At 48.3% G+C, this 71,028-nt stretch overlaps 4 protein-coding genes, 3 non-coding genes and 1 pseudogene across 7 annotated transcripts; 3 read left to right on the forward strand and 5 right to left on the reverse strand.

Annotated features, from left to right (window-relative positions):
• The window catches only part of LOC123126044 (uncharacterized), a 1,075-nt pseudogene extending 738 nt beyond the window's left edge, over nt 1-337 (reverse strand).
• Nucleotides 338-13,116: 12,779 nt separating this feature from the next.
• Nucleotides 13,117-13,218, forward strand: LOC123126894 (U6 spliceosomal RNA). The gene has a single exon (XR_006462102.1). It is a non-coding gene; the product is annotated as a U6 spliceosomal RNA (small nuclear RNA).
• Nucleotides 13,219-16,394: 3,176 nt separating this feature from the next.
• Nucleotides 16,395-17,239, reverse strand: LOC123126045 (uncharacterized). The gene has a single exon (XM_044546459.1). It carries the CDS (start codon nt 17,121-17,123, stop codon nt 16,737-16,739), a length of 387 nt encoding a protein of 128 aa, XP_044402394.1. The 5' UTR covers nt 17,124-17,239; the 3' UTR covers nt 16,395-16,736.
• Nucleotides 17,240-25,208: 7,969 nt separating this feature from the next.
• On the forward strand, nt 25,209-25,311 carry LOC123126855 (U6 spliceosomal RNA). The gene has a single exon (XR_006462066.1). It is a non-coding gene; the product is annotated as a U6 spliceosomal RNA (small nuclear RNA).
• A 4,151-nt stretch (nt 25,312-29,462) lies between these two features.
• Nucleotides 29,463-29,565, forward strand: LOC123126816 (U6 spliceosomal RNA). The gene has a single exon (XR_006462029.1). It is a non-coding gene; the product is annotated as a U6 spliceosomal RNA (small nuclear RNA).
• Nucleotides 29,566-30,307: 742 nt separating this feature from the next.
• LOC123126046 (uncharacterized) lies at nt 30,308-30,888 on the reverse strand. The gene has a single exon (XM_044546460.1). The coding sequence runs from the start codon at nt 30,692-30,694 to the stop codon at nt 30,308-30,310; it is 387 nt and encodes a 128-aa protein (XP_044402395.1). The 5' UTR covers nt 30,695-30,888.
• A 1,698-nt stretch (nt 30,889-32,586) lies between these two features.
• On the reverse strand, nt 32,587-35,364 carry LOC123121132 (zinc finger MYM-type protein 1-like). Its single transcript, XM_044541057.1, has 3 exons — nt 34,237-35,364; nt 33,483-34,146; nt 32,587-33,386 (listed from the first exon to the last, which is right to left on the reverse strand). Exons 1-3 carry the CDS (start codon nt 35,104-35,106, stop codon nt 32,587-32,589), a joined length of 2,334 nt encoding a protein of 777 aa, XP_044396992.1. The 5' UTR covers nt 35,107-35,364.
• Nucleotides 35,365-64,406: 29,042 nt separating this feature from the next.
• On the reverse strand, nt 64,407-70,990 carry LOC123123577 (DEAD-box ATP-dependent RNA helicase 3, chloroplastic). Its single transcript, XM_044544105.1, has 10 exons — nt 70,568-70,990; nt 69,538-69,671; nt 69,032-69,443; nt 68,279-68,377; nt 67,584-67,808; nt 66,653-67,030; nt 66,170-66,313; nt 65,889-65,984; nt 65,316-65,698; nt 64,407-64,894 (listed from the first exon to the last, which is right to left on the reverse strand). Exons 1-10 carry the CDS (start codon nt 70,940-70,942, stop codon nt 64,825-64,827), a joined length of 2,316 nt encoding a protein of 771 aa, XP_044400040.1. The 5' UTR covers nt 70,943-70,990; the 3' UTR covers nt 64,407-64,824.
• Nucleotides 70,991-71,028: the final 38 nt, after the last annotated feature.

The following is a 71,028-nucleotide window of genomic DNA, read 5'->3' on the forward strand; positions in this document are numbered from 1 at the left end:
CTAGAAGAAAGAAGAAGTTCAAGCGCGTGCGCGTGAGGACGAGTAGTTTCGGCAGCGGTTTGTGATCTGAGGAGAGATACGGCGAGACGGAGGATTTATAGGCTGGACGTGGCGGCTGGCGAGCGGCGGCCGCGGCGATAGCTGCAGGCAGCTTCGGGGTGAAGGGAGCGGAGAGGAGAAGGGAGATGGTTGGAGTGGGAGCAGGCGGGTGGCCGGTTTTATCCTAATTAACCGTGGGCGTCTTTGCTTTAGCTTGGCGGGCTAATTCACTTTGCTTTACATCCACAAATCATACGGACACTTTCTGCTTGATTGGAAAATGACACTGCCATTTGTAGCTTCCTTCTAGTCCGCACTTCCATTATATTAGTAGTTTAATTTTCTCCTCTCTTGTGATGAGTAGAATTGTCATATCCCTTTGTGTCGTGTGTCCATGGAAGTCACCGTATAAACAACACACATGTTACAGAATTGGGCTGCCAGATGACTCTCTATTTATAAAGTCGACCGTTTTCACCAAGGAATTCGTCTCAACAAAATCAAGTTCTGACTTAGAGCATCTCTAGCCTCGATCCCCTAAAAGTCCTATCGAGGAGTAAAATTTTGATTTTACTTCTTAAGCGGGATCTAACACTAGTGCAGAACCGGGCTTTAGCGCCGGTTCGTAAGGGCCTTTAGTGCCGGTTCTGCAACCGGCACTAAAGAGTGGAGACTAAAGGCCCCCCACTTACTACCGGTTCGGCACGAACCGGCGCTAAAGTGCCATCACGTGGCACGAGCCAGGCCCGGGTGCTGGTAGACAATTAGTACCGGTTGATAGCACCAACCGGTACTAAATGTTTGGGGGGTTTGATTTTAATTTTAATTTTTTCATTAATTTTGTGTTTTCCATTTAATTCTTTTTTGTTTGCTGGTATTTTACGATACTACATATTGTACACGTTATGCATATATATAAATAGATTTTCTCGTAGAACCGATCATATATATATATATATATATATATATATATATATATATATATATAATCGAATGTCTCACAACAACCATTAATTATTCACACATACACATGTATATATATACAATTTCTCCTACATGTTGCCTTGGTGCCTTCGGAGCACGATGACAAGTGGTTTATGGGGGCGGTAGTGGGTAATAGTATTCTCCTTTGGGATCTATGACCTGGTCGAGCAAAAATCCTGCTATTTTCTCTTGAAGTGCTCGTATGCGCTCCTCTGCTAGGAGCTGGTCCCGCACCTCTTTCAACTGTTAAGAATGAGATCAATATGCATGCGTATTAGTTGTGTGACTAGATATCGACAATCATGTAAGATTTGTGAATAGTGTTCTGGCAAACGTACCCAGTCCTGTCTATCAGATCTGCTCCTTTCGGACGCCATCATGCGAATGTTCTCGCAAACGTAGTATGCACACACTTCAGTCCCCGGCGCTTGCTTCAGGGCCTTTACGAAAATAGAATTTAATCAGATAATAATTAATCAAGCATGTTAATTAATTAATGGTATTGAAACAAGAATTAAAGAGATGGTAGCTAGCTAGCTAGTACTACTTAATTACTTACCTTGGGTCAATAGCAACATAGCTTTTGTCGCCATCTTCCTGGAGCCACCTTGATGTACTTTGCCCAAGCCCTGCCCGCCGGCAAAGAAAATTAATAAAGGGGTTATTAAAAATAGTTCATATCAGGAAATGACGAACTAAATAGGTCGAGGTATAGTTAATAATGATTAAAATTACCTGTTGACTATCCTCACTATCTTTTTTAAGTAGTGAGTCCAGTACTTCAACTTTGCCTTCGTTAACTGTAATGTCTAACAAGATCCAGTGAAAGCTGCATGCGCATACGTTTGCATGTATAAATTAAGCGGGCATGTGCATAACACTAATCAACTATAACCCTAAACCCTATACACTTATTAACATCTAGCTAGTAAGCCAAAACAGAATTTGTAGTAAAGACAGTGTGACTCACTCGAAGTTGTAAGAAAGTAGTATATCTTCATTGCTATTGAGGCGCTTTAAGAACTCTAGCATGCATTTATCTACATCTTGTCTACACCATTCCAATTTCCATGTGTATTCATTAACGGTATTTGGGTCAATGAACCAAATGTCATAGCGTCCAGCTTTTTCCATTTCATACATCTTCATCCTGCATAATACCACAGAAAAGAATATATAGTGAGGATATATAATTACAGGTAATTAATGATCAATCAATGAGCACTAGAGCTAGCTTGAGACTTAAATTACAGAAAAAAATTACTTACTGACAATAGCAACTGACGATAGATTTGTCGAGTGCATCTTGATTGAATAACTGAAATAGTTCTGAATACTCAACGGACAGAGCTTTTCTTATTGAAGTAATGATCTTCCTCGACTTGCACCATGAGGGACTCTCGATTGGAAATCTTGGTAATTTTCATGTACCAATCATACAATTCATACATTCTCGTTGGGAGGTTCTTGACCTCCTCGGGCTCGACCAAAGGTTGGCCCCGGACATATTTCCGTTTTATTTCCTCCTCTCTGAGCGGAGACATGGGCTCGATCTCGAGGAGTTGTCCAACAGTGATCTTGAGCATTTCAGCCTGCATTATATGCTCCTCGGTTATTACCACATCGCCCAGCTCGGGAACATAAACGGTTTGCCCACAATAATATTGGGCGTGCGTACTCTCATGTGTTGTTGGCACAACAAGCGGGGGGGGGGGGGGGGGTCGATTGCGCCGCCTGTTCTCCCAGCTGGGGAACGGTTTTCCCGCATTTTTTGACAGCTGCTTGTTGGCTCGAGCTCGAGCTCGCTTCTTTCTATAGTCGTGCTCGATGTGCCTTCCTGATTTGGCGCTCATAGTCTGAGTCAACAGGCTTGGGAGCTGGTGGTCTAGCCATACGAATGAAGTGGTCAATCTTTTTCTCAGGCACTTTCTCCCTCGGCGGCGTTGCCGGTTTCGGTCGAAAATGAGCGTCCACTTCGGCCCGCACTATTGCATCGTTTTGCTCCTCGGTCATGTCGTAAGGCCTCTGAGGAAGAGGAGCGAGGCTGCTTGGACCATATTTATATCGCTTGTCTCCGCTTGTACTTTTTGTACTACCTCGACTCGTACCGCTACGCACCATAGCTGCGGCGTGTCTCTTCTGCGATTGCTTAGGCGGCGGAGACGGCTGACGTGGCTTAGTTGGAGCAGGAGGAGTGGCCTGACGCTGTGCCGGACTTGAAGCAGGAGGTGTGGCCTGACACGGTGTCGGACTTGAAGCAGGAGGTGTGGCCTGACGCTGTGCCGGACTTGAAGCAGGAGGTGTGGCCTGACACGGTGTCAGACTTGAAACAGGAGGAGTGGCCTGACGTTGTGCCGGACTTGAAGCAGGAGTCTGCTCACGCGTTCGTGGACTTGGAGGAGCGAGAGTCTGCTGACACGGTAGCGGACTTCGAGGAGGAGTCGGCAGACGCGGTGTCGGTGGACTTCGAAAGATGATGCAATCCTTTCTCCATAGGATGATACGATGTATGGCCTCTCCCAGTGTGTGCTCGTCGTCACCTCCAGGAATGTCAAGATCTAGCCCTGAATATGGGTCCACCATCTCATCAACCAAGACACGAGTATAGCCCTCTGAAATCGGGGCGCAATGGAAGGTTGCTTCGGGGGTAATTGTAAAAGCAACGGCGTCCGCCACCTTCATGGATATGTTCTTCATTTTGAAGTGTAGCTCACAGTTAGTGTTCTCTATGATGTCATCCACAGGGTATGTATCCAGCAGTGCGTCGCCCGGGGCGGAACCAACGCTGCTTCTCGGCATGGATGGGACGGTGCTATCTAATGTTGGATGATCATCCGCTTGCTGCTGCCGCTGCTGAGACCCCCTTTCCTGGCTAAGTGAGTCGATCTGCTGCTGCTGCTGCTGGAATTTGAGTGGAAGAGGGAAAGAACAGAGAGGAGAGGGGAAAGGGGAAGAACAGAGCGAGCTCGGGTGGACGAAGGGTTTATGTAGGACGACCTTTAGCACCGATTCGTGCCATGAACCGGTACTAAAGGTGCTGGAGGGGCCCCGGACTGACAACATCCTGCCACCACTCACTTTAGTACCGGTCCGTGGCACGAACCGGTGCTAAAGGTCGGCCACGAACCGGTACTAATGAAAGCGGCTGGCTAGCCGTTGGAACCGGCACTAATGCACACATTAGTGCCGGCTCAAAAGCAAACTGGCACTAATGTGCTTGACATTTGACCATTTTTCTACTAGTGTAACCAAACTCCTAAACTGTATAAGGAAATAAAAAGAAATCATTCCACATGATGAACAAACCGAAGAACTGCAAAAGAGGTAGCCACGGAGGCGCATAGCAGGTTTTCAACAAAATAATTAAGCCATATATGAGTTTTACTCCATTAAATTTAGAGAATCGGCCGTTTACTCCTCTAAACTCGGCTGTTTACTTAGTGTGGTAAAAAATACTCCACTAAACTCGGCCGTTTACTCCTCTATTTTCTAGGAACCGGCTAGAGAGATGCTCTTAGCACAAAACATTTGCGGATCCATCGACACTTGCACTTTGGCTAATTAACTATCGGATATATCAGAGCATGCCCATGGCATGTGCGACTGCAGATATCTATTCTAAAAAGAGCGATTCAACATTACTGCCATGTTGGGGTGGCGCGAACCACCAATTGGTCTGCCTTGTAACCGTTAGATCGGCAGGCAGAGGCAGGCTTTGACCTTTTGCATTTATTAACTGTTTAGCTCGTCCTTGTGCACGCATAAAACCTGAAAGTAGCGCGTGAAAGCATGCTGAAATTGAACATGCGTGCCAATCCGAACATGGAACCTCATATTTAGATTTTAGTAGAACAAGCGGAGGAAACGCCATTCGTGTGAAGACAAGCTAAGCTCCAGGTCCGTACGACGTTCTCTTCGGATCAGAAAAAAAAACTAGAGCTCCTTCTGGGTTCGTACGTGGCTGCGTCCCGTTGTGTTGTTAATTTACTACTAGCACATATGCCCGTGCGTTGCAACGGAAGAGATAATTAATGTGTCCATCACAGCAACGTGACATAGCAATATCCGAATGGTGCCACCCAATGGTGGCAGCGAGACGCACGCTACCATAAATGCATATAAGTCGTGCATTAAAACCATCACGTATTATATTTTTGGTATGATTTTTGTATCACTGCTATGTTATTTAAAAGGCCTAATTTTCAAATCCTACATACCAAGGCATAATTTGCAAGTTGATGCAATTTTCGAAATTCGCACCGAGTCATAAAGAAATCTTGCCAAGTGTGTTTTAGCCCCTCTCACCACTCCCAAATCCACTCTCATGTCGTGCCCTCTTACCAAGTATTATTCCATTGCGTTATTTGTCCAAACGCTTGTGTCATTGCTATTTGTCTTGCAGGAATCTATGCCGTGCACGGTCACCTCTTTAGATATTTAATTCCTAGGTATTAATTTCTCCTTCGTTTTATGCCCACTGGATGGATGAGACACACACATTTCATCCTTTTAGTTCTTATTCTTGAGGCGCCTTGTTTGTCTTCAACACAACTCGTGTACATATATAAATCTGTATAAAATGGCGAGATGGTACTATTTAATGGGGCAGCAAATCTATGGATCAACTTTTTGAAGCAGGCCCAGTTTGACTTGGCCCACGTTTTTTAGGTAGGCTTTACCATCCATTAGATCATTACTAGTAGAACCCTCAAACCCTCAAACCCTTATAGCAGTTTTAAGGGTTGAGAAGTGCTAGTTTTTGACACTTTTAAGGGTTGAAAAACAGGGGCAAAGACTAGAACCCTCAAACCCAACCTTTAAACTGCTTTAAGGGTTGGATTTGAGGGTTCTAGTCTTTGCCTCAACCCCAACCTTTGAAACTGTCATTTCATATATCACACATTTCGTCACATTTCATCATATGACATATCACAAATTCCATCACATTCGACATAAAACAATAATCATTCTAGTTATTATTACAACACCGAATAAAACAATAATCATTCAAATTATTACAACAATGTTTGAGCAAAATACACTAATTGTTCGAATCAAATAAAACAAAGATACATCATGGGCCAATGCGCCGCCCATCCAACTGCCAGTGGTGCTCTACTAGATCATCCCGGAGCCGACCATGAGTGGTTGCATCCTCAATCTCACGATGTGCTTGAAGAAAAGCGTGTATGCGAGAAGGGTTTCTTTCCGGTTGCACACGGGTACCCACATTGTCATAGAAACAAGGGAGGTTTAACCCTCTCTCATCCTCTAGGATCATGTTGTGTAGAATCACACAACATTTCATGATGTTCACCAAGGTTTTTTTGTCCCAAAACCGAGCTGGACCACGAACTATGGCAAACCTTGCTTGCAAAACACCGAAAGCTCTCTCAATATCCTTGCGGGCTGCCTCTTGTGCCTTGGTGAAATGAGCCTCTTTTCTTGTTAAGGGCACCCCATTTTTCTCCTTGATGGACTTCACAAGAGTTGCCCATTCGGGATAGATGCCATCGGTGAGATAGTATCCCATTGAGTACTCATTGTCCATGATTTTGTAGTTGCAAGCTGGAGCATCCCCAGAAATTAATCTTTTGAACAAAGGAGATCTATTGAGGATATTGATATCATTGAGTGTTCCCGGCAACCCAAAGAATGCATGCCAAATCCATGTGTCCTGAGATGCTACGGCCTCAAGCACAATGGTAGCATCACGGCTTTTACCGCAATACATTCCGTGCCATGCCTTTGGGCAATTTTTCCACCTCCAATGCATGCAATCAAGACTACCAAGCATCCCCGGCCATCCCCTTTTTTCATTCATTTCCATTAATCTCTTTGTATCTTCCTCGTTTGGTGCCCGAAGATACTGCTCACCGTACAACCGGATGACCAACTTGGCAAACCTACGGACTGACTCCGTAGTTGTATCTTGCCCAATGCGAAGATACTCGTCGGTATAATCCGCGGGTATGCCATAAGCGAGTACCCGCATTGCCGCCGATATCTTTTGATATGCACTAAACCCCATGATACCGGCGGCGGATCTACGACGTTTAAAGTAATAGGAGGCGGCCTCACAATCGGTGACAATCTTCACAAACAAACTACGCCGCATTCGGTACCTTCTGCGGAAGAGACGAGGAGGGTATGTAGGTACCTCTGCGAAGTAGTCTTCCATCAAATGCTCGTGTCCGAGAGCGCGGTTCCGGTAGATGGTGACTCGCCCCATCTTCGACCCTCTCCTCTGATCCATCAGCTTCACGCGGTTTTCAAACGATTGCACGTCGATGAGGAGGCTCATCATCTCGACGTCGTCTTCTTGCAACAACTCATCAATGTCGGAATCGTCGGATGTCGACCAATCCGACGAATCGGACATCGAGTCCATGGCAACGTCATCGTTGTTCATCTCCATCTACAAAAAGCATTCAATATTTAGTGCTACAAATTGAAACAATAAAGAAAATGAAAAAAAAAGAAAAATGAAAAAATAAACATACCTTCGGGCGAGGCCGAGGCGGGCAGGGGGCGCGGCAGAGGTGGGTTGGGGAGGACGCGGCGGGGCGGAGGCCGGGGAAGACCGCGGCGGGGAGGACGCACGGCGGCCGGCGTCGGGGAAGACCGCGGCGGGGCGGAGGGCGGGCAGGGGCGGCGATCCGCGCGGAGAGGAGGAGGCGCGGCCGTCCAGGGCCGGGGATGGACGCGGCGGGGCGGAGGCCGGGGAAGACCGCGGCGGGGAGGACGCGCGGCGGCCGGCGTCGGGGAAGACCGCGGCGGGGCGGAGGGCGGGCAGGGGCGGCGATCCGCGCGGAGAGGAGGAGGCGCGGCCGTCCGGGGCCGGGGATGGACGCGGCCGAGGCGTGAGGCGCCGGCGGGACGGCGGGGACAGCGGGCGGGCGGTCGGATCCGCGCGGCGGCGGCGGCGCGGAGGTTGGGGAGGATGAAACTTCCCTCCCGCGCGTCGTTGCTACGATTTGGGGGTCGACCCCTATTTTCCTCCCAAGCCCTCACTTCTACAGGTTGGAGATGTGTTTCCGGGTTGGGCCTCTAAAAAAATTTGAGGGTCTAAGGGTTAAAGGGGTCTAGTCTACGCACTTTTTTCTGTCCAAACTGTAAAAAGCAGTTATTTTTACAGATTCGGCTCCATGTTTTCAGCGCCGATCCCACCGCCACCGCCCGCGACGGCCTCAGCACCATTCGCGCCGCCGCCGCCCGCGATGGCCTTCTCTGCATCCTCCTCGACACTCGCCGTCATCCCGGCGACCTCGGGGGAGACGCTGCCCGCGGAGCCACCCGTGGCCGTGATCCCGATCGTCCCCGCGCCGCCACCCGCGGCATCGGTCACAGCTGTTGTTCCTGCCACGGCTCCGCCAACCGCCGCCCCTGCTGCTGGCGTCATCACGCCCGCCGGGCCGTTCCACTTCGACAACTTGATCGCCATCAGACTCACGCCGGACAACTACTTGTTCTGGAGCGCCAAGGTTCTACCGCTGCTACGCAGCCGGTCTCTTCTAGGGTTTGTTGATGGCTCGCTACCGTGTCCTCCGCAGGTCATCCCTACCGTCCACGGCCCGGCCATCAACCCGGAACACCGTATGTGGGTACAACAGGACCAGGCGATCCTCTCTGCCATCCAGGGATCCCTAGGCGATGGGGTTGCTGGCCTCTGTCTCTTCGCTGCCACCTCCATGGACGCTTGGATGACCCTTGAGCATGCCTCTGCTCAGGTTTCTACCTCCCGCTCGATGGCCCTTCGCAGCGAGCTCGCCGACATCAAGAAGCTGGACTCCTCCGCCACGACCTACTTCAAGAAGATGAAGGTGCTGGCGGACACGCTCACCTCCATTGGTCGGCCACTTAGTGATGAGGAGTTCGCCGGCTTCGTCATCAAAGGCCTCGACGTCGAGTACGACAATCTCGCTGAGGTCGTTCACAATACCAAGCCCGTGATGCCTCCTCACGAGCTCTACTCACGTCTCCTCTTCACCGAGCAACGCGTCGAGGCTCGTCGCGCCTCCACCAACATCACCGCCCAGCCGGCGGCCTTCTGGGCTTCTCGCGGCCAGCGCCCCCTGCCCCGTCGTCCGGCAAGCCCGCCCCGCCCCCTGCATCGACCATGGGTGGGGGCCCTAACACTCGGTTGGTGTGCCAGTTGTGTGGTCGTGAACGCCACGTCGCCTCCAAGTGTCACCGCCGCTTTCAGAGGAGCTTTATTGGCATCGGTAATGACGGCAAGGGCAACGAGCGCCAGTTTGCCATGGCAGACTTTGGCCCCCCTGTGGCCGCCCCGGCTGCCCACATCGCGGCCGCGCCGGCTGCCCACATCGCCGCCAAGGGGAAGGACCCGCGCGTCGAGCAAGGATACACACCATCTTACCCCGTTGATCCAGCCTGGTATATGGACACTGGCGCCAGGGATCACATGACGAACGAGCTCAACAAACTCTCCACCTACCAGCCCTACTACGGGCACGATCAGGTTCACACCGCCAATGGTGTAGGTATGCCCATCTCTCACATTGGCCAAGCATCTCTTTTAACTAGTCATCCCTCTAGGCAGCTTCATCTTCGTAATGTTTTACGGGTACCCTTGGTGACTCGTAATCTTATATCTGTCCCTAAGCTCACCCTTGATAATCATGTCCTATGTGAATTTCACCTTTTTAATCTTTTTGTTAAGGATCGAGCAACTCGGGACGTTCTGCTTAGTGGCCGGTTGAGCCAAGGCTTGTACCGTTTGGAGGATCCATCCACCCCGTGCGTCTTCAGCGGTGTTCGTGTGTCGCCTTCCGAGTGGCACTCTCGCTTTGGTCACCCCGCCACACCCATCGTTCGTCACATAATCCAGTGTCATGAGCTGCCATTAGTGCCTAGCAATAAAGAGATATCCGTGTGTGATGCCTGTCAACAAGGCAAGAGTCATCAGCTACCTTTTGTTTCATCTGCTAGAGAAGTAAAGAACCCTCTTGAAATTGTGTTTTCTGATGTGTGGGGTCCGGCACAAACATCTGTTAGTGGTCACAACTATTATGTCAGTTTGGTTGATGCCTATAGTCGCTTTACATGGCTTTATCTTCTTAAGCGCAAATCTGATGTGTTTGATATATTCATACAGTTTCAATTGCATGTTGAACGTCTAGTCAAGCATAAAATTATCCATGTTCAGTCAGATTGGGGGGGGGCGAATATCGCAACCTCAACACTTTCTTTAATAAGCTTGGGATCTCTCATCGTTTATCATACCCGCATACACATCAGCAGAATGGCGTTGTTGAGCGCAAACATCGCCATATAGTTGAGATCGGCCTCACACTTCTTGCTCATGCTTCTGTACCCTTTCGTTTTTGGAGTGATGCTTTTGCCACCGCGTGTTTTCTCATTAACAGATTACCTACGCGTGTTCTTAATATGAAAACTCCTATTAAGCTTCTCTTAGGCGAAACTCCTGACTATACCTTTTTTAAGGTGTTCGGGTGTGCCTGCTGGCCTCATCTTCGTCCTTATAATGATCGCAAACTTGAGTTTCGCTCCAAAAAGTGTGTGTTCTTAGGGTATAGTTCTCTCCATAAAGGCTACAAGTGTCTCCATGTCCCAACCAATCGAGTCTACATATCTCGGGATGTTGTTTTTGATGAGACCGTCTTACCCTTTTCTGCCATGCCTCAGTCATCCACCACAGCACCATCTATGTATTCATCTCCTCTTATGCCTGGCCAATTTAAAGATGTTGCATATTCGCCTGTGTTGTTACCTAATCATGGTGCAGGAATTGGACGTGGAGCTCGCCTGGAACTCCTCCCTGACGGACCCGCTCCGTCGCCTGTGGTGCATGTCGATAGGCCGGTGCATGCACCGCCTCCCGACCTCAACCCTGCACCGGGCCCCCCGTCTCCAACCGCGCCTGGGCCGGAGCCCATGCTGGCTACTGCGACTGGGCCAGAGCCCGCGACGGCCTCCTCTGAGCAGTCTCCGTCGCCGCCTCCTCGCTCGGACTCACCTCCATCGTCACCATCGCCATTCGCGCGGGCGTCCCTGCTGCCTACTTCGCCCGGGTCTGCAGTGGCTCACACGCCGCTGGGGCCTACGTCGCCTGGCCCGCCGTCGCCCGGCCCGCCCGGTCCGCCGTCGCCCGGCCCGCCGTCACCCGGTCCTTCTTCGCCGGAGTCCCCTGGATCGGCCTCACCTGCTCCGGACATCCCGCCGGCCCCGGTGTTCGCTCCTCCGCGGCGTCCACACACTGGCAGCCGCAGTGGCATTGTTCGTCCCAAGGAGCGCACCGATGACACGGTCACCTATCTTGCTGCTAGCCTGGCTCATGTTGTGGATGATCCAATCACCGAACCACGCAGTTATCAAGCCGCTATGAGTATTCCACACTGGAGGGCTGCCATGGAACAAGAATATCATGCTCTTATGAAGAATAAGACCTGGACACTTGTTCCCCCTCCGTCTCGCGTCAACATCATTGATTCGAAGTGGGTGTTCAAGGTGAAGAAACATGCAGATGGTTCCATTGAGCGCTACAAAGCACGCCTCGTGGCTAAGGGTTTTAAACAGCGTCAGGGCCTGGACTATGAGGATACATTCAGCCCGGTTGTCAAGCCTACCACTATTCGAGTTCTTCTGTCTCTGGCAGTTTCTCGTGGATGGTCTCTCCGCCAGCTTGATGTGCAGAACGCTTTTCTTCATGGATTGCTTGAAGAAGAGGTTTACATGCGGCAGCCAACTAGATTTGTTGATCACACTCAGCCTCATCACCTCTGTCATCTGACGAAGGCCATATATGGACTGAAGCAGGCTCCCCGTGCCTGGCATGCTCGCCTGGCTTCAGCTCTACGCACTCATGGGTTCATTCCTTCGACGGCTGATACTTCACTGTTCTTGTTTCAGCGACCGAGTGTGACCATGTACCTCCTTGTGTATGTGGATGATATTGTCCTGGTGAGCTCATCTCCGACGGTCGCTGATGCTCTTGTGACTGACTTGGTCGTGATTTTGCAGTTAAGGATTTGGGACAACTTCATTTCTTCCTGGGTACTGAGGTCGCTCATCAGTCTCGTGCAGTTTGGCTCTCACCCAGAAGAAGTACTCTCTTGATCTCTTGCGCCGTGCTGGTATGCTCAAGTGCAAGCCATCGCCTACGCCCATGTCCTCCACTGACACCCTTTCTGCTGCTGATGGTGCTCCTCTCTCTCTTGAGGATGCTACTGAGTACAGGAGTATTGTTGGTGGCTGCAGTATCTGACGATCACGCGTCCTGATCTCTCCTTTGCGGTTAACAGGGTGTGCCAGTATCTTCATGCTCCTACTGATATACACTGGTCTGCTGTGAAGCGCATACTGCGTTATGTGCGTCTCACTGTCTCCTTTGGTCTTCACTTGCGCCCTAGTTCCTCCGGAGTTCTTTCTGCATTCTCTGATGATGATTGGGTTGGGTGTCCAGTTGACAGGCGATCCACGGGGGGACATGTTGTGTTTTCGGTCCTAATCCGATCGCCTGAAGTGCACGCAAGCAAGCCACTGTTTCCCGCAGCAGCACAGAAGCTGAGTACAAGTCGGTTGCCAATGCGACTGCCGAACTTATATGGATTGAGTCCCTACTTCGAGAGCTAGGAGTTGCTCAGCCACATCCTTCGGTCCTTTGGTGTGACAACATCGGTGCTATGTTTCTTTCATCAAACCCGGTGTTCCATGCACAGACTAAACACATTGAGATTGACTATCATTTTGTGAGGGAACGTGTTGCACAGAAGCTACCACAAGTCAAGTTTATCTCTTCAAAAGATCAACTTGCAGACATCTTCACCAAGCCTCTACCTTCTCCCATGTTTGAGGTCTGTAGGCGCAATCTCAACCTCCTAGATACTTCAGGAGTGAGTTGAGATTGAGGGAGGGTGTTAGACTTCGTATTGTAGCCCTACTGTGTAAACCATACCTTATTGGTATTGGACTTGTATGTCATCATTATATGTATGTGATAGGCCACCCCTTTGAGGGTTGAGCCAGTTCCCCCAAAACCTACGTTTTACACCCACCCATACCCTACCCATTGCCATCCTTATTATAAACACTCTCGCCGCCACTAGCATCGTCCCTTCGGGGACATCCGATAAATTGGAACAATACAGAGAAGATTAGCATGGGCCCTGCGCAAGAACGACACGCACAAATCGAGAAATGGTCCAAATTTTTTTGCAAGCCCCTTTTTCTTCTCACAAATGCGCCGCTGCATCAGAAAAGCCTACGGTGTCAGCTCCCACGTGCTCCTGTGCTAGACCCATGATTCTTTTTTCAAGAACATTAAAGAATGATTTTTTAGGGACCTAGAATCATTAACTTATTTGCTTGATTGCACTAAAATTAAGGGTATGAATCATCGTTGCAGGACCTAGAAGTGGTGCTACTACAATGGTGACTAGTAGAAGAGTGGTGCTACTACAATGGTGACTAGTAGAAGCTTTTGTCAACATCGGGAAATAATTGGACACCAGGTGTACAACACTGTCAGAACCCATGCAGTCCTTGCTTGGACAGATGCGCAACGTCTTTCCATGAAGCAACCTGTTTGCATTGGTTGACCACGAGATAAATGTACTCCCACCTAGGTTTCTTTTGCCTGAGGTTACTAGTTAGAGTTGGCAGGAATCATCGTGGCATGAACTTATACGTGGGAGTGCGTTCGTCAATTTTTTTTACGTGGGAGTGCTTGTCCTGGTTGCAAAGATAGACTCAGAGTGCATACTGCATAACTGTTCTCCACTGTAGGGCTGGAATTCGAGCCGAGTCGAGCCAGCTCGGCTCGACTTGCTAGAGCTCGTTTCAATAACGAGCCAGCTTAACTCGACTCGCTACTATAACGAGCTCAAATCCAAGATCAGCTCGACTCGTATAGCTTGCGAGCTAACTCGTTTAGCTTGTTAAGCTTATTATAGGTATAAACATAAAACCTTATGACTATGATAAAAAATGTTAATTAGGAATGTAACATGTACATATAAAACATGTATAATGTTCACAAACAATTGTAAGTAGCTTAACTTACGATTGTCGGTACCATCAACATGTCAACAACTCAGTATCATGTACATGACCACAATTTCACATACAATGGTATATGGCCATAATAATCGGCAAGTTAGTAACATGCATGTACATGACCCGAGAGGTGGGCTTACGCGGCACTGTCGCTGTCGCGAACTCACGATTCAGAAACAAAGAAGACAGGAGGGGAATCGACAAACTGGTTTCTCGCTATTTCGCTAGGGATGAAAGGAGGGGAATCGGGCTGTGTGTCTCGTGAGCGGTTAGGCCTAGTGTTATGCGGATGGGCCTTGTGTTGTGCCTACGCGACTAGCCTGGGATGCAAGTTGGTGCTGTGTGGCTGATTTTTATACGTAGCCTAACGAGTTACACGAGTACTCATGAACTCGGCTCGTTTAGCTTGATCCATAAACGATCTTAAAATAAAGCTTGGCTCGAGTTGTTATTTTTTGACTTCGAGTCGATTTGAGCCAAGTCAGAAGCTACTCGTTTAGCTCGCGAGCTTTGAGCTTTCTTTCCAGCCCTACTCAACGGGTTTACTATATCCTAGCTAATTACCCAGGAGTATATTGTACACACGCGTGGCACAGGCAGGACCGTAAAGAGTGCTTGTAGTACCAGCAAAGACACGTTGCAGATTCACCCTGCATACTTAATTAACCTCTTGGGTACAAGCAAGTAAGAAGATGTACGTGTGTGACCTCAAGTAGAACCCCCCTAGTGGCAGAACCGTAACAAAAGAGTGCTTCCTTCGCACTGTCTCTCTGCTTGTCTCCACCGATGTAACGCGTACCACACACGTGTCCACGTCGACGGCAGTTAACATTGCTGAAATATTTTGTGTCGACGTCGATGGCAGTTAACACTGCTGAAACAGTAATTTTTATTGTCACTCTCAGGCAACGTTGAGGTGTCTCGATCCGTGGTTTATTTTTATTTGGCTGACACATCATCTGGTTTGGCCGGCTAATCTGCAAAAGGCGTGTGTTTGCGCGTGGCACGTGACACTTGGTGCATGGCAGCCAAGCCATTCCATTATCATCAAGACAGCCACGTTTACGCCGGGTAAAGCATTCACCCAAAACAGATGCTTGGGTTCCGGTTGCTTACCCACTGGTTTCACAGGGAGACGGTTTCTCTACCTCGTGGTCAATGGCGTGCTCGTTATCACTCGACTAGAACAAGTGACGTGACTCCTTTTAGGCTCACCCCTCCGATGCCATGTCCATGTGGTTCCGAGTCGTTCGCTACCGTCTGATAGATTGCCAACCATAAGCAAAAGGCTTTGTTTCGTTATGAAAAGTATAAAAGGCCGACCCTAAGTTTGAGTCGGTTGATGCACGGATAATGATCAACCGCCCCGTGGGCCGTTCGATCGAGTCAACCATGGTCGCCGACCATCCACCTCTTTTCCTGCTCCCCCTCGCAACATTTGTCATGTTGCGCTGCATTCCTCTGTGACATCTACCATGTTGTGTTGCGCTGCGTTGCATCCCTTCACGAAAACTGTCATGTTGCATTGTGTCCCTTTGCGACATCTACTATGTTGTGTTACGTTCCTTCGCAGCACCTCATTGGGACGCCAACACACCTGAGTTGCGCTCGGCTATCTGCAACATGGCCCACGTTGCAGCAATGTGTGTGGTGAGAAGGGTCTTGCGCGCCACACAAATTAAAGACTGATAGGACGGTAGTGGAGGCGGCCAACATGCACCAGCGATTAGTTGGTGTGTTCACAAGTGTTTCTCGAAAAGTAATGAAACCCGGCTTCCACGGTGGAAGGCGTATGAAAAAAAAAGGGAACTCTTTTGAATTAGACACACGTACCAAGTGTTCCCCATGGCCACCGTCCAACCCTCAACAAACCATGTTGACTAAACATACATACCGTACGTTCGTAAACGATTCATATCATGGAGAATTGGAGATCAAAAGTACAAGCTGCCAGAACAACCGGTGGAGACCTTTCCGCGACAAACATATTTTGGAGTACGCCAATGGCATATACAATATCTTCATAGAAGGTAGCAAGACGATGTACAAGATGCTCACCCTTACCGTATATAAAGCAGGGTGAAATCCTGTTTCGAGGAGGATTGTGAATGATATATAGGATAAAGCAACCACTCACAAGTCAAACACACCTATTGTGATCAGACACGAGAGTTCAACCTTTTCCATAAATTCCAGGGAATTGGAATCACTTGAGTGTCAAACCATCCTTTGTTCTCTTTAGGCTTTAGGGATCACCCCTCTAGTTCTTAACCACCGGTTCTCAAGGGTGTCCATCGAGTTTGGATGATGGGATCATTACGAGAGGGAACCATATGCCAAGTCTGTCTTAGTGTACACATTGGACTGAATGAGGATGTGGTCCGTTCTCTCTTCCTCTTCTAGACAGAGATAGCAAGGCAACATGTAGATTTGAATAGCAAGCCTGATCTGGGATCAGATCAGATGTCCAAATTCTGTACAAAAGAGTCAACGAAATAAAAATCTTTACGTGTTAGTGGCGCCCAGCTTCTCACTTGTGCTTGGCCAACTACCTGAGTAACTCGCATTGAATTTGTGATCTCTCTTCTCGTTCCTATTATCAGTAATTTTTACAGCGTCCCAAGTTCAACATAGAAGCCAACAAGTGCGCTCCCACGTTTGCGCTCACGACCTGGCTACCAGAAGCAAACGGACGCGGCGTTTGCAGCCTTCGTTGCGCGGGGGATGCGGCCGTAGCGGAACCCGTGGCCGGCCCGGCGGGGGGAGGAGCGCCGGCGGAGCGCGGGGGCGGCCCAGCCGAAGCAGAGGCGGATGCGCGCCCGGAGGCGTCGGAGCCCCTTGGCGGCGGCTCGACGCAGACGTCGCGCCCCGGCCCAGACGACGCGGCGCACGCGCGCGCGCGGCGAGACCTCGGCGTCGCGGGAGAAGTGGTAGCTCCGGAGGAACAGCTGCCGCCGCTCTACCTGCTGCTCCCACTGCGCCATGTATTCCACGTACGACAAAGCCGTCGTCGCCATCGTATTTTCCCCCGTCGTCCCCAGCGCCGCTACCTGCACGGACATGGGCGCTGACAGGTTCTTGGCTCGCCGGCTGGCTTACTCTGCCCCGCTCTCTGTGGGTCTCTTGATGGAAGCAAGAAAGAGTAAGCGCGTGGGTGAGGAGGATGAGTGGTGGTGGCTGCGGGTTGTGATCTGAGGAGGTATGCGGCGAACCGGAGGATTTATAGGGGAGGAGCGGCGGCTGGAGGAGGAGGAGTTGGCGGCGCTGGCTGCAGGCAGCTTCGAGGCAGAGAAGAGGGGAGATGGTTGGAGTGGGAGCGGGAGGGTGGCTGGATTTATGCTAACCTTGGACGCTTTGCCTGCGCTTGGCGGGCTAATTTACTTTACTTTACATTACATCCACAAATCATACACTGTTTGCTTGATTGGAAAATGACACTGCCATTTGTAGCTCCTTCTAGTCTGTTCCAGAAATTGGACAGACAAATGACTCTGCATAAACTGGATCATTTTCACCAATGAATTGGTCTAGAACAGAAGCACAAAAACATTTGAGCATCGATTGGTCGACAGCTCCACTTTGGCACTACTAATTTAACTGCCAGAGCATGGCCATGGCATGTGTCAGTGCAGATTTCCGTTCCAAAAACTATTGCATATTTTGCGGGGCCACCCCCGTTGGTGCGCATTTTATCCTCTTGTAACCGTTTGCTCGGCAGGCTTTGACCTTTTTCTGTTTTATTACTGTTTCGCCCCTGTGCATGTTTAAGGCCTGAAAGTAGCGCGTGAATGCGAGTCTAAAATGTGTAATGCGTGCGTGCTGAAGTAGTCTGAACATGGAACAGAGATTTAGATTTGAGCGGTAGTAGAACGAAGAGAGGAAGCGGCATTGGCGTGAAGACAAGCGCTGGCCTGCTCCTCAGATTCAGAAAAACTGAAGCTGTTGTTTCGTACGTGGCTGCGTCCCGTTGTGCTGTTAATTAACTATATATAATACGTATACTCCTGCTAACAACGACGGTCAATGGTAGTCATTATGTCACGGCCAGTACAGCATGCCCCGTTGAGGTTTGACCTTGTCACTCGTAGAGATTTCCGTCAGTTCTCGGCGGGTTTTGTATCCATTGGTCGACATGTAATTTGACTGACGTCCTGCATGCCGAAAGCGTGTGCTCAAATGGAAATATAAACGCTAGATCGTTGCTTGGTCTTCCACATCCGTACTACTGCATTGCATACATGTAGAGCAGTATATTTTGGTTAGAGCCAAGGAAAACACCATTGGCATGAAGACAAACTAGCTGGTGTGCTCGTTCATTCCACCACACCAACAAACGAACCCTTTACTTTTGTTCTGGATTCTGGATCAGGCCCGGTGATGTGGGTCTACCTAGGAGTACGTTGGGAACGTTCCACCACACACGCGGCACGGCGGCCATGGACGACGGACGACAGACAGATACATGAGCGGAGGAGCGCCGCGCCCGCCGGCCGACCTTATCCGTGGCATGCATGCATGTCACGTCCACACGTGCTCGCTATCCCGCCCGTTCCCTCTCGGCTCTCGCTCGCCCGTATGCAGCAAGGGCGTGTTATGGTTGCCTGCATGAGACCCGGCCTGGCTCGCCGATTGGTTGCCTGCTTTTACTGTTCGGCCCGTATGGCACGAACCTTAAATCACTCCTGGGCCTGACTTTCTGGGAACGCTCGAAGCGGCAGTTTTTCCAGGGCCAGGCCCGAGCGGTGCACGTGAGCGACGGCGGCTGCACGCGCGCGGCCACCCTCGAGAAGTCGCGTTGCTTCCCGAAGCACCGGCAGTTATTAGCCTCACCGCCCTCACCGCTCCCTCTCCCCACTCTTCCCTACTCTCCCAACTCTCACCGGCGGCGGTGGATCGGAGGAGAGCAAGAAGATCACCGGACTCCATCACCGGCGAGCGGATCATCACCTGGCCCGCGACAATGGCGGTAAGCACTTCTCTGTTCGTCATGCACTACGTTTTCGCGTTCGATCCGGCGATAGATTCGATCCACGGCGGAGAGGGGAATGGGGAATGGGGGTAGATAAGCATGGCAGTTCATACTAGTTCATACGAGTTCATACTACTTCATACTAGTTCATGCAAGATTGGAATAGAGGTATATGCGGATGGAGTAGAAGGGGGATTGGGGGATTGGGGGTACAGAACAGACATCGGCTAACTGCGGCGGCCGTCACCGGCGTGCGGAGCGGTGGGTCGAGTGGCTTGCCTTCATCTTCTTGTCCATCGCCGTGCGGGGCGGCGGGTCATCGTTGCTGTCGGAGGAGTCGAGGTCGATCTGCCACGTACGATGGCCTGGCTCCGGCGCCCTCACTAGCATCTGCACCGATTCCTCCTCTTCCTTAGGCTCCCCACCGATGACCGCCGGCGGCACGATCACTAGTAGAAAAACGACTTTTAGTACCGGTTCGTAAGGACCTTTAGTACCGGTTCTGGAACCGGTACTAAAGAGTGGGGGCTAAAGGTCCCCCCCTTTAGTCCCGGTTTAACACGAACCGGGACCAAAGGCCCACCACGTGGCACGAGGCGCGCCGTGGTCTGGGGGACCTTTAGTCCCGGTTGGTAAGGATTTATTATTATTATTATTGAAATAAAGCAAAAACAGCCAGACTACTGGGCCGGCACGGCCTGCATACGACTAGAAACCCAATCTCTAGTTGGGCCAGGATGCAGGCCCGTACGGCCCCGTAGGCCCCACAGGGCAGAAGACTTGCAATAGGCCCACAAAGGCCTGCTTAGAGAGGAGCTCGACACGGTAGCCGCGGCGGGGCTTATAAACCGGTGCGAGCTCCTCTCAACTTGCGAGGTGGGACTAAACATTGTGCACTGCGGGTGACAGCGCACCACCTTTAGTACCGGTTGATGGCTCCAACCGGTACTAGGGGGGGGGGGGTCTTTAGTACCGGTTGGAGCCACCAACCCGTACTAAAGGCCACCACCTCTTTAGTACCGGTTCGTGGCACGAACCGGTACTAAAGATTCGCCACGAACCGGTACTAATGAGCGTCGCCCGCCTGGCCGTTGGAACCGGCATTAATGGTCACATTAGTGCCGGTTCAATACCAAACCGGGACTAATGAGTTTCACATTAGACCCTTTTTCTACTAGTGGATTGCCGTCTCCCAGTACACTGCGGCACGGCGGTCATTAGGAGCCCATTAGTTCTTGTACTTGAACCACTTCTTTCTCTGTTTAGCGTCGTCGGAGACGGCCTGATTCATGGCCCAGCGAATGACGTCGACTGCCATCGCGCCCTTCGCTGGGTCAGGAATCAGCGTTTTCAACTCTTGTGCAGTGGCCCTCATGAGCACTGCATCAGATTCCTTTTGCATGTCAGGCATGGAGCCGAAGTTCGCGCACACCTCCATGGTGTTCTCGAACTTGGTACAGTCACCAGCCGACCACCCGAGGAAGAAGGCCCTCCAGCCAATACCCCAAGGAAAGGGTTGGCGTTGGAGCTAGAGTTAGAGCTAGAGCTCATGGCGATGGAGAGGAGGAAGGTTGATAGTGAGAGAAGAGAGGGGTGGGTAAGAAGTGCTGGGCAGGGTGAGTAAATATAGGCGCGATGGAGAGGAGAAATAGTGACAGTGATGCCGTTTTAACTACATGCTCTTCAATAAGCCATGAACTCTGTGCTGTGCATGACTCCATGAATTGTGTGCAAATTGAGGAGAGCAATGAGATGGGCACGGAGGTGCTCCCGGCCATTGACAAGAAGGGCAAGCAGCCCGTTAATCCAATGCCCGAGGTGGTGCTGCCCCCCACCGCCGAGGAAGACCCGAAGACGCCTGAGGTTGGCAACGACGAGGGCATGGAGGAGCCCCCAGCAACAAGCGCCGCAACTACGGCCACTACCATCAGGAGGATGGCCCAACTCACTTCTGCAAGGCCATCCTTGCACCGAAGCTTGAGTGCATCCCCATGCCCCTGGACTTTACCAAGCACTTCGTCGCGGTGCCGACGGAGTTCGAGCTCAGGAACAACACCGGCTGGTCCTGGAAGGTGACGGTGAAGCTGATGAACGGCGGGGTGACCCTGGATCAGGGTTGGGCCACCTACGCAGCCGTTCATCAGATCACGATCGGCTACATGATGACCTTCAAGCTCCTCACTCCCGACACCCTCAAGGTCATCATCTTCGACGACGATGGCATTGCGGTCGTCAACAAGTGCAGGAAGCACGACGAAGCCTTCGCCGCCAAGGACTAGGGCCGGGGCACCTCCTAAGTACTATCGAGTCTGCTTTAAACTTTGTCTGCATGTTATGGTTTATGCGTTGAACTGTTATGAAGTGTGGTTGCATGGCGTGTTATCACCTCCATCGGCAGCAGAGCACCCAGCGTCATTTGCTTGCTTAATATTGTAGACTGAGTAGTATCAAACAATATACGTATTCATAGATTGAGTGTGCATGCGTGCGTGCATATCCGGGCGCGAGAAATGATGATTAACCAATGATGATAGACGGGTCAAACGCACGGCTTGGTCTTCACGTCACGCCGGCTGGCTGCTCTGCTATGCTCGGCCGTATGCACAAATTCATCTTACTCTCAGAAGATTGAAGCAGTAAGCTTCCCCAGTACGTTATGTACTGTGGCGCACTACCCCCTCCGTTCGAGTATAATCCAAGTGGAGTAGTAGTATCTTTCCTGCAATTTAAGTCAGAAAGAGAAACGGTAAATGCATATTTCATATGTTGGGTGGGTGGCATGCGTGACCGCGGTGAAAAGTAGTACCAATCCAGATCGGGGCTGAAACCTGATCGAACCTGAGCCCATTATTCGCCGCCTCCTCCTGATCCAAAAAAAGCTAGGGTTCCTGCCTCTCGTCTGCGCCACCGTAGATCCGTCTTATCTTCGGTGGCCCTAGGGCCATGGGCGTAGTGGATCTTGCCAAGGGCCGGCGGGAGGGCTTTGATTTTTATCGTTTTCTTTCATTTTGTTAGGGTTTGTGTTCTGCTCAGAAAGACAAGACGGCAGCGGCTCTCTGAAGATGGAATAAAGGTCTTTCCGTCTAGCACCCGTTCCGGCGGTGCGTCTAGCATCGTTGGTGGGCGTGTGTAGGTGTGTCTCTGGCGGATCTATCTTTGGTGGATTTGCTTGGATCTCGTCGTTGTTCGTCTACGTTCGTGTCTTTGTGTTGGATCCTTTCAATCTAGATTATTCTTCATCGATGTCGGTTGTTGTTATGGTGCGTTGGTCCTATGAGGCCTTAGCACGACGACTTTCCGACTGTCTACTACAACAAGTTGTGCCCGACTCCGGCGATGGAGGGGTGATGACGGCGGCGCGCCTTCGGCTCGGTTCAGTTCTTGCAGTCCTCGCTAGGTGGTCTATGAATCTGGATATAATTTTTATTATTTCTGGTATTCGTTGTACTACCATGATTGAAGATGAATAGATTGAAAGTTTCTCGAAAAAATAAAATAAAATAATACCAGCATTTAGCACATCTGCAGAACAGCTAGTGGCGTCAAACGTGAGTGATCGAAAGTCAATACGTGTTGTTGCATGCGAGCCATTTGGCCGGAGGGACCCATGCAAGCATTATAGCATGTTTGGTGTATGAATCCGAGTCTAGCTAAAAAAGAAGAAAATAACTGAACCATGCATGCTATAGTTGCATTATAGCATGTTCCTTCCCCATGCATGCTATAGTTGTTTTAATCTTTCTTGTCAACGGGCAAAAAAAAAAAAAAAAAAAAACAGGACTCTGTTGAAAACTCGCACACCAGTTGCAGATCGCCGGCCCAGAGTAGATTAACCAAGCTTCTGTCAGAATGGGGAAGGAACTCGACTGCGCACCAAGTGTACAACAATGTCAGACCCGGCCCCATGGACTCCTTTTCTCCTTTTTTGGACAGAAGACGGGCAATATCTTTCCATGAAGCAACCTGTCTGCATGGTTGACCACGAAATGAAGGTAAGTTTTTTCTTATTTTCTGCGGGAGCATCTTTAGGTTAGGTAGGAATCATCGTGGCAGGACCGTAGCAAAGATACGTTGCAGTGTCACAGTGCATACTTTATTAACCACACTCTTGGATTACTACATATTGTCCACGCGTATAGCTAAGAAGATGTACATATCACCCGAAAAAATTAAATTAAATAATGGACATATATGTGTGTGGCGTCAAGGAGAACCTTCCAAAAAATTCGACTCCACATGTCGTGCAAGCAAAGTCAACCCCCTCTAGAATTAACAACCATTACCGGTAGCTTTCTTCGAACTCTCTCTCTTTCTCTCTGCTTACTTGTACTACAATGTAACGCGTACCACACACGTGTCCACGTCGACGGCAGTTAATACTGTTGAAATACTCGGTAGTACTCCCTCCGTTCTATAATATAAGAACGTTTTTGACACTAGTGTAGTATAAAAAACGCTCTTATATTATGAAACATAGGAAGTATTTTTTTATCGTCATTTAAGGCAACGCTGAGGTGTCCCGGAACGCATCCATTTGCACGGTGAAGGCGCAGAGAGCGGAGATTGACCGACTGCTCTTTCGTCAGCCGTGCCGGATGCACGCGCACCTTCGGGGTTCAGACATTCAGTAAAGTCAGCGGCGCATCGGTAATCGTTTCCGGCTACCCACTGGTTTCACAGACGGGTTTTTCTGTCTGGTGGTCAATAGCGTGCTCGCGTGTTTGCCATGACTGGATTAGCACCGAACGTGACGTGACCCCCTTTTATCCCGGCCTGCGGGTGGAGAACACGTACCGCAACTGAAAGCGTAGGCTCTTGCCCAGCAAAGAGAAGTCTTGAGATCGTTTCTCTCTCCTGGAACCCTAGCCGCCGTCAGGAGAGGCCATCTTTCAGCGCCGTCCTCCGGCCGCTCCCCTCCGTCGGCGACCTCGGTCGTCGGTGGTGAGGGGAGTCGCCGGATCCATGCGCGTGGATCGTTTTTACTCCCTTACAGTCTAGGTTTTTTAGGTTGTTTTATCGTCTTGCTTCGGCGGCGACGATGACGGCGCTGAATAAAGATTCTTCGGATCCTTCCCTGACGAGGTCATCCATCTTATGGTTGGGGATGAATTTGGAAACCAGTCTGTTCAAGCAAGGATGGCGTGGCGGCGGCGGCATCCTCGTGGTGGACCTGTGTCCTCGGGCTCCACCGTTGCGACGGCGTTTGCTCCAACGTCGGCATGGAGCTTGGGAGCTAGTCGAGGAGCGGATGCAGATTATGGTCTGCATTGACGACATCTGGAAGACGGAATGTGTACTGAGTTCGTTGTTCGTGGATGGCAGGTATGGTTTCCTCCTTCGGCGTCTTAGTCGTGGTTGCCAGATCTGGAGTTCGATAGCGTGTCCGGGGTGTTGCCCCGATTTGATTCGTTCAACGGCAATTGTTTCACTTTTGGTGAACCACCTTAAAGGTGCGGAAAGCTGCATATCAGCGATGAAGCCGTGTCCAGCTCGGGTGAGGAGGTAATCCGTCATTCTTTTCTTCGGTGGCTGCTGTGGTGGTGCCGGAGGCAGGTGACGGGCTAAGTTTAGAGATGTGCTACTATCTTTTCAGCATGTCGCTTCTTACGTGACTTGTATTTTATTTTTTATGATATGAATGAGACACGTATTATCATGAAAAAAAACTGAAAGCGTGCAGGCAGGACAACCACGGCGTCGTCGTCTCGATTGGAAATTGGATCAGTTAACGGGCGAGGCCGTTTGGTCCATGGATCGCTTGTGCACACCTTGACGCGTGGCGTATTATCGCCTCCATCCGCAGCACCCATCGTCAGTCAATTGCTTGCTTAATGTTTGTAGATTGAGTGCGGGTGACTGCTAACAGATTAAAAGATTGAGCGTCCATGTCCAGAGGCGAAGAATGATGATTAGCCAATACGTATTTTTAGTCTAATGATGATTAGCCTTTTTAAAAGAAAAATAAAGACTAGCCAATGATGATGACAGGTCAATGTGAACGGAAAAAACTAGCTAGGCTGTCCACAAAATTGGGCCGTGTAAGAGATGCAGCCCACAAGAGACTGATAATGGGACACCGCGTGGGGAGCAACCGACCCGCTGACTGATGTTTAGTACCACCTCGGCTAAAGAGGGGAGTTTAAACCGGCTTATAAACCCCCTCGCGGCAACTAGACTTGTCCCTTCGGGGACATCCGATAAAATTGGAACGATAGAGAGAAGATTAGCATGGCCCCTGCGCAAGGATGACACGCACAAATTGAGAAATGGTCCAAGTTTTTTTGAGATTTTGCGCGCAGCTCCTTTTTCTTCTCACAGTTATGCACCTAGACCCTTACTTTTGTGTTGGAGGCCCCTATTTCTGCTCACAGATGCGCCACTGCGTCAAAATGAGGAAAGAGCTCAACTGTGCACCAAGCTGTTGTTTGCATTGGTTGACCACGAGATAAATGTACTCCCAACTAAGTTTCTTTTACCTGAGGTTACTAGTCAGAGTAGGCAGGAATCATCGTGGCATGAACTTGTACGTGGGAGTGCTTTCGTAAAGAAAAACTTACGTGGGAGTGCTTTCGTAAAGAAAAACTTACGTGGGAGTGCTTGTCCTAGTTACAAAGATAGACTCAGAGTGCATACTGCATAATTGTTCTCACCTAGTTTACAGGGAGAAGCGTTCACCAAGCACGACTCAGCCTTACTATATCCTAGCTAATTATCTAGGAGTATGACTTGACGCAGAGGGATGTTTGTGGAGCGGCGGTGGTCCACACCACGTGTAGCTGCTGGGATCGCGAAAAAGTGATGGAGGCAAAACATAACAGACATTGATGGTGGTGCTACTCAAGCACCCTGTCTCGAGCTCCGGGGTGAAAGCCTAGGTCTGAACTTTGTTGCTTATATTTGGTAATGATGATATTTTTATGTTGTTACCTTGTTGAAGGCATTGCTCGGATGTGGTCGGACTGATTTTTCGGGGTGAAAACCTAGATTCTAGCCTTGAGTGGTGGATCCGGTAACCGCGGAGGTTAAGTGTCGCTACCTTCCAGAAGGCGTTGCTGTTGAAGAATCTCGTCTTCCTGTGTTGTCATGAGATGATTGGTGCGGATATGGTCATTGTTGTAGTTTGTCGATCGCGGATCTGATCGCTTTGAGGGTTTTCTTTTTATTTCCACCGCCTAGGCATAGCTTTGAGCTTACATGACTTTGTTATTTATCGGCGTGTTTTTTTATGTGTATGTGTGCGTTAGTGTTGGTTGTGTGCATCTTAGTCATGCAGAAGCGGGGTGTTACTAATTATGTTTTTACCCCTTGATGCCTTATTTTGAGCTAGTAAAATTCACCTTTTGTCAAAAGAATTCTTTTCTTTACCCAGCAGTATGTTGTACACACGCGTGGCAGGACCGTAAAGAGTGCTTGTTGTACCAGCAAAGATACGATGCAGAGTCACCCTGCATACTTGATTAACCTCTTGGGGTACAAGTGAGTAAGAAGATGTACGTGTGTGACCTCAAGTAGAACCTTCCCAGTGGCAAAACCGTAAAGAGTGCTTTCCTCGCACTATCTCTCTGCTTGTCTCCACCCATGGGCGGAGACAGGCCCTCGGCAGCCAGACAGGCCCCAGCCCCCCCCCCCCCCCCCATTCGATCCCCTTCTGCGGCATCAAATTGCGCCGCTGCGGGCTACTGTCCTGTCCAGCAAGGCGGCAGGTTGCCCGGCGTCCGGCAAGGCGGCCGTTGTTTGCCAGGAGTCGCGCAAGCGCAACCCACCCCATCGGCCATTGTCCTCGGCCGAGCCGCAGCACAGAGCAGACAGCAGAGCAAAGGTAGTTATTTCCAAATCCCCTTTTTTACTTCCAGAGCAAAGATAGCTATAAATTTAGTCATATAGCTTGCAGTTTCTGTAAAGATGTTGACAATGATTTATCGTAATGCACTGCTAGATAAAGATGGAACATGGCGGCGTAGTCCAATTTTGACTAATTTGAATGGGCTCGCTTTTATCAAATTGGAGCATGTCTTCTACATAGTACTTCCTATGTTAGTCATTCTTCCAAGTTTATTTAGAGAGGTAGTAGAAATAGGCCAATGGGTCATTACAACCGATCCCGCTAATCTACTAGCTCCAAATCTTTGCGGTACTGATCTATATACAGGCCAATGGAGTATATGCTACATATTGTCCTTTGATTTGTCTTACTTTATTAGTTGACCCATCATGAAACAAACGTTGTCAGTGAATATTATGTTTATTTTCTTACTAGTTATGCAACATAGATTCACTTTTGCATGCCTTGAAACTAGTGTTTTTGGGGTATTTTTTAGCTCTTAAGTTTCTCGCTTGGGGCGTCAGCCAATCCTGACTCTGCCCACTGTCTCCACCGATGTAACGCGTACCACACACGTGTCCACGTCGACGGCAGTTAACATTGCTGAAATATTTTGTGTCGACGTCGATGGCAGTTAACACTGCTGAAACAGTATTTTTATTGTCACTCTCAGGCCTACTCAACGTTGAGGTGTCTCGATCCGTGGTTTATTTCTATTTGGCTGACACATCATCTGGTTTGGCCGGCTAATCTGCAAAAGGCGTGTGTTTGCGCGTGGCACGTGACACTTGGTGCATGGCAGCCAAGCCATTCCATTATCATCAAGACAGAGTACAGGTACAGCAGTAGCGTAACCCGGCCACGTCTACGCCGGGTAAAGCATTCACCCAAAACAGATACTTGGGTTCCGGTTACAGAATCGGGCGGCCAGATGACTCTGCATAAAGCGGATCGTTTTCACCAAGGAATTGGTCTGAACAGCAAAATCAATTTCCAACTTAGGACAAAACATTTGAGGATCGAAACACTTCCTCTTTGGCACTAATTAACTAGCAGAGCATGGGCATGGACATTGCGGGCCCGCACACCGTTGGTTTGCCTTTTCTCCTCTTGTACTACCATAGTGGAGAGTAATTTAGACTACTAACATGTACTCCCTCCGTTTCTAAATATAAGTCTTTTTAGAGATTTCAAATGGACTATCATATACGGATGTATGTAAACATATTTTAAAGTGTAGATTCACTCATTTTACTCCGTATGTAGTCATTTGTTGAGATCTCTAGAAAGACCTATATTTAGGAACAGAGGGAGCACATGTTACTAGCTTGAGGAGTAACATATATATGGTGTCATACAACATTTTATTTTTTAACTAATAGACGCATCTTGTCTTGATATGTGTGATGTTACTCATAGTATGAATAACTAGCTATGTTACTTAATTCATCTCTTTCCTCATTAAATTATTGTCACATAAGCAAATTTGTTAAGTTGGACTTTACTATATTACTGCTGAAATTACTCCTACCGTGGACAGTCTAACAGTTAGATCGGCGGGCAGAGATAGACTTTGACCTTTTTGTATTTATTACAGTTTCGCGCCTGTGCATGCTTAATGCCAGAAACGCACGTGGAAGCATTGCTGAAATTGCCCACGCGTGCCAATCCGAAGATGGAACGCAGATTTAGATTTTAGTAGAACGAGCCGAGGAAACGCCATGTGTGTGAAGACAAGCTAAGCTCTGGTTCGCGCAACGTTCTCTTCTTTAAGAAAACATAAACCCTAGGTTCATATACGTGGCTGCGTCCCGTTGTGCTGTTAATTAACTACTACTAACGACGATGGTCAACAGGAACAGGGTCATTATGTCACGGTGGGTACAGGCCGAGTGGACGAGCACTGACTGGCAGCTGTCTGACCTTGTCAATCCTAGCTAGAGTGGTTCGTCAGTGCTCCTGGGCTGAGTTTTGGATTCGATTTGAAGGTTCCGGGTTGCTCTGTAACCACGGCCTAGGTGGCAGCTTTCACTGACGTCCTTCATGCCGAAAGCCTGAAATTAACTGGCGCGTGTTAGAATTACCAAATTAAACGCGAGCCTCGTCATCATCTCATACACGCTTCCGTATGGTGCATAGTAGATCTTGGTTATTAGAGGGGAGGGAAACACCATTGGCATCAAGACAGTTAAGCTCATGTGTTCGTATAGTACTGTTGAGCGTACGGCGTCACATGGCGTATTATCGCCTCCATCGGCACCACTCAGCGTCTATATATTGCTTGCGTAATTTAGACTGAGAGTCAAACAATATCTTTATAGATTGTGTGTGCATGCGTGCATATCCGTGAATGAGGAATGACGATTAGCCAATGATGACGATGACGCGGGTCAATGGGAACGGAACAAACCACATAACTATACTTTTTTTAGGGTAGGAAGAAACTAGCTGGGCTGTCTACCAAATTGGGCCGCGTAAGGAGATGCAGCCCACGCCAGGCTGATTCCGGGACACCGTGTTGGGAGCAACAGACCCGCTGATGTTTAGTACCACCTCGGCTAACGAGGGGAGTTTCAACCAGCTTATAAACCCACTCGCCACATCAGACTCGTCCCTTCGGGGACATCCGATAAAATTGGAACGATACAGAGAAGATTAGCATGGCCCCTGCGCAAGGATGACACGCACAAATCGAGAAATGGTTCAATTTTTTTTAAGATTTCGCGCGTAGCTCCCGTTTCTTCTCACGGTTATGCCCCTGGAGTCTTACTTGCATGCCCTTGGTTCTTTGCGAACTCTTGCAACTAGCACGACTCAATATCCTACTCCAGATAATACCCAGGGGTATAAGACGCATGTGTGTAAGTTTCACTAGAACCTCCCCAAAAATCCGATTCCACATGTCTTGCAAGCAAAGTCAACCACTCTTACTACATACATGTCCACGTCGACGGCTGAAATGTTTTGTGTCGACGTCGATTGCAGTTAATACGGCTGAAACAGTATGGGTATTTTTATTGTCACTCTCAAGCAACGCTGAGGTGTCTGGATCCGTAGTATATTTCTACTCGGCTAGACACGTCATCCGGCTTGGCCAGGTAATCTGCACAAGGCATGTTTTTATGCGCGGTACGTGACGCTTGATGCATTTCATGGACAGCATCGCCCTCCTGATTTTACGTGCAGCAGTAATAACCCAGCCACCTCTACGCCAGACGTCGGCCGCAGCAAAACAAATGCTGATGATCATGCATTCAGTAGTACAGTAACCAACGTTGTAGTTCAGGTAAAAAAAGAGATGTGCTTGGGTTCCGGAGCAAGTGATAATCTCATTCTCATTCCTATCATCAGTGACTTTTACAACGTCCCAATGTCGGACATACTAGTAGAAGACAACAAGTGCGCTCCCACGCGTTGGAATTTTTTGCCTAGCCTAGCTCCACGCGACCTGCCGGCTACCAGAAGCAGACGGACGCCGCGTTGGCGGCCTTCGTGGCCCGGGGGATGCGGCCGTAGCGGAACCCGTGGCCGGCCCGGCGAGGGGAGCCGCGGCGGCGGAGCGCGGGCGCGACCCAGCCGAAGCAGAGGCGGATGCGCGCCCGGAGGCGACGGAGCCCCTTGGCGGCGGCGCGGCGCAGGCGTCGCGCCCCGGCCCAGACGACGCGGCGCGTGCGCGCGCGCGGCGAGACGTCGGCGTCGCGGGAGAAGTGGTAGCTCCGGAGGAACAGCTGCCGCCGCTCCACCTGCCGCTCCCAGCGCGCCATGTATTCCACGTACGACAAAGCCGTCGTCGCCATCGTATTATCCGCCGTCGTTCCCAGCGCCGCTACCTGCACGGACATGGGCGCTGACAGGTTCTTGGCTGGCTAACTCTGCTCGGTTCTCTGTGGGTCTCTTGATGGAAGCAAGAAAGATTAAGCGCGTGGGTGAGGAGGATGAGTAGTGGTGGCAGCGGGTTGTGATCTGAGGAGGTATGCGGCGAAGCGGAGAGTTTATACGGGAGGAGTGTCGGCTGGCGAGCCACGGCGGCGGGAGGAGGAGGGGTTGGCGGCGCTGGCTGCAGGCAGCTTCGGGCGGAAGGGAGATGACAGGGGAGATGGTTGGAGTGGGAGCGGGAGGGTGGGCTAACCTTGGACGTTGCTTGCGCTTGGCGGGCTAATTTACTTTTACTTTACATACTACATACGTAGATATAATCATACAGACACTTTCTGCTTGATTGGAAAATGGCACCGCCATTTGTAGCTTCCTTCTACTAGTCTCTACCACATGGTTGCAGTATCAATATTTTTCTCTCGCGCTCGATCAGAACTATCACATGCTCTGCATAAACTCGACCATTTTGACCAATGAATTGGTGTAGAACAAAATCAAGTCGTACTTAAGCAGAAAAACATTTGAGGATGGATCGACACTTCCACTTTGGCACTGATTAACTACTCAGCTTGTAACCGTTTGCTGAGCAGGCAGGCATGATTTGACTTTTGTGTTTTATTACTGTTTCGCCACTGTGCATGTTTAAAGCCTGCAAGTAGCTCGTGAATGCGAGTCTAAAATGTGTAATGCGTGCATGCTGAAATAGTCCGAACATGGAACACAGATTTACTAGATTTTAGGAGTACTAGCTAGTAGAACGAACAGAGGAAGCGGCATTGGCGTGAAGACAAACGCTGGCCTGCCTGCTCCTCGTACGACGTTACCTTCGTCAGAAAAAACTGAAGCTGTTGTTTCGTACGTGGCTGCGTCCCGTTGTGCATCTAATTTACTATCACGATGTTGGTCAACAAGCAGGGTCATTATGTCACGGTCGAGTGGACGGACGAGCGGTGACTCGTAGAGATTTTCGCCACTTCTTGGCGGGTTTTGTTTCCATTTAAAGGTTCGGGTACCAGAGAGTGGCTTTGACTGACGTCCTGCATGCAATTAGCATGTGTTTAAAAGGAAATTTCAACGCATGAAGCACAATTTGGTTAGAACGAAGGAAAACAGCATTCGCATGAAGACAAACAAGCTGGTGTGTTGGTTGGTTCCAACACACTAAAACGAACGAACGAACGAACCCTATACTTTTGTTCTGGATCTGGCCCAGTGGGGTGGGTCTACCGGGTACGTTGGGAACGTCCCACCATGGCACACACCTGGCAGCACGGCGGCGATGGACGGCAGACAGGACAGACACAGGAGCGGAGGAGCGCCGTCCACCCGTGCTCGATCGTCTCGTTATCCCGGCTGTCCCCTTCCGCTCGCTCACTCGCATGCAGCAAGTGATCTCCCCCGATAGCCGGTAAGATGAACTCTACTACGTCAGTGCCCTACCCCCGTGGCGTACAGACGCTGATTGATTTCGCGTTCAGGTACAGCCAAGGGCGGAGCCAGAAATTTTCGCCAATGGGTTCATTCACTAACTAGTTGTGATTTTTTTAATGAACTTAGTCCTATTTTGTGACAAATTGGAACGAGATTACATCAGTCAAAGAAAGCACAATGAATATGATATCATTTATCACACATATTTGTCTCTTAAAAAAAATAAGAGTGCATAACGTACCGATCGGATGAAATTATAAAATCATTTGTTTACATATTATAGATAAAAGTGGTACCAAAATAAACTTCATATTTCATATCCAACTTCTCATCTTTCTGAAAACAATGAAGAAAATAACTAGTTAGTTTGGCAAGTTTAAAATAAAAGTGACATCATGTGAAAGAATCATGTAAAGTCACTCATATTTTAGAGCTTCCCTTTTCGATCTTTTATTGCCTTAAAAAGATCAAACACAGCATCATTACTAATGGGAGAAAACGTCTCTTTCTCCACATAGCAAATTAGACAATCACTCATGAATTGATCACCAATTTTGTTGCGCAACTTTTTCTTGACAACATTCATAGCTGAAAAGCATCTCTCCACGGATGCTGTTGCAACTGGTAATATCAATACTAACTTTAGAAGATGATAGACCAAGGGAAAAGTAACATGTTTATTTGTCTGCACCATTAACTTCGCAAGATCAGCAATCCCGTCCAAATTAGCAAACCTTTCATCCGCTCGCACATTATCAATGTAAGTGCGCAGTTCAGGACCAAGATCATCCATTTTTTTTGAATCAAAATCATCTGGATAAAACTCAGCTAGCTTCACTAAGCTATCCAAGTTAAAAGCAACAAATCCATCGTTTGGGTTGAAAGAAGCCATGTGACCAAGTAATGCAGAATTTACCTCATTGAAACGGTCATCAAACTCTTGAAGTTGCCAGTCAATAACAGAATTAAGACACTCTACTCGGTAATGCTGGAGGTTTGTCTTATTAGTTTTTTGTCTTGGTTTGTGTCGATTGATATATTGCTCCAGCATGTCCGCCTTCTCAATGTGATGTTCTTCACAAAATGAATATGCCTTCTGTATCAGTGAGTCCCATCCATTCTCCCTTAGTTCTTGTAGCTCATTCCTTGTGGACTTGACACATGACATGGCATTTAGGATGTCTTGATCCTTCTTTTGTAAAGAATGTGACAAAGTATTTGCATTTCCTAATATATGCAGCATCATGTGCAAATAAAACACAAAATCAAAGGTCTCAAAATATGCTACAAGACCACGCGCCTGACTTTTCTTTTCATTTTTACCTTCTTTCTCCACATATTTCAGAACAGACATGACTGCAGGGGACAACTTCACTAGACTTGAGAGAGTTCTGTAGTGTGAGCCCCAACGAGTGTCACCAGCTCTCTGAAGAGTTTGATCTTGATTTAACCCTCTGCCAGTGCTAATCTGCCCACTACCTATGGCTTTTATTACATCCTCTCGATGTTTCTCTCTAATCATGTCCTTTCTTTTGCAAGAAGCTCCAACCACATTAAATAAAATGGAGATCATGTAGAAAAAATCTGAAATATCTTCATGCTTCTTTGCTACTGCTACAATAACCAACTGGAGTTGGTGAGCAAAACAATGCACATAATAGGCTGACTTATTCTCTTGCAAAATCTTTGCTTTCAAGCCATTGAACTCGCCGCGCATATTGCTAGCCCCGTCATAACATTGTCCTCTGACTTGTTTTATGCTTAAACCAAGATCGGTGAATAATTTTTGAAGTGCGGCCTGAAGACATATTGCCGATGTTTCTTGCACATGTACTACTCCAACTAACCGTTCAATGATAAATCCACGCTTGCTAAGATATCTCAAAACAACTGCCATTTGCTCTTTGTCAGACACATCAGCAGCTTCATCAATCAACAAACTAAACACATCACCTCCAATTTCTTCAATAATAGAATTCAAAGTTATCTGTGCAATACAATAAGGGGATCATTAGAGATTAGTGTAAATTGTAAGACAACAAAAATAGTAGGAAATATAATTTAACGATGATGTTACCTTGGCAAAATAGTTGGCAATTTCCTTCTGAATATCTCCACATACCCACTTGCAATTTTGTGGAGCATTCTCAAGAACTACCTTCCGTATATCATCATTTTGATTTGCCAAAGTTTTTACCAACTCTCGAAAGTTTCCCTTATTTTTTGACTCTTCTGTTTCGTCATGGCCTCGGAAAGCTAAGCCTTGATGCAACAAGTATCTAACAGAATCAATTGAAGCATTAAGCCGAATTCGATTTTGCTTTTTTGTAAGATCAGTTTGCTTATCGAGAGCTACCAGAATTGATTGATCTTGATTCATCAAAGCATCACACCGTTTTACTGCTACATTATGAAAGCTATTAACATTACCTTTACCCTCATGGGTATCCAGCCTACTTTTCTTGTTCCAACCGTTCCAACCATTAATTCCAAATGCATCACTCCCAGCTTGTCCCTCATTATTATCTCTGAAAAGATAACAACACAAACAAAAGGCCTTATGCACCTTGTCACTATACTCAAGCCAACGACCATAATCTTTAAACCAGTCTGGATTAAATCTTCGTTGAGTATCTCCAATGTCCCTGTGTGGATAAACAAAAGTAGACGGAGGCCTGTAAGGTCCCCTTGTTAAGTATCGTCGCCTAATCTCATCTTGCTTCTTAGGATTTCTTGTGTACTCCGAAATTCTCTTCCGATAAGCCGGATCGTAGGGCAATTCATCTAAATTAATCTCTTTGTGGATAGAAGGCTTTGGGAGACTACTGACAGCGACATTTGATGCAGTTTGCTTACATCTGACGGGTGACCTCGATGTCCCCGCATCATTATCTGGATCAGATGATCGACTTCTCTTCTTTGAAAAATATCTTTCCATAGCCTGCATCAATGAAAGTCCATGAAAATAAGAATTGGAAAATTAGGGCAAAAAGCTATTAGATTTAGATTGGGTAGCAGAAGGAAGAGATGTGGAGGTGAAATTACTGCCTCAAATTAGACTACAGTTGATCGCTTCTACGCTATTTGCCGTCGGGCGTCGGCGTCGAGATGAGGACCGAAGCGACGAGCCTAACAAAAACGGGGCGAGACGGCGGAGAGATAGGCGAGATGGCGGAGGGAGAGGCGAGTCGAGTTGGAAAGCGACGAGGCGTGCGACTGCCGTCCGTGTATTCCTCGTACAGGTATTGATTGATCTTCTTTTTCTAGATGTCGTACATGTATTGATCTTGTACTAGTAACGAAGATGCCTGGGCTTTTGGGCCTTTTTATTTGTCTAATCATGAGGCGTTAGCAGGTTGATGGGTCAGGCTTAATTTTTTATTGGGGTCAGGCCTTATATGTCGTACATGACATGCACATAGGTAGCGAATTTCATTGGGTTCATGTGAACCCAATGGTTCAACGCTGGCTCCGCCACGCCATGAAACACGAACAACCAGGACGGCGTCGTCTTCTCGATTGGATAATTTAACGAGTAACACTGGTGGTTGGCGGAGATGTGTTTTCGTTCGTTTGATGGGTCGCTTGTGCATACGGCGTTGCATGGCGTATTATCGCCTCCATTGGCAGCACCCGGCGTCAACTGCTTGCTTAATGTAGACAGAGTGCCAAACAATATACGTATTCATAGATTGAGTGTGCATGCGTCTGTGCATATCCGGGCGCGAGGAATGATGATCACCAATGATGATGACGGGTCAAACGCCCGGCTTGGTCTTCACGTCACGCTGGCTGCTCTGCAGTGTCACTCTTGGATTACATATTGTCCACGCATACAGTTAAGAAGATGTGGTACATGTGCGTGTAACGTCCAGTAGAACCTTCCCAAGAATTCGACTCCACAACCCCTCTAGAATTAACAACCATTACCGGTAGCTTTCTTCCAACTCTCGCTCTCTCTTACTTCTACGGTGTAACGCGTACTACACATGTGTCCACGTCGATGGCAGTTAATACTGCTGAAGTATAGTACAGTATTTTGTTCGTCACTTTCAGGCCATGCTGAGGTGTCCCGATCCGTAGTTTAGTTATATGCTACTTTGTCCGTTCTATAATATAAAAGCTTTTTTACACTAGTGTATTCACGCCGAAACATCATTTGATTTGGATTGCGAATCTGCAGGTGGAATGCTCCGCGCGTGGAACGCATCCATGTGCACTGTTCTTTCCGTCGGCCGTGACTGAGCCGGCTGCATACGCGCCTTCGGATTCAGACATTCAATCACGGCCGGTCAATGGTAGTCTATGTCACGGCCGGTAAAGGCCAGTGGACGGACGAGCGGTGCCCGTTGAGGTTTGACCTTGTCACTCGTAGACATTCAATCGTTGCTCGGTCTTCCACATCCGTACTACTGCATACAAACAAGCTGGTGTGTTCGTTTCATTCCACCACACTAACGAACGAACCCTTTACTTTGTTCTGGATCAGGCCCGGTGAGGTGGTCTACCTAGTACGTACGTTCGGAACGTTCCACCACTCACCTGGCAGCACGGCGACGACGGACGACAGACAGAAACTGGAGTGGAGGAGCGCCGCGCCGGCCGACCGGCCGACCTTATCCGGGGCATGCATGTCACGTCCACACGTGCTCGGTATCCCGGCCGTTCCCTCTCGGCTCTCGCTCGCCCGTATGCAGCAAGTGATGGATCTCTCCCCGATAGGATAAGATGAACTGTACTTCGTGCCCCGTGCCCGTGCGAGCAGAACAGTGCATGCCACCGACAATTGACGGCATCGTCATCTCGATCGGCTAGTTTAACGAGCGGGTGACACTGCTTGATGTATTTTGTTGGATGGGTCGCTTGTGCATACGGCGTTGCATGGCGTGTTATCACCTCCATCCGCAGCAGAGCACCCAGCGTCAATTGCTTGCTTAATTGATGTAGATTGGGTGTGCATGTATGCGTGCGTATCCGGGCGCGAGGAATGACGATTAGCCAATGATGATAGACGGGTCAAACGCCCGGTTTGGTCTTCACGTCACACCGGCTGGCTGCTCTGCTCTGCCCTATATACAAATTCATCTTACTCTCAGAAGATTGCAGCGGTAGACTTCCCCCGTACGTTATGTACTTATAAAACGTAGGTTTTGGAGAAACTGGCTCAACCCTCAAAGGGGTGGCCTATCATATATATATATATATATATATATATATATATATATATATAAGTACAATATCAATACGGCATGATTTACACAGTAGGACTACAATACGAAGTCTAACACCCTCCCTCAATCTTAACTCACTCCTGAAGTATTTAGGAGGTTGAGATTGCGCCTACAGACCTCAAACATGGGAGAAGGTAGAGGCTTGGTGAAGATGTCTACAAGTTGATCTTTTGAAGAGATAAACCTGACTTGTAGTAGCTTCTGTGCAACACGTTCCCTCACAAAATGATAGTCAATCTTGTGTTTAGTCCGTGCATGGAACACCGGGTTTGATGACAGAAACATAGCACCGATGTTGCCACACCAAAGGACTGAAGGATACTCCTAGCTCTCGAAGTAGGGACTCAATCCATATAAGTTCGGCAGTCGCATTGGCAACTGACTTGTACTCAGCTTCTGTGCTGCTGCGGGAAACAGTGGCTTGCTTGCGTGCACTCCAGGCGATCAGATTAGGAGCCAAGAACACAGCATGTCCCCCTGTGGATCGCCTGTCATCCGGACACCCAGCCCAATCAGCATCAGAGAATGCAGAAAGAACTCCGGAGGAACTGGGGCGCAGGTGAAGACCAAAGAAGACAGTGAGACGCACATAACGCAGTATGCGCTTCACAGCAGACCAGTGTACATCAGTAGGAGCATGAAGATACTGGCACACCCTGTTAACCGCAAAGGAGAGATCAGGACGCGTGATCGTCAGATACTGCAGGCCACCAACAATACTCCTGTACTTAGTAGCATCCTCAGGAGATAGAAGAGCACCATCAGCAGCTGAAAGTGTGTCAGTGGAGGACATGGGCATAGGCGATGTTTTGCACTTGAGCATACCAGCACGGCGCAAGAGATCAAGAGAATACTTCTTCTGGGTGAGAGCCAAACTGCCACGAGACTGATGAGCGACCTCAATACCCAGGAAGAAATGAAGTTGTCCCAAATCCTTAACTGCGAAATCACGACCGCAGTCACAAGAGCATCAGCAGCCGTCGGAGAGGAGCTCACCAGGACAATATCATCCACATACACAAGGAGGTACATGGTCACACTCGATCGCTGAAACAAGAACAGTGAAGTATCAGTCGTCGAAGGAATGAACCCATGAGTACGTAGAGCTGAAGCCAGGCGAGCATGCCAAGCACGAGGAGCCTGCTTCAGTCCATATATAGCCTTCATCAGACGACAGAGATGATAAGGCTGAGTGTGATCAACAAATCCAGGTGGCTGCCGCATGTAAACCTCTTCTTCAAGCAATCCATGAAGAAAAGCGTTCTGCACGTCAAGCTGACGGAGAGCCATCCCCGAGAAACTGCCAGAGACAGAAGAAGTCGAATAGTGGTAGGCTTAACAACTGGGCTGAATGTATCCTCATAGTCCAGACCCTGACGCTGTTTAAAGCCCTTAGCCACGAGGCGCGCTTTGTAGCGCTCAATGGAACCATCTGCATGTTTTTTCACCTTGAACACCCACTTCAAATCAATGATGTTGACGCGAGACGGAGGGGAAACAAGTGTCCAGGTCTTATTCTTCATAAGAGCGTGATATTCTTGTTTCATAGCAGCCCTCCAGTGTGGAATACTCATAGCGGCTTGATAACTGCGTGGTTCGATGGTTGGATCATCCACAGCATGAGCCAGGCAAGCAGCAAGATAGGTGAGCGTGCCATCGGTGCGCTCCTTGGGACGAACAATGCCACTGCGGTTGCGAGTGTGTGGACGCCGCGGAGGAGCGAACACCAGGGCCGGCGGGACGTCCGGAGCAGGTGAGGCCGATCCAGGAGACGCCGGCGAAGAAGGACCGGGTGACGGCGGACCGGGCGACAGCGGGCCAGGCGACGTAGGCCCCGGCAGCGTGTGAGCCGCTGCAGACCCGGGCGAAGTAGGCAGCAGGGACGCCCGCGCGGATTGCGGTGGCGACGATGGAGGGGAGTCCGGGCGAGGAGGCGGCGACGTAGGCTGCTCAGAGGAGGCTGTCGCGGGCTCCGACCCGGTCGCAGTAGCCAGCATGGGCTCCGACCCAGTCGCGGTTGGAGACGGGGCGCCCGGTGCAGGGTCGAGGGCGGGAGGCAGTACATGCACATGCACCGGCCGATCGACGTGCGCCACGGGCGACGTAGCGGGTCCGTCAGGGAAGAGTTCCAGGCGAGCTCCACATCCAATTCCTGCACCATGATTAGGTAACAACACAGGCGAATATGCAAAATCTTCAAATTGGCCAGGCATAAGAGGAGATGAATGCATAGATGGTGCCATGGTGGATTACTGAGGCATGGCAGAAAAGGGGAAGACGGTCTCATCAAAAACCACATCCCGAGATATGTAGACTCGATTGGTTGGGACATGGAGACACTTGTAGCCTTTATGAGAGAACTATACCCTAAGAACACACACTTTTTGGAGAGAAACTCAAGGTTGCGATCATTATAGGGACGAAGATGAGGCCAGCAGGCACGCCCGAACACCTTAAAAAAGGTATAATCAGGAGTTTCATCCAAGAGAAGTTCAATAGGAGTTTTCATATTAAGAACACGCGTAGGTAATCTGTTAATAAGAAAACATGCGGTAGCAAAAGCATCACTCCAAAAACGAAAGGGTACAGAAGCATGAGCAAGAAGTGTGAGGCCGGTCTCAACTATATGGCGATGTTTGCGCTCAACAGCGCCATTCTGCTGATGTGTATGCGGGCATGATAAAGATGAGAGATCCCAAGCTTATTAAAGAAAGTGTTGAGGTTGCGATATTCGCCCCCCCAATCTGACTGAATATGGATAATTTTATGCTTGAGGAGACGTTCAACATGCAATTGAAACTGAATGAATATATCAAACACATCAGATTTGCGCTTAAGAAGATAAAGCCACATGAAGCGACTATAGGCATCAACAAAACTGACATAATAGTTGTGACCACTAACAGATGTTTGTGCTGGACCCCACACATCAGAAAACACAATTTCAAGAGGATTCTTCACTTCTCTAGTAGATGAAACAAAAGGTAGCCGATGACTCTGTCCTTGTTGGCAGGCATCACACACTGACATCTCTTTATTGCTAGACACTAATGGCAGCTCATGACGGTGGATTATGTGGCGAACGATGGGTGTGGCAGGGTGACCAAAGCGAGAGTGCCACTGGGAAGGCGACACACGAACACCGCTGAAGACACATGGGGCGGATGGATCCTCCAAACGGTACAAGCCTTGGCTCAACCGGCCACTAAGCAGAACGTCCCGGGTTGCTCGATCCTTAACAAAAAGATTAAAAGGGTGAAATTCACATAGGACATGATTATCAAGGGTGAGCTTAGGGACAGATAAAAGATTACGAGTCACCGATGGTACCCGTAAAACATTACAAAGAGGGAGCTGCCTAGATGGATGACTAGTTAAAAGAGATGCTTGGCCAATGTGAGAGATGGGCATACCTACGCCATTGGCGGTGTGAACCTGATCGTGCTTGTAGTAGGGCTGGTAGGTGGAGGGTTTGTTGAGCTCGTTTGTCATGTGATCCGTGGCGCCGGTGTCCATGTACCAGGCTGGATCAACAGGGTAGGACGGTGTGTATCCCTGCTCGACGCGCGGGTCCTTGCCCTTGCACTACTAGGGAAAACCCTAGTAGTAACGCGGGTTTTGAGGCTATCAGCAGCGCGGGTAGCCGCGCTACTAATAACGTGCTACAACTAACTATTAGTAGTAGCGCGGTCTGTACCCGCGCTACTACTATTGACTATATCAGCAACGCTTTTCCAGAACACGATACTATTAGTTAGCTGTAGCGCTTTCCTAGCCCCGCGCTACTGCTATGTGTTTCATCATTTCCCCCCAGCTTCCTACCCAATTTCAGTTTCAATAAACTGCAATTTGCAGATACTAGGTACTACATAAAGCATTATAGGTATTAGGTAGTACTACCTCCGTTCCAAATTACTAGATAACAATTTTATATATAGTCAACATGCATCCTCAAGCAGTACAAGGTGATATCAACGACGATCATCATATGTAGTTCTAGGTGATATCGACGACGATCATCATATGAAGTTCTACATGATATCGACGACGATCATCATATGTAGTTCTAGATGATATAGCCACACACACATATGTAGTTCTAGATGATATCGACGACGATCATCATCCTCAAGCCTGGGCGGTGGGTGTTCCTGATAGTAATTAGGATGGCATGTCCAACACGAAGATTCTTGCCAACGAGGAATCTCTTCCACCCAACCGAGTTTAAGTGTGTGCGACCGTCTGTGTCCATGCGGTAAGTACAGGTGGTGACGGAGCCCCTTGCGGTAAGGCGTAGTCCAGCTGAGCCTTCTTCATCAGGCTCGATACCACAACTCACAGATAGGTTCTTTGGCAATTTCTCAATAAGAAAAACATATCAATTAATAAATAGCCTCGCACATACTCTTGCAAATATATTTCTATTAAGTATAGATTTCTACACTATCAAAAGACACAGTACTACACATTTGTACTAATTAAGCATTAATTCTACTAATAAGTATATATGGATTATCTACACTATTAATAGTCCCTTGGATTCTACACTAATAAGCATGTGATCAGACTCTACACTAAAGCATATCATTGACTAGATTCCATACAGCATATCATTGGACTCTACACTAAGCATATCATCATATTCACTAAGCATATCATCAAATAATTTGCATTTGTAAGTATAACAATAAAGCATATATATATCATCAAATTACTACAGTCAGTATAACATACCATTTCATGCCGATCGACCATGGTATTTGTCAGGCGGGTCACGAATGGCACCCCGACAAAGTCATCACGTGGCGGAATTATGTCCCATAGGTTGCACACCTCCTCCTCGCTCAGCCTCATTCTTTGAGCTACGATGGCTTCATGAAGTGGGTTTTCATCATCTTCATCGAGTGGGTCCTCATTATCTTCATCATCTTCGTCATCTTCATCATCTTCGTCATCTTCATCATCTTCCACCAGGTTGATATAAATGACAGCTAGCTTGGGTCTTTCTGCTCTGAAGGAGAAGCTGATCAACTCACCACCAGTAAGACGCATGCGGGCGAGGAAACGGGCCCATCCATCTCCTCCAATCTACGACATATTGCGACCTTTCTCGACCTAATAGTGTACGGCCCCCCAGGAGCCTCAAATGTCACAGTGTCTCCTGTCAGCTTGTTGAATTTCAACCTCACATTGCATGGGACGATCTGTGTAGAAAAAGCAAAATGACACAATGCAGTAATACCAACACTAAAATTAAAATAGTTGTTACATTTCATCTAATTTCTTACCGCCGCATGACGAAAACTCGGCTGGAAGTAGATGCCGAACAGCTTGCCAGTTGCAAGGCTGCTGGCGCACCTTGACTTGCACAGTCGACATGGTGGTGGTGGTGGCGCCATTTTCCTAAAGCAATATGAGCAAAGGATTAACGATCCACTTCACAGGAAAGAAAAACAGTAGCATGTGATATTTTTGGTTCTTCCGCGAGAAGCAATTTGATGGAAAATTATAATCCTAAGATCTAGTAACATATTAGATGACAAGGTACCACCTACCGAAGCATTTCGATGGCACCTATTGCCGAAAAAACTTTTCACAAATATCTACCAAATCAGGGTACCACCTACCAAGACATTTCATCTAATTTGGCCCCTATTGCCTAAGATAATTGATTAAAAAACAAGTGACAAATTTAACTAAATTGGCACCTACATTTTGCCAAAAAATAAGTTATTACAGAAAAACAAAAGCATCTAGCTATCCATGTACAGAAAAAATAATAATAAAATGGTGCATACTAAATCAACTAAATCAACAAGCCTACTAAATCAACTAGCCTACTAAATCAACTAAATCAAAATGTTCTACATCAACTAGCCTACTAAATAAACTAAATCATATCAACTAAATCAAAATATTGCATATGAACAAGCCTACTAAATCAAAATGTAGCAGGAAGATATTCGTAAGCCCTCGCTGCATCTAGGTAGGGCAGCCCTCGGTGGGTGCTGTCGAGCGAAGGGGGATGGCATGGTGACCTCGGTCGGGGGTGCTGACGAGGGGAAGGCCGGTGACTTTCCTACGAGAGGGGGCGACGACAGCGGCCGGCGAGGGGATCGAGGGCGGTCGGCCAAAGGCACCCGGCCAGAGCTCCCGACCAGCGACAGAGTGGGCGGAGAGAGGGTGGAGGAGCAGCGGAGGGGTGGCGAGAGGGGGGAGGAGCATTACCTGCAGCGGCGGTGGCGGAGGAGAAACCCTAACCGCAGCTGCCGGCGTCGGGCAGAGGGTGACGATTGAGAGATGACCGTGCGGGGGGCCGGCCGGGCCGCGTGTTTTGTTTTGCTTTTGCAGTAGCGCGGGTACAGGGAGCACGCTACTACTAAGCCCAATATCAGTAGCGCTTTGTCCTAAAAAAACGTTGCTGCTAAGTCTAAGCAATGTAAAAACATCAAAAATATCATTGGTCATCATTGATCTTTTTGTGTAGAATCTAAATAGTCAACATGAATCCTCACCGTACCTGTATAGGTACAGGCGAGGATTCATATTGCAGCTACAAATCCTACACATACAGTTCAATGAAGACCAAGTGCTCGAGATAGTTTGAGAAGTAACATATTTAAGGTGGTAAATGATATGTCTCCGTCGTATCTACTTTTCCGAACACTTTTGCCCTTGTTTTGGACTCTAACTTGCATGATTTGAATGGAACTAACCCGGACTGACGTTGTTTTCAGCAGAATTGCCATGGTGTTATTTATGTGCAGAAACAAAAGTTCTCGGAATGACCTGAAACTCCACGGAACTTATTTTTGGAAAATAATAAATATATTGGAAGAAGAATCCACGTCAGGGGGGCCTCCACCTGTCCACGAGGGTGGGGGCGCGCCCCCCTGCCTCGTGGGCCCCCTGACGCTCCACCGACCTCAACTCCAACTCCATATATTCGTGTTCGGGGAGAAAAAAATCAGAGAGAAGGATTCATCGCGTTTTACGATACGGAGCCGCCGCCAAGCCCTAAAACCTCTCGGGAGGGCTGATCTGGAGTCCGTTCGGGGCTCCGGAGAGGGGAATCTGTCGCCGTCATCATCATCAACCATCCTCCATCACCAATTTCATGATGCTCACCGCCGTGCGTGAGTAATTCCATCGTAGGCTTGCTGAACGGTGATGGGTTGGATGAGATTTATCATGTAATCGAGTTAGTTTTGTTAGGTTTGATCCCTAGTATTCACTATGTTCTGAGATTGATGTTGCTATGACTTTGCTATGCTTAATGCTTGTCACTAGGGGCCCGAGTGCCATGATTTCAGATCTGAACCTATTATGTTTTCATGAATGTATGTGAGTTCTTGATCCTATCTTGCAAGTCTATAGTCACCTACTATGTGTTATGATCCGGCAACCCCGAAGTGACAATAATCGGGACCACTCCCGGTGATGACCGTAGTTTGAGGAGTTCATGTATTCACTATGTGTTAATGCTTTGGTCCGGTACTCTATTAAAAGGAGGCCTTAATATCCCTTAGTTTCCATTAGGACCCCGCTGCCACGGGAGGGTAGGACAAAAGATGTCATGCAAGTTCTTTTCCATAAGCACGTATGACTATATTCGGAATACATGCCTACATTACATTGATGAATTGGAGCTAGTTCTGTGTCACCCTATGTTATGACTGTTACATGATGAACCGCATCCGACATAATTTTCCATCACCGATCCAATGCCTACGAGCTTTTCACATATTGTTCTTCGCTTATTTACTCTTCCGTTGCTACTGTTACAATCACTACAAAACCCAAAAATATTACTTTTGCTATCGTTACCGTTACTTCCATACTACTTTGCTACTAAATACCTTGCTGTAGACATTAAGTTATACAGGTGTGGTTGAATTGACAACTCAACTGCTAATACTTGAGAATATTCTTTGGCTCCCCTTGTGTCGAATCAATAAATTTGGGTTGAATACTCTACCCTCGAAAACTGTTGCGATCCCCTATACTTGTGGGTTATCAGTAAACACCTCGTTCGCTTAGCAGTATGGGACTAAACTTAATTAGTTGCAAGTGTTGGAAATATGCCCTAGAGGCAATAATAAATGGTTATTATTATATTTCTTTGTTCATGATAATTGTCTATTGTTCATGCTATAATTGTGTTATCCGGAAATCGTAATACATGTGTGAATACATAGACCACAACGTGTCCCTAGTAAGCCTCTAGTTGACTAGCTCGTTGATCAACAGATAGTCATGGTTTCCTGACTATGGACATTGGATGTCATTGATAACGGGATCACATCATTAGGAGAATGATGTGATGGACAAGACCCAATCCTAAGCATAGCATAAAAGATCGTGTAGTTCGTTTGCTAGAGCTTTTCCAATGTCAAGTATCTTTTCCTTAGACCATGAGATCGTGCAACTCCCGGATACCGTAGGGGTGCTTTGGGTGCACCAAACGTCACAACGTAACTGGGTGACTATAAAGGTGCACTACGGGTATCTCCGAAAGTATCTGTTGGGTTGGCACGGATCAAGACTGAGATTTGTCACTCCGTGTGACGGAGAGGTATCTCTGGGCCCACTCGGTAGTGCATCATCATAATGAGCTCAGTGTGACTAAGGAGTTAGTCACGGGATCATGCATTACGGTACGAGTAAAGAGACTTGCCGGTAACGAGATTGAACAAGGTATTGGGATACCGACGATCGAATCTCGGGCAAGTAACATACCGATTGACAAAGGGAATTGTATACGGGATTGATTGAATCCTCGACATCGTGGTTCATCCGATGAGATCATCGTGGAACATGTGGGAGCCAACATGGGTATCCAGATCCCGCTGTTGGTTATTGACCGGAGAGGCGTCTCGGTCATGTCTGCATGTCTCCCGAACCCGTAGGGTCTACACACTTAAGGTTCGGTGACGCTAGGGTTGTAGAGATATGAGTATGCGGAAACCCGAAAGTTGTTCGGAGTCCCGGACGTCACGAGGAGTTCCGGAATGGTCCGGAGGTGAAGAATTATATATGGGAAGTCCAGTTTCGGCCACCGGGAAAGTTTCGGGGGTTATCGGTATTGTACCGGGACCACCGGAAGGGTCCCGGGAGTCCACCGGGTGGGGCCACCTATCCCGGAGGGCCCCATGAGCTGAAGTGGGAAGGGAACCAGCCCTTAGTGGGCTGGGGCGCCCCCCTTGGGCCTCCCCCTGCGCCTAGGGTTGGAAACCCTAGGGGTGGGGGGCGCCCCACTTGGCTTGGGGGGGAAGCCACCCCCTCTTCCCCCTTGGCCGCCGCCCCCCCCCCCCATGTAGATGGGTTCTAGGCCGGCGCCCCCCTCCCAGGGTGCCTATATATAGTGGGGGGGGGAGGGAGGGCAGCAACACCACAACCTTTGGCGCCTCCCTCCTCCCCTGCAACACCTCTCCCTCTCGCAGATGCTTGGCGAAGCCCTGCCGAGACCCCGCTACATCCACCACCACGCCGTCGTGCTACTGGATCTCCATCAACCTCTCCTTCCCCCTTGCTGGATCAAGAAGGAGGAGACGTCGCTGCTCCGTACGTGTGTTGAACGCGGAGGTGCCGTCCGTTCGGCACTCGGTCATCGGTGATTTGGATCACGGCGAGTACGACTCCATCAACCCCGTTCATTGGAACGCTTCCGCTCGCGATCTACAAGGGTATGTAGACGCACTCCTTTCCCCTCGTTGCTAGTATACTCCATAGATGGATCTTGGTGATGCGTAGGAAATTTTAAAATTCTGCTACGATCCCCAACAGTGGCATCATGAGCCAGGCCTATGCGTAGTTACTATGCACGAGTAGAACACAAAGCAGTTGTGGGCGTAGATGTTGCCAATTCTTCTTGCCGCTACTAGTCTTATCTTGTTTCGGCGGTATTGTGGGATGAAGCGGCCCGGACCGACCTTACACGTACGCTTACGTGAGACAGGTTCCACCGACTGACATGCACTAGTTGCATAAGGTGGCTAGCGGGTGTCTGTCTCTCCCACTTTAGTCGGAACGGATTCGATGAAAAGGGTCCTTATGAAGGGTAAATAGAAATTGGCATATCACGTTGTGGTTTTACGTAGGTAAGAAACGTTCTTGCTAGAAACCTATACAAGCCACGTAAAAACTTGCAACAACAATTAGAGGACGTCTAACTTGTTTTTGCAGCATGTGCTATGTGATGTGATATGGCCAGAAGATGTGATGAATGATATATGTGATGTATGAGATTGATCATATTCTTGTAATAGGAATCACGACTTGCATGTCGATGAGTATGACAACCGGCAGGAGCCATAGGAGTTGTCTTTATTTTTTGTATGACCTGCGTGTCATTGAATAACGCCATGTAAATTACTTTACTTTATTGCTAAACGCGTTAGCCATAGAAGTAGAAGTAATCGTTGGCGTGACAACTTCATGAAGACACAATGATGGAGATCATGATGATGGAGATCATGGTGTCATGCCGGTGACGAAGATGATCATGGTGCCCCGAAGATGGAGATCAAAGGAGCAAAATGATATTGGCCATATCATGTCACTATTTGATTGCATGTGATGTTTATCATGTTTTGCATCTTATTTGCTTAGAACGACGGTAGTAAGTAAGATGATCCCTTATAATAATTTCAAGAAAGTGTTCCCCCTAACTGTGCACCGTTGCGAAGGTTCGTTGTTTCGAAGCACCACGTGATGATCGGGTGTGATAGATTCTAACGTTCGCATACAACGGGTGTTGACGAGCCTAGCATGTACAGACATGGCCTCGGAACACACGCAATACACTTAGGTTGACTTGACGAGCCTAGCATGTACAGACATGGCCTCGGAACACGGAGGACCGAAAGGTCGAGCATGAGTCGTATAGAAGATACGATCAACATGGAGATGTTCACCGATCTTGACTAGTCCGTCTCACGTGATGATCGGACACGGCCTAGTTAACTCGGATCATGTTTCACTTAGATGACTAGAGGGATGTCTATCTGAGTGGGAGTTCATTGAATAATTTGATTAGATGAACTTAATTATCATGAACTTAGTCTAAAATCTTTACAATATGTCTTGTAGATCAAATGGCCCACGTTGTCCTCAACTTCAACGCGTTCCTAGAGAAAACCAAGCTGAAAGATGATGGCAGCAACTATACGGACTGGGTCCGGAACCTGAGGATCATCCTCATAGCTGCCAAGAAAGATTATGTCCTAGAAGCACCGCTAGGTGAAGCACCAATCCCAGAGAACCAAGACGTTATGAACGCTTGGCAATCACGTGCTGATGATTACTCCCTCGTTCAGTGCGGCATGCTTTACAGCTTAGAACCGGGGCTCCAAAAGCGTTTTGAGAAGCATGGAGCATATGAGATGTTCGAAGAGCTGAAAATGGTTTTCCAAGCTCATGCCCGGGTCGAGAGATATGAAGTCTCCGACAAGTTCTTCAGCTGTAAAATGGAGGAAAATAGTTCTGTTAGTGAGCACATACTCAGAATGTCTGGGTTACACAACCGCTTGTCTCAGCTGGGAGTTAATCTCCCGGATGACGCGGTCATTGACAGAATCCTTCAGTCGCTTCCACCGAGCTACAAGAGCTTTGTGATGAACTTCAATATGCAGGGGATGGAAAAGACCATTCCTGAGGTATATTCAATGCTGAAATCAGCGGAGGTGGAGATCAGAAAGGAACATCAAGTGTTGATGGTGAATAAAACCACTAAGTTCAAGAAGGGCAAGGGTAAGAAGAACTTCAAGAAGGACGGCAAGGGAGTTGCCGCGCCCGGTAAGCCAGTTGCCGGGAAGAAATCGAAGAATGGACCCAAGCCTGAGACTGAGTGCTTTTATTGCAAGGGAAGTGGTCACTGGAAGCGGAACTGCCCCAAATACTTAGCGGACAAGAAGGCCGGCAACACCAAAGGTATATGTGATATACATGTAATTGATGTGTACCTTACCAGTACTCGTAGTAGCTCCTGGGTATTTGATACCGGTGCGGTTGCTCATATTTGTAACTCAAAACAGGAGCTGCGGAATAAGCGGAGACTGGCGAAGGACGAGGTGACGATGCGCGTCGGGAATGGTTCCAAGGTCGATGTGATCGCCGTTGGCACGCTACCTCTGCATTTACCTACGGGATTAGTTTTAAACCTCAATAATTGTTATTTAGTGCCAGCTTTGAGCATGAACATTGTATCTGGATCTCGTTTAATTCGAGATGGCTACTCATTTAAATCCGAGAATAATGGTTGTTCTATTTATATGAGAGATATGTTTTATGGTCATGCCCCGCTGGTCAATGGTTTATTCTTGATGAATCTCGAACGTGATGTTACACATATTCATAGTGTGAATACCAAAAGATGTAAAGTTGATAACGATAGTCCCACATACTTGTGGCACTGCCGCCTTGGTCACATTGGTGTCAAGCGCATGAAGAAGCTCCATGCAGATGGACTTTTGGAGTCTCTTGATTACGAATCATTTGACACGTGCGAACCATGCCTCATGGGTAAGATGACCAAGACTCCGTTCTCCGGAACAATGGAGCGAGCAACCAACTTATTGGAAATCATACATACCGATGTGTGCGGTCCAATGAGTGTTGAGGCTCGCGGAGGATATCGTTATGTTCTCACTCTCACTGATGACTTAAGTAGATATGGGTATGTCTACCTAATGAAACACAAGTCTGAAACCTTTGAAAAGTTCAAGGAATTTCAGAGTGAGGTTGAGAATCAACGTGACAGGAAAATAAAGTTCTTACGATCAGATCGTGGTGGAGAATATTTAAGTCACGAATTTGGTACGCACTTAAGGAAATGTGGAATCGTTTCACAACTCACGCCGCCTGGAACACCTCAGCGAAACGGTGTGTCCGAACGTCGTAATCGCACTCTATTGGATATGGTGCGATCTATGATGTCTCTTACCGATCTACCGCTCTCATTTTGGGGCTATGCTTTAGAGACTGCCGCATTCACTTTAAATAGGGCTCCGTCGAAATCCGTTGAGACGACACCGTATGAATTATGGTTTGGGAAGAAACCTAAGCTGTCGTTTCTAAAAGTTTGGGGATGCGATGCTTATGTCAAGAAACTTCAACCTGAAAAGCTCGAACCCAAGTCGGAGAAATGCGTCTTCATAGGATACCCTAAGGAAACTATTGGGTATACCTTCTACCTCAGATCCGAAGGCAAGATCTTTGTTGCCAAGAATGGGCCCTTTCTGGAGAAAGAGTTTCTCTCGAAAGAATTAAGTGGGAGGAAAGTGGAACTTGATGAGGTGATAGTCACTCCTTCCAAACCGGAAAATAGCGCAGCGCGGGAAGATGTTCCTGTGGTGCCTACACCGACTGGGGAGGAAGTTAATGATGATGATCATGAAACTTCGGATCAAGTTACTACTGAACTTCGAAGGTCCACAAGGACACGTTCCGCACCAGAGTGGTACGGCAACCCTGTCCTGGAAATCATGTTGTTAGACAACGGTGAACCTTCGAACTATGAAGAAGCGATGGCGGGCCCGGATTCCGACAAATGGCTAGAAGCCATGAAATCCGAGATAGGATCCATGTATGAAAACGAAGTATGGACTTTGACTGACTTGCCCGATGATCGACGAGCCATAGAAAACAAATGGATCTTTAAGAAGAAGACAGACGCGGATGGTAATGTGACCATCTATAAGGCTCGACTTGTCGCTAAGGGTTATCGACAAGTTCAAGGGGTTGACTACGATGAGACTTTCTCACCCGTAGCGAAGCTGAAGTCCGTCCGAATCATGTTAGCAATTGCCGCATACTATGATTATGAGATATGGCAGATGGACGTCAAAACGGCATTCCTTAACGGCTTCCTTAAGGAAGAATTGTATATGATGCAGCCGGAAGGTTTTGTCGATCCTAAGAATGCTAACAAAGTATGCAAGCTCCAGCGCTCAATCTATGGGCTGGTGCAAGCATCTCGGAGTTGGAACATTCGCTTTGATGAGATGATCAAAGCGTTTGGGTTTACACAGACTTATGGAGAAGCCTGTGTTTACAAGAAAGTGAGTGGGAGCTCTGTAGCATTTCTCATATTATATGTGGATGACATACTATTGATGGGAAATGATATAGAATTCTTGGAAAGTATAAAGGCCTATTTGAATAAGTGTTTTTCAATGAAGGACCTTGGAGAAGCTGCTTATATATTAGGCATCAAGATCTATAGAGATAGATCAAGACGCCTCATTGGTCTTTCACAGAGTACATACCTTGACAAGATATTGAAGAAGTTCAATATGGATCAGTCCAAGAAGGTGTTCTTGCCTGTATTGCAAGGTGTGCAATTGAGCACGGCTCAATGCCCAACCACGGCAGAAGATAGAGAAAAGATGAGTGTCATCCCCTATGCCTCGGCCATAGGGTCTATTATGTATGCCATGCTGTGTACCAGAACTGATGTAAACCTTGCCGTAAGTTTGGTAGGAAGGTACCAAAGTAATCCCGGCATGGAACACTGGACAGCGGTCAAGAATATCCTGAAGTACCTGAAAAGGACTAAGGATATGTTTCTCGTTTATGGAGGTGACGAAGAGCTCGTCGTAAAGGGTTACGTCGACGCAAGCTTCGACACAGATCTGGATGACTCGAAGTCAAAAACCGGATACGTGTATATTTTGAATGGAGGAGCAGTAAGCTGGTGCAATTGCAAGCAAAGCGTCGTGGCGGGATCTACATGTGAAGCGGAGTACATGGCGGCCTCAGAGGCAGCACAGGAAGCAGTCTGGATAAAGGAGTTCATTACCGACCTAGGGGTGATTCCCAATGCGTCGGGCCCGATGACTCTCTTCTGTGACAACACTGGAGCTATTGCTCTTGCCAAGGAGCCCAGGTTTCACAGGAAAACCAGGCATATCAAGCGTCGCTTCAACTCCATTCGTGAAAGTGTTCAAAATGGAGACATAGATATTTGTAAAGTACATACGGACCTGAATGTAGCAGATCCGTTGACTAAACCTCTCCCTAGAGCAAAACATGATCAAAACCAGGACGCTATGGGTGTTCGATTCATCACAATGTAACTAGATTATTGACTCTAGTGCAACTGTTGGAAATATGCCCTAGAGGCAATAATAAATGGTTATTATTATATTTCTTTGTTCATGATAATTGTCTATTGTTCATGCTATAATCGTGTTATCCGGAAATCGTAATACATGTGTGAATACATAGACCACAACGTGTCCCTAGTAAGCCTCTAGTTGACTAGCTCGTTGATCAACAGATAGTCATGGTTTCCTGACTATGGACATTGGATGTCATTGATAACGGGATCACATCATTAGGAGAATGATGTGATGGACAAGACGCAATCCTAAGCATAGCATAAAAGATCGTGTAGTTCGTTTGCTAGAGCTTTTCCAATGTCAAGTATCTTTTCCTTAGACCATGAGATCGTGCAACTCCCGGATACCATAGGGGTGCTTTGGGTGCACCAAACGTCACAACGTAACTAGGTGACTATAAAGGTGCACTACGGGTATCTTCGAAAGTATCTGTTGGGTTGGCACAGATCGAGACTGGGATTTGTCACTCCGTGTGACGGAGAGGTATCTCTGGGCCCACTCGGTAGTGCATCATCATAATGAGCTCAATGTGACTAAGGATTTAGTCACGGGATCATGCATTACGGTACGAGTAAAGAGACTTGCCGGTAACGAGATTGAACAAGGTATTGGGATACCGACGATCGAATCTCGGGCAAATAACATACCGATTGACAAAGGGAATTGTATACGGGATTGATTGAATCCTCGACATCGTGGTTCATCCGATGAGATCATCGTGGAACATGTGGGAGCCAACATGGGTATCCAGATCCCGCTGTTGGTTATTGACCGGAGAGGCGTCTCGGTCATGACTGCATGTCTCCCGAACCCGTAGGGTCTACACACTTAAGGTTCGGTGACGCTAGGGTTGTAGAGATATGAGTATGCGGAAACCCGAAAGTTGTTTGGAGTCTCAGATGAGATCCCGGCCGTCACGAGGAGTTCCGGAATGGTCCGGAGGTGAAGAATTATATATGGGAAGTCCAGTTTCGGCCACCGGGAAAGTTTCGGGGGTTATCGGTATTGTACCGGGACCACCGGAAGGGTCCCGGGAGTCCACCGGGTGGGGCCACCTATCCCGGAGGGCCCCATGGGCTGAAGTGGGAAGGGAACCAGCCCTTAGTGGGCTGGGGCGCCCCCCCTTGGGCCTCCCCCTGCACCTAGGGTTGGAAACCCTAGGGGTGGGGGGCGCCCCACTTGGCTTTGGGGGGGAAGCCACCCCCTTCCCCCTTGGCCGCCGCCCCCCCATGTAGATGGGTTCTAGGCCGGCGCCCCCCCCCCTCCCAGGGTGCCTATATATAGTGGGGGGGAGGGAGGGCAGCAACACTACAGCCTTTGGCGCCTCCCTCCTCCCCTGCAACACCTCTCCCTCTCGCAGAAGCTTGGCGAAGCCCTGCCGAGACCCCGCTACATCCACCACCACGCCGTCGTGCTGCTGGATCTCCATCAACCTCTCCTTCCCCCTTGCTGGATCAAGGAGGAGGAGACGTTGCTGCTCCGTACGTGTGTTGAACGCGGAGGTGCCGTCCGTTCGGCACTCGGTCATCGGTGATTTGGATCACAGCGAGTACGACTCCATCAACCCCGTTCATTGGAACGCTTCCGCTCGCGATCTACAAGGGTATGTAGATGCACTCCTTTCCCCTCATTGCTAGTATACTCCATAGATGGATCTTGGTGATGCGTAGGAAATTTTAAAATTCTGCTACGATCCCCAACAGCAAGGGGGTGATACTTAGCAGCAACGAGTTTTGAAGAAAAACGCTACTACTAATTACTTTAGTAGTAGCGCGTCCAGAAGAAGGGTGGTACTACTATATCTAGCCTGGAGGCAACGTCGTGGAAACTATAGTAGTAGCACTTGTTTCACCTAGAGCGCTACTGCTACTGGGCTATTAGTAACGCGGTTTCCTGAAGCTCGCTACTGATAATTAGCAGCAGCGTTTGTTTTTAAACAACGATGCTGCTAAGATTCTGTGTATAAGGTTTTCCCTAGTAGTGTTGGTGGCGATGTGGGCAGCCAGGGCGGCGACGGGGGGGGGGCAAAGTCTGCCATGGCAAACTGGCGCTCGTTGCCCTTGCCGTCATTGCCGATGCCAAGGAAGCTCCTCTGAAAGCGACGGTGACACTTGGAGGCGACATGGCGTTCACGACCACATAGCTGGCACACCACCCTAGTGTTAGAGCCCCCACCCATGGTCGATGCAGGGGCGGGGCGGTCTTGCCAGGCGACGGGGCAGGAGGGCGCTGGTCGCGAGAAGCCCGGAAGGCCGCCGGTTGGGCGGTGATGTTGGTGGAGGAGCGACGAGCCTCGACGCGTTGCTCCGTGAAGAGGAGGCGTGAGTAGAGCTCGTGAGGAGGCATCGCTGGCTTGGCGTTGTGTACGGCCTCGGCGAGATTGTCGTACTCGGCGTCGAGGCCTTTGATGATGAAGCCGACGAACTCCTCGTCGCTAAGCGGCCGGCCAATAGAGGCGAGAGCGTGTCCGCCGGCACCTTCATCTTGTTGAAGTAGGTCGTGGCGGAGGAATCCAGCTTCTTGATGTCGACGAGCTCGCTGTGAAGGGCCATCGAGCAGGAGGTAGAGACCTGGGCAAAGGCATGCTCCAGGGTCGTCCAGGCGTCCATGGAGGTAGCGGCGAAGAGACAGAGGCCAGCGACCCCATCGCCTAGGGATCCCTGGATGGCAGAGAGGATCGCTTGGTCCTGCTGCACCCACATACGGTGTTCCGGGTTGATGGTCGGGCCGTGGACGATAGGGATGACATGCGGAGGACACGGTAGCGAACCATCAACAAACCCTATGAGAGATCGGCTGCGTAGCAGCGGTAGGACCTTGGCACGCCAGAACAAGTAGTTGACCGGCGTGAGTCTGATGGCGATCAAGTTGTCGAAGTGGAACGGCCCGGTGGGCATGATGGCGCCAGTAGCAGGGACGGTAGGCAGCGGAGCCGCGACAGGAGCCACAGTCGCGACCGATGCTGCGGGTGGCGCAGGAGCGACGGCCGCGACCGATGCCGCGGGTGGCGCCGCGAGCAAGGGCGGGATCGCGGCCGCAGGTAGGATCGTGAGCGAGGCCGCGGGTGGCACCGCAGGCGGAACCTCCCCCGAGGCTGCCGGGAGGACGGCAGGTGACGAGGAAGAGGCCGCGGGTGGCGCCGCGGGCAAGATCGCCGTCGTGGTGATAGAGGTCGCAGGCGATGGCGGCGGAATTGGAGCTGAGAACATGGAGCCCACAGTGGTGGTGCCGAAGAACTGCGGCACCGACGGAGCCAGGGGCATGGTGGGAGGTTGAGGAGGGCGGCAAGCGACGCGGGGATAGACCCGGAGCTGGCGGCGCCCGACGCGGAAGCGGTCATGGCGGCGGCGGCGGCCCTAGGGTTTAGGGTTTTGATGCGCGGCGGCGGGTGGGGTGGAGGACCTAGTTTAGACTCGATACCATGTAAAACGTAGGTTTTGGGGGAACTGGCTCAACCCTCAAAGGGGTGGCCTATCACATATATACAATGATGATATACAAGTCCAATACCAATGGTTTACACAGTAGAACTACAATACGAAGTCTAACAGTACTGTGGCGCACTGCCCCCTCCGTTCGAGTATAATCCAAGTGGAGTACTGTCAGGGCCGGTCCTGAGATTTCAGGGGCCCGGGGCCCTTCGGAGCCCTTAGTATAATGGTCTAACTAGTAATCATCGTACGTAGATAGAATTGTATCAAAGGAAACAGTTAAGTAAATTCAAAATCAGTGTGCATATCACATAATGTATTACAAGAATTTCTGCCAACATTCTAAGATGCAAAATCGCTAATGATTGTATCAATATCAATTTCATCAAGCAATTTTTTCTCGATGCATCAAGTTGCCAAGCCATTTAACATCTCTTGCGACATTGTAGATCTGAGGTAGTTCTTCAATAATTTCAACTTTCTGAAACTGAAAGGGATAATTACCTTGCTGAAATTGAAAGGAACAATTAGCTTTTACAATTAGCAAAAGATAAATAAAACATTAATCGATTATAGAAGATCTTCATCTACTATTATCATGACAAAGCTGATTCCCGAATCAACTGGTCAATAGGGAATTGTTGGCTGGGCGATCAAATCATTGAGGATTTACACACATAGCCGGATTAGATTACAAAGATAAGGTACTATATTATGCCCTAGGAAATTTTGGGAATCAAAAATTCAGCATTAGAAAAAAAAAATAGGAAGAATAACACTAGAACAGGCGAGGGCAGATGACAGAGCCGCATAGGGCGCAAGGAGAGACGTACCTACTGTCTGCTGCAGTCGGCGGTTTCGTGAGAGGCCGCAGAGATGCGGAGTTGAAGACGGCGATTAGACGAACAGCGGGCACGGGAAGAAGCGATCGAACGATCCGAAGGAAAAGGAAACCTAGAATCCAGTGATTCCTTTCCGGGAGCCACTAGTTAACGAGCGCTTTTTCGGGAGCCTCGCAACGATCAGCGCTACTTGGCACGCTCTCAGCCATTCGTCACGTGTCGTGCTCTGGACGCTCCCTCTGAATTCTGTTTTTTTTTTATTTTTCCGCACGCGTTTTCGGCTATTTAAACGGTTTTTTTTGTTTTTTTCGACATTTTGGTTTTCCACCGGTCTTCCCTAGCTTTTAGATAAAAAAAATTGCACGAAAGAACGCGTTTTCTTTTTTTTCCTTTGCGAGAGTCACGGTTTTGCTACCGCGAGAGGCACGGTTTTGCTTTCGCGAGAGTCACGGCCGTGCCTCTCAGAAACGAAAAAAACATTTTTTTTCTTTCGCGAGAGTCATGGTTTTGTTTCCGCGAGAGGCACGGTTTTGCTTTCGCGAGAGTCACCGCCGTGCCTCTCGGAAATGGAAAAAAACGCGTTTTCTGTTTTTTTTCCTTTCGCGAGAGTCACGGTTTTGCTTCCGCGAGAGGCACGGTTTTGCTTTCACAAGAGTCACGGACGTGCCTCTCAGAAACGAAAAAAAAACGCGTTTTTTATTTTTTTTCCTTTCGCGAGAGTCACGGTTTTGCTTCCGCGAGAGGCACGATTTTGCTTTCGCGAGAGTCACGGCCGTGCCTTTCAGAAACCGAAAAAATGCGTTTTCTGTTTTTTCTTTCGCGAGAGTCACGGTTTTGCTTCCGCGAGAAGCACAGGTGTGCTTTTGCGAGAGTCACGGCCGTGCCTCCTCGGAAACAGAAAAAATAACGCGTTTTCTCTTTTTTTTTTTCCTTTCGCGAGAGTCATGGTTTTGTTTCCGCGAGAGGCACAGTTGTGATTTCGTGAGGAAAGGAAAAAAAACCGTGCTCCCGGTTCGGTTTTTTGTCCTTTTTTTCGTGAAAAAAAGTTCGTCAAAACCTATCAACATTGGATCTAGTTTTGAAGATCTCGACGCGAGGAATCCAACAGTGAAAGCGGTTTGAGATTTAGACGCACGGTTTGAGAGATAAAATGTTTTGAATAAACAGATATACGAAAAAAAGGAAAAACTCACAGGTTGTATGCGCCACTTATCACAACCTGAGGAATTAGAGTGATCTTTACAACGAGTACTCCTTAACTATTGATTTCGTTTCTTTCCTGTGCACGTCCTATGCCTGAGGTGTGGAAACATGGGCCAGGCCGACATCTCCCGTTTTCTTTCATGTGTGCTGAGGGCCTGAGGCGCCGTCGCTGAGTTTGCCTTCATTTTTTTCCCTTGAAGTATACCTACGTTACTGAGTACTGTATCTTTCTTGCAATTGAAGTCAGAAAGAAAAACGGTAAATGCATATTTCATATGTTGGGCGGGCAGCATGCGTGGCCGCGCGCGGTGAAAAGTGCCAGCATTAGCACATCTGCATCTGCAGAACAGTGAACAGAATGGCCAGTGGCGTCAAATCTGAGTGATCGCAAGTCAATACGTGCTGCTGCGCATGCGAGCCATTTGGCCGGACGGACCCATGCATGCATGCATGCATGATTATAACATGTCTGATGTGTGAATCCGAGGCCAGCTAGTAGTAGTAATTGTTAATCTTTCTTGTCGTCAGGGCTCAGTTGAAAACTCGCACACCAGTTGCAGATCGCCCAGAGTAGATTACCCGAGCTTTTGTCAGAGTGGAGAAGGAACTCAACTGCGCACCAAGTGTACAACAATGTCAGACCCCATGGACTCCTTGCTTGGTCAGGTGGCAATGTATTCCAATCTCTTTCCATGAAGCAACATGTTTGCAAGGTTGACCACGAAATGAAGGTAGCAAGTGTTTGTTTTATTTTTCGCCAAAGGCGTCGTTAGGTGGGAATCACCGTGGCAGGACCGTAGGAGCGCTGGTACTACTCCCTCCGTTCTAAATTACTCGTCGCAGAAATGGATGTATCTAGAACTAAAATACATCTAGATACATCCATACCTACGACAAGTAATTCAAAACGGAGGAAGTAGTTGCCAAGATACGTTGTAGTGTCACAATGCATACTTAGAGCCTGTTCGGTTGCTCTCCAGCTCCCAACTCCACCAACTCCAGCTTTGGAGCTGGGCCGAACTGGTTAACTCCTGGAGTTCAGAAAAAGAAGTTGGAAGCGGAGCGTACTGTATTTTACGAGGAGCTGAGGAGCTAGACATTTGTTGCTCTCAAAAATCAAAGGAGCGAGAGTTGACTGGAATTACAGCTGCATGCCACCGCCAAGTGAGCAAGCGTACCGGTTGGCTGCAGCTTATCTCTCGAGCTGGGCCACATCAAAGCCGAATCAGCTGCCAGCCCACGCCAGTGCTCTCGATCGAGATCGAGAAGCTGTGTCTGCCAAACGTTTCTGAACTCTGGGTTTTTTCAACGAGGAGTTGAGCTGAGGAGTTGAGGATCTGAGGGAGCTAGAGGGTTGCCGAACAGGCCCTTAATTAACCACACTCCTGGAGTATATATTGGCCACGCGTACAGTTAAGACTACCCACAATGGGAGTAACATAAGTAGTAACATCACACATATCTAGATAAAGTAGATGATGTGGCAAGCAATAAATGAAAAAAGAGAGGAAAGTAGCAACATAGCTAGTTACTAGTAGTATGAGTAACATCACACATATCAAGGCAAGATGTGTCTATAGCCTAATAAATAAAGTGTTGCATGTTACCACACATATGTTACTCCCCACTATAGAGGTAGTAACATAGACTAGTAACATGGGCCATTGTGCCTAGTCTAAGAAGATGTACATTGTGTGTGCAACGTCCAGTAGAACTTTCCCAAGAATTCGACTCCACATGTCTTGCAAACAAAGTCAACCCCTCTAGAATTGACAACCTTTCTTTTTGCGAAATAATTCTTGTATCACTCAATTTTCAATCTCGTCCAACAATTTTCAGGACTTCTTCTGGGCCAGAGCATAACCAAACCGCGGTTCGGCCTTGCAACCTACCAAAGTTAGCCATGAAATGACTAGCACCCACTACGGGAAACAGTTAATTTGCCGTCTGGCGAGTACAGACGGCAAAGAGCGAAATACAGACGGCAAAGAGTTTGCAGTCAGCCGGCTGACGGCAAACATAGACGGCAAAGAGGGTCGCGGCAAAGGCTGCTTTGCCGTCAGCTTTTCATCGGGCAGACGGCAAAGAATTTGCCGAGCCAACTACAGATTTGCCGTCTGCCGCAAAAATAACAGATGGCAAAGTATGCACTCTTTGCCGTGAGGCAAAACGTTTTCTTGCCGTCATCTGGACCAAAATACAGACGGCAAAGATTGTATTTTATTTAAAAAAAATACGCCAGTCAAATCGTTCACAGGGTGGCTGCTGCTTCGGTGGTCACCGGAGTTGCCAACTCCGGCAACTTCTGCCACTGCCGGAGGAGCTCTGGCGCTTGGGGCAGAGAGGAGGAGACTGGGGAGTCTCCGGCGCGGCGAGGTCTGGCGAGGGGCGGCCACGGCAGGGTCCGGTCTCCGGTGAGGTCTGGTGAGGGACGGCCGCGGCGGGGTCCGGTGAGTGACGGCTGTGGTGTGGTCCGGCAAGGGGCGGCCGTGGCGGAGTCCGGTGAGGGATGGCCGCGGCTGGGTCCGGCGAGGGGCGGCCGTGGCGGGGTCCGGTGAGGGATGGCCGTGGCTGGGTCCGGCGAGGGGCGGAAAGAAAGAGGGTGGGGAGTCTCGAGCGCAGCGGGCTCCGGCGAGGGGCAGCCGCAGAGTAGTTCGGCGAGGGTCAGCCGCACGCGTACGAGGAGCCGCCCGTCTCTGGCGGCGGCGGTTGACCTGCCGCACTGGTCGCCTGGCCGGCGCGTGGTGCCCGCCGGCGCTGGTGCCCGCCTGGACGAGGAGAGTCGGGGGAGGAGGTGAGAGCTCGGGCGGCGCAGAGGCATGCGTGCGGGAGGGGGTGCGCGAGAGGCAGCAGACCGCGCCAGAGGCGCGCGACGGCGATGCGCCGGCCGGAGGGAGCACGGGCGGGGGCCTCTCGGGGGGAGCACAGGCGCGGGCCACTCGGTGGGATTTGTGGCTGTCGTGGGTGAGAGGACGGGCGAGGTGGGTGGGGCCGTCCGGTTGCGTCGGTGGGTGGACAGAGAAAGAGAACGTGGGGAGAGAGAGAGGACGTGGGGGCGTGCGAGAGATGCGGGATACAGCGAGTGGTAAGGATCATGCCACCTCATCGATCCAGGAGATCGATCCGCGAGGTGTGTTTCTTCTTTGCCGTCTGTGTTTTCTATTACAGACGGCAAATAGCATATTTTGCTGTCTGTAATATCTTTGCCGTCTGTGTTTTATATTATAGATGGCAAAACATGCTCTTTGCCGTCTGTAACAAAAAAAAGCAGACGGCAAAGATCTTTGCCGTCTGTGTTTTGCTTTGCAAACGGCAAAGTGACCGATTTGCCGTCTGTGTTTTTGTTGCAGACGGCAAAGTGAGCGATTTGCCGTCTGTGTTTTTTTTTGCAGACGGCGAAGTCTATTTTACCGTCAGTTTTTCATTGCCGTCTGCTGATGACGGCAAACCCTTTCTTTGCCGTCTGCCCGACGAAAAGCTGACGGCAAAGACGCCTCCTGACGGCAAATTAACTATTTCCCGTAGTGACCGTTACAATTCCGACGAGTATGAGCAATACAAGAATTTCTCTCTACCATACTAAGAATTATCTCTCTAACAATGAATGCATACTTCGATCTATTTGCTACTCCTTCCTTAATCATTGAGACGGCCTCCAAGCAATCTGACTCTATATCAATGGGTAAATTGCTCCATTGTAAAGATGAAGAAATTCCCTCTTTTATTGCAAGTAGTTCTGCTTCCAGTGCATCAGTGCACGTGTGTAGGTGTCTGCAAGAGCTAAAGATGATTGATCCCGCACGATCTCTAAGAATCATGCCAGCCCCCCCGATTCCATTAACAAAAGAACCATCTGTATTAAGCTTAACTCTTCCCATAGCTGGTTGAGTCCACGAACTGGGAACCGTATCATGATGTGTGTGCTGTTTCTGTTTACCCATGTATTGGATAGGAGCCTTGCCCTTACCCGAATCTATAGGGTTCTGTAAGTCCTGCAGTGAAGCTAGATAGCTTGTCAAAAAATGAACAGAGGCATCCATTGGTGGCAGTGGTTTTGAGTGGACTATCTCATTCCGAAGGAACCAAATTCTCCAGAATAGCATCAGCAAGCGACTTCGTGTATCATCGTTGATACTAGATAGCACATGGAATAGCCAATCTTGTCCCGTGTTGTTTATTCTCTTTAGCTTAGGCAATTTCCATACTGCAGACATGGCTTCCCAGAGTCGCACTGCATGGTTGCAGGAGCAAAAAACATGAAATGCATCCTCATCCTCACGTCCACATACCGGGCAGCATGCTGAAACTTCCAATGACCTTCTGAACTTATTTTTCCATGTTGCTAGTGAATCTGACGCCAACCGCCATGCAAAAGATTGGACTTTAGGGGGAACCATGCAACGCCATATATCTTTCCATCCATCTCGGCTTCCATCAGCTCTACTGCTTGTGGATGCCAAATCTGAGTTTGCAAGTTCATCGCTAGCCATTTTGTACGCACTGCGCACAGAGAATGTACCACTTTTTTCCGGGGCCCAAGCAATAAAATCGTCGCCCAAGCGAGGAGCAGGCCTTATTTTCTGAATCAAAATCACGTCGACCGGCAGAAAATGCTGAGTGATCTTCACCATGTCCCAGTTTCCGTGAATGTCCAGTAGGGACGAAACCCATTTAAGTCTGCACCTTCCCTTACGTGAGATTAGGCCCCCTGTAGGTTCCCTTGCAACCCATCTATCTCTCCATATCCGGACAGATTTTCCATTGCCAATTCTCCAAACGATTCCCTTCTTCAAAAGCTCTAATCCATGCGAGATTGCTTGCCAGTGGGTGACGGGTTAGTAGCAAAAACTGTATCAACAAGGTTGCCGTTGGGAAAGTATTTTGCCTTCAACACTCGAGCACACAAGCTATTTGGATGTTCAAGTAAACGCCATGCTTGCCTGGCTAATAAAGCTTGGTTGAATAAGCGGAAATCCTTGAATCCCAAGCCCCCTTGTGACTTTGGCCTAGTAATCTTCTCCCATGAAAACCAGAGTGTCTTCCTCTTCCCCTTCTCTGCACCCCAAAAATAATTTCTGACAATGCGATTCAAGTCATCGCACACCTCAAAGGGGAGTTTAAAGACACTCATTATGTGTGTGGGAATAGACTGAGCAACCGCCCTGATCAACACTTCCTTGCCTGCTTGAGTTGGGTGGCCATCAAAATTGAACAAACGTTTTGTGAGCCTGACTTGCAAATTTTGAAACTTCCCTTTCGACATTCTTCCATTTGGGGTGGGTAATCCCAAGTACTTCTCCTCGAATCCTGAAGATGTAACCTGAAGCACATTTTTGATATTTTCCATGTTGGCAACCATTACCGGTAGCTTTCTTCGAACTCTCTCTCTCTCTCTCTCTCTCTCTCTCTCTCTCTCTTACTTCTCCGATGTAACGCGTACTACACACCTGTCCACGTCGACGGCAGTTAATACCGCTGACATACTCAGTATTCTGATCGTCACTTTCAGGCAACGCTGAGATGTCCCGATCCGTAGTTTAGTTATATATATGATACCACTCTCTTCATCTCATAATATAAGAGTGTTTTTGACACGAATGTATTCACGTCGAAACGTCGTTTGATTTGGATGGCGAATCTGCAGGTGGAATGCTCTGTGCATGGAACGCATCCATGTGCGCTGTTCTTCCGTCAGCCGTGCCTTTGCCGGCTGCACGCGCACCTTCGGATTCAGACACCAGCGCTTTGGTTCGGGCCACCCACTGGTTTCACAGACGGTTTTCCTTCCTCGTGGTGGTCAATAGCATGCTCGATATCCATTCCCATGAGAAAAATATCGTGTTTGTCATGATGAGATTAGCACCAAACCTGACTAAGTGACCTGATCCCCTTTTATCCCCAGGTTCAGACCTGCACCTCTGATGTCATATGGTTCGGCCGGCGTCCTTCTCTAAAGTCTGATACAGTTGCCAACCACTCCAACCCCGTCGACACACCGTTCCTGTCTTCCTGACGTACGTATACTACTAATCACCAGGCGCGACCGTGTCCAACTCCATCACATCCATAGCACGTATGCGTATCGCAGATCACGTCTCCGTAAGCAGGGCATCAGTCGAAGCAATCCTCTGAGGTCTAGCAGTTTGGCCTCACTGACCAACCCTCAACCAACCATGTTGAACTCAGCCATGCACGCGTCTCACAGGGCGTCAAATCTCCCGTCCTGCACTACATTGACCAAACACACACTCATACCTTCCTAACAGGTTCATCTCATCTCGTCTCACAGAGATCAAAAGCACCAGCTGCAGCGAACAACCCACACAAACCTGTCTGAAACAAGCTCTGACGTATCAACCAAAGGCTTCAGACTCGTTTGACATCTCCGCATTTCACAGCAGTAATTCTAATCGACGTGTAACAGTTCTGAATGCTTTCTTGGTTCTGTAGAACTTTACAAGGCCCATGTAGTAGCTGTTGTTAACACTCTATCACCGACTCCGACAAGCGGCAAACCAAAAAAATTAAAACAAGCGTATGTCTCTGTAGAACCCCTAGATATTACACGGATAACTTAGCGGAAGGCCAGGCTCTCCATCGGCGGGGTCAGCAGCGTGCCAAAAATCATCTCCCCGGTGAAACGACACACACAAAAAACTGTAGTATCTAGCACGCCAGCCGTTCATCGGGCATATGCAGATCAGATCAACGCGCCAAGGGAGGCCGACCTTCGATGTTCCTTGCCATTGTGTTCAACTTTGTCCAGCCGCTTGTCGAAAGCTGATGAGGCCCGAACGGAGCAGTGCGGCAGGCAAGCAGCACGTCGTCTGGACCATCTACTTGTTTGGGCAGTCTGATGCTCTGTGCCCTGATTGCCCACATGTGAAGCATGCGCCACTGAAGCTTCTGCTCATGCAAATGGTGGAGTGTTAGATTCACAAAGTAGCAGTATTACTTCTGTACTCAGGAAAAGGTGAAAGTAAGTTTTGGTCATGATTCAGGTAAGCTGCACCAAGGCCAAAACTTAGCAAGCTAATTTCAAGTTTCCACTGACCAGCACTAGGTAATAGGTACAGTATAAAGCATCAGGTGTTCATATGTGCTGATGATGACTAGATACAAGTAGTCTAGTTCTAGTCTTTCAGTATATCACATTAGCCATTAGGTACCAAACCTTGCATCAACTTGGTGAAAAGAATATCATGGGTGGAGAAGAATCAAGATCAGCACTTGCCAATTCAAAATACAAATGGACCATCTAAAGATGGATAAGTGTGAATCTGAATAGCGGATTGTGATGCTGTTTGAGTGATTCTGTGAAGCTTACCTGTCCCTGCTTCCAAAGGAAGAGCCACCACGACCACCGTATGACGATGAGCGTTCACCAAAGGAGGAGGATCTGTCACCGAAGGATGATGAGCCTCCACGCCCACCATAGGACGAGTGGCCGCCGCCGGGGGATGACGAACGGTTTGATCTCCTTGCACCACCACCTGAAAAGTCATCATCTGACCAAATATCGTTGTCAGGTCTGCTAGAGCTCCTGCCACCGCGACGGAATCCTTCATCAGAGTCCCAACTACCACGGCCTCTTGAGCCGCCGCCCATACCGCCCCTGGACGACCCCCGCCGGTTCCTAGAACCCCGGTCCGAGTTTGAGAATCGGCCGTAAGAGTCGGTAGCAGGGCCATCATCTTGCAACACCGGCAGCTGCAAGTAGGAAGTAATAAAAACAGTCACCACACTAGCTCACAACCACCAGCATCACATATAAACAATACAAGTACTGCACTATATAATGTGCGTAGTGCAAGCCTAGCTCATAACAACCAGCATCAATATTTTCGTGCACGGAATATCCATAATAATTAACTTAAGAAGATGAAGATGCAAAAGCTACCTTTGTTACTTTGCTCAAGGTGTTTCCTTCGGGCAGTTCCATAGTAAGCAGATCCTTTGCAATCTCCTCGGGTAAATCAAACACTGCTCCTTGGACCTGGTACAGTTGGCAATGTGTACAAAAGATTGTTATTTGAAGAAGGGACATACTAGAAAAGAGACTGCCTCATAATGATGGTTGAGTTACTATACATGCACCTTTCTTTCACTAAAGGAAAATGATATTACTAAAGGAACAAATGCACAGAAGCAAATGATCAACATACTGAAGAAAAGACTCACCCTCTCATCTGCTATTAGGTATATTTTTCCAACTGCATCAGCAGCAGATGGAGAGACATCAGACAGAAAACCAGTGACAGATCTAGGAGAAAAGAAGCCTCTTGCATATGCCGGATCCCTGGTAAGTTGTAATGTCACCGATCCCTGCAGTTTAATAGAGTTAATGAGAGTATTTGAAGAAGGCGTCTTGCTTAAGAGAAAACTGCAAGAAAAGGCAAATGCACAACAAAGCTATGGATAACCCACCATGGTAGAGGCAATTCGGGTACTAGTAGAACTCTACTAGTAGTATACTGTACTAGTATCAACTGGATAAATTCAGAAGTCTAGAAGGCGATTCTAAGTTTGAAGCAAGAAAAACTGGATCATAATGATAGCGGAACAGGTAAAATGTTTTCTTACTTAACTGTGCAAATTAGTTAGGATTGGTGGAATTCATGTAAAAACCATGCATATGAGTAATCTCCTTGTGGCACTTTTTACCTGCTCATGGCTAATCAGGGAACGTGAAGAAGGTGGCTGAGAAAATCCACTCAGATGTGCCAATGCAGAAGCAAGGGCGGTAGGTCCTAGTTCTTGGCTTAGTCTCTCAGCCGCTGGAACAAAGTATTGAATCGACTCAGGGTGCACACCTCGCAGAGTAGCAATGACATGCTCTGCAGATGAATCAAGGACTTCTTCCATTGTAGGTGGGCCAATAAATTCAAATTTGCATCCAACATCACGTTCAAGTGATTTAACTGTCCTTCGCTGGTTGGTTGTAAACATTAAGATTGCATTCCCTGCTTTCCCTGCTCGTCCAGTGCGCCCAGAACGATGAACAAAAGTCTCAGGGTCATTTGGCAACTCATAATGAATAATCTGCATTAACAGAAATATCTCTCATTCATTAATCTGCATCTGCCATAATCCATTTGAGACAGCAAAATGCTCAAATGAATTTAATATGCTACCGGCAATTGATAAGAAACAATACCACGTGAATTGCAAGATTAACGCAAGAGACCAGATGGAGATGTGATAAAACGCATGAAAGTTATATGTAAAACAAAGGTATCCCGAACTTAAGTGTCTGACGGTATTTGAATTCAAATTCAGTGTGTAACAAAGGCAAAGTTCTTGAAATGTTTGATTATTTACTTATTTTTTTAGCACCATAAATAATATCATGTGTGTGAGACTGAATGTTCTAGAGAATGTGCAGTATATATCTTGGAATTTGCACTAATTGTTTTTTCTCAGAGATATACAAAGCAATAATTTGGTGACAAGTCGTTAAACATAGTATATGCTGTAAATTTGAAAACATTTAGCAGTCAACAACCACACCACAAAGAGTTAGTGTTAGAGGCTGGATGATTTACAAAAATATGTATCTAGAATCAGATAAAGTGAAGAGGAGCTGCAAACCCACCAAATCAACATTGGGTATATCAAGACCACGAGAAGCAACATCAGTTGCCACAAGAACAGTAAATTTCCCTTGGCGGAAACCATTTAATGTCCTCTCACGCTGATGTTGTGAAATATCACCGTGAAGCGCCTCAGATGCAATACTGGTTGTCAATGCCAATGATACCTCGTCTGCATCCCGTTTTGTCCGAGTGAAAACAATAGTTTTCCCACCCTTTGCATATACCTGACAACAAAAGATTTGAGTAACATTGCACTAACAAATGTAAAGTGATCAAATTAGGACATCATCGAAAATCTAATTTACCAACGTTCAAAACACTAAAGAGGTCCAAGCAAATCTTTAAGTGGACTTTTAAAAGGTCCAGCTCCCTTAGAACTCAAAAGCACAAAAGTAGTTGTTATTTGCAACTGGTAAACCAAGACTGCCATTATTGTAAAAGAAAAATCCAGCCCCACGGCAACTTAAATGAATGAAAAAAATAGAAGTTCAAGGAAAATATAAATTATATTCAAGAAAAAGTAATGTCAGCATACAAAAGTAAATGCTAATCAAAGAAATCATGCACATCGTAACTAGCTGCTTTGTGTATCTCAGCCCAGGGGTTAGACATAGAACATAGAGCAGTAAACAACAAAAGAGAGGAAAGGTAACAAAAAGAATCAGCTAAAAATCATTAAAGTGCATTAACATACCGTAATGAGATCACTAAGAATGGTGCGCTTTGAAGTCGTTGTGAGTGGAATAGCAAAGAGTTTGATTCCTTCAGCTAGTTTTTCATCTTGATCGCCAACCTAATTAAAACATGGAGGGACCAAATGACTGATTAGGACATAAAAAATGAATATTGAAGCATAGCAGCATATATCTCACAAAGCAGCAACAGAAATCTTCAAGTGCGAGTAGCATGTTGCGTTAAAAAAACTGTAAGTAAAATACTCTAAGACCAGTCTTGTTGTCTCTTATCTCCCACCGTTTTCTTATTTTTACAAGTGGCCGCCTTCGCGTAAGCAAATACATGGCAACAGTAAAATCCATCAAAAACTCCTTTGTTAAGTTCGAAGAGCTAGTGGTAGCACATTGTTGAAGTTTGTATTCATGCACCGTGACTAAGAATTAAACCCAACACTTCAATCTCACATACAGCTTCACAGAATTAATATACAGTAGAAAATCATGGGTCACATGTTTCAAAATAGCAAGTTTATTGCCCAGAATTTACACAGAATAGCACACTAAAGAAGGAACCATAGAGCATGGTCATAACAACTAACATGTACGAATACCTAAGTCAAGATAATAATGCAATAAATACAAGAATGCTCTTAAGTAGATAATACTGATTCATTGTCTACTTTTGTCGAACAAGTAACAGCAAAATAACCAGAGAAAATTAAGGGCCCAGGAAAATAGAAAAGAAAATGAATGTGAAAGCATGAAGGCCATACCAAATCAATTGTCAAAGGATTATCCAAGTACCGCCTAGACAATTTCTTCACCCAACTAGGCATGGTCGCAGAGAAAAGCATGCTTTGTCGTTCGGCTGGCAGCTGTTGCAATATTGTTTCCACATCTTCCTCAAACCCAACTGCAAGCATCTGGTCAGCCTCATCAAGGACAAGATACCTAACTTCTCCCAACTGAAGACTTCCACCGTTTATCAAATCAATTAGGCGACCTGGAGTTCCTACGACAACATCAACACCACGGGAGAGTGCATTCTGCTGGGTATTATACGAGACACCACCATAAACACACACTGTACTAAGCTTTGGTGCTGATTCCATAATTTCCTTCTCAACTTGTTTAGCCAGTTCTCTAGTGGGTGCAAGGACCAAAGCTCGAGGAATACGACCTCGCCTGCCAAAAGAGAAAAAACATAGTTAGGGAATGTAAATTACCAACTGATTTTAATGCTGACATCATGAAGATGCAAAACAAGATAAATGGGTACCCAGGGGTGCGCCCTTCGTCCTGCTCGATTATTTGCTTGATCATGGGTATACCAAAGGCTAACGTCTTTCCAGTTCCAGTCTTTGCTCTTGCAATCAGGTCACGGCCCTCAAGTGCTGGAATCAATACAGCCCTCTGGAGGAAACAAGAAAAATCAGTAAACGACCAGGCAAATAAGCACCTCATATGGAGTAAAACAAGCACAGTGAAAACATGTGTTACAAAGTACTCCTTCTATCCCAGAATATAAGATGTTTTTGCAAGCTAAAACAGCATACGAAAACGTCTTATATTATGAGACGGAAGGAGTACATGACAGTTTGTTGGAAAACTAATTCATACAACTAACATCATCTTTTTACTTGTTACATTGTGCATTTCCTTAACGGGCATGACTTAGACAATGTGTTATCATAACTTCCCTAGACTTAGAAATACAAATGGAACAGGCTAATTCTGTTCACGAAAAAAGGGAACAAATGGCACAGCTGCCCCCAACTCCTGCGCCAGCTGACAATTGCCCACATTGGGTGCTATTTGTGAGAATAGTACAGTTTGACACTTACAATGGAATGCTACAACATAGGCGCTGTCAAATCTCACTACAAAGTGCAGCCAACACTACAACATGGTCGCTTGGGTAATCAATTATGGGTTTATGGAAAAATGGTATTAGGTTCTAGTGTTGGCACTTAGCTACTTTGTTATGACACCACTACTGTCTCCTTTCCACACAAAAAAGTAAAAACAGTATGGCTCCAATTATCGTGTGCAAGCCCCTCCCAAGCCTATGCACCACGAATTACAACAGTACCAACTGAATTCACCAAATGCTGCACTGACAGACACCACACCCATCCTAACAGCCAGTTAACCTATGTATGCACCACGAATTACGACAAGACCAACTGAATTCACCGAATTCTACACTGTCAGACACCACTCCCCTCCAACAGTGAACAGCCTCAGACCCTGAAATTGAGCGTCAACACAATTAAGCAGGTCCAAAACATGACAGAAATTGAGCTCACCTGGATGGGGAAGAGATGGGTAATTCCGCGCTTCTCGAGGGTGGCGACCAGCTGGGCGGGGAGGCCGAGCCTGGAAATGGCGAGCTCATCCGCGTCCCCCTGCTGCAGCCCCTCCACGGCGGGCCCCTCCTGGTCGCTCCCGTACCCTTCCTCATCCTCGTCGTCGCTGCCGCCGCCGAGCCCGAGGCGCTTGAAGGCGTGCTCGCTGAGCACGGAGTTGGGCGACGCGATGGCCGCGGCGGCGCCCGCCCACCTGCGGCCGAGCGCCCAGCAGCGGAAGGCGGCGCGGAGCCGGAGCGCGGGCGCGAGCCCGGCGGTGCCGCCGCCGCTGGGGCTGGAGAGGGAGAGGGACGGGAGCGTGAGGAGGGAAGCCATGGGGGGAAGGGGGCGGGGGAGGGAAGCGATAAGAAATGGAACGGATGGCTGCTCGGCTCTGGATAGGAGGGGGGGAGGGTTTATAG

The sequence above is a fragment of the Triticum aestivum genome, chromosome 5D, assembly GCF_018294505.1.
Source record: "Triticum aestivum cultivar Chinese Spring chromosome 5D, IWGSC CS RefSeq v2.1, whole genome shotgun sequence".
Classification (NCBI taxonomy): domain Eukaryota; kingdom Viridiplantae; phylum Streptophyta; class Magnoliopsida; order Poales; family Poaceae; genus Triticum; species Triticum aestivum.

Excerpts from the sequence above, each read along its gene's own strand:
- LOC123126045 (XM_044546459.1), bottom strand. The coding sequence starts at position 17,123 with ATGTCCGTGCAGGTAGCGGCGCTGGGGACGACGGGGGAAAATACGATG.
- LOC123126046 (XM_044546460.1), bottom strand. The coding sequence starts at position 30,694 with ATGTCCGTGCAGGTAGCGGCGCTGGGAACGACGGCGGATAATACGATG.
- LOC123121132 (XM_044541057.1), bottom strand. The coding sequence starts at position 35,106 with ATGCAGGCTATGGAAAGATATTTTTCAAAGAAGAGAAGTCGATCATCT. Across the intron at positions 34,147-34,236 it reads TTGCCAACTATTTTGCCAAG|ATAACTTTGAATTCTATTAT; the intron begins GTAACATCATCG and ends TGTATTGCACAG. Across the intron at positions 33,387-33,482 it reads GAAATATGTGGAGAAAGAAG|GAAATGCAAATACTTTGTCA; the intron begins GTAAAAATGAAA and ends TGCATATATTAG.
- LOC123123577 (XM_044544105.1), bottom strand. The coding sequence starts at position 70,942 with ATGGCTTCCCTCCTCACGCTCCCGTCCCTCTCCCTCTCCAGCCCCAGC. Across the intron at positions 68,378-69,031 it reads ATCCTTTGACAATTGATTTG|GTTGGCGATCAAGATGAAAA; the intron begins GTATGGCCTTCA and ends TGTTTTAATTAG. Across the intron at positions 64,895-65,315 it reads TCCTTTGGAAGCAGGGACAG|AAGCTTCAGTGGCGCATGCT; the intron begins GTAAGCTTCACA and ends TTGCATGAGCAG.